At 44.5% G+C, this 72,089-nt stretch overlaps 2 long non-coding RNA genes across 4 annotated transcripts; one reads left to right on the top strand and one right to left on the bottom strand.

The window, feature by feature from the left end:
- Positions 1 to 28,994: 28,994 nt before the first annotated feature.
- LOC134943716 (uncharacterized) lies at positions 28,995 to 29,821 on the bottom strand. 2 transcript variants are annotated; one of them, XR_010181701.1, is made up of 4 exons: positions 29,794 to 29,821; positions 29,445 to 29,542; positions 29,269 to 29,365; positions 28,995 to 29,040 (listed from the first exon to the last, which is right to left on the bottom strand). It is a non-coding gene; the product is annotated as an uncharacterized LOC134943716 (long non-coding RNA). The 2 variants fall into 2 exon arrangements; XR_010181700.1 differs by lacking the exon at positions 29,794 to 29,821 and adding an exon at positions 29,634 to 29,694.
- An 8,942-nt stretch (positions 29,822 to 38,763) lies between these two features.
- LOC134943715 (uncharacterized) lies at positions 38,764 to 39,568 on the top strand. Of its 2 annotated transcripts, none has more exons than XR_010181699.1 (4): positions 38,764 to 38,790; positions 39,042 to 39,139; positions 39,219 to 39,315; positions 39,545 to 39,568. It is a non-coding gene; the product is annotated as an uncharacterized LOC134943715 (long non-coding RNA). The 2 variants fall into 2 exon arrangements; XR_010181698.1 differs by lacking the exon at positions 38,764 to 38,790 and adding an exon at positions 38,890 to 38,950.
- The last annotated feature ends 32,521 nt before the right edge of the window (positions 39,569 to 72,089 follow it).

Raw genomic sequence — 72,089 nt, 5'->3', positions numbered from 1 at the left:
TAACCCCCTATTGCCACTGGAGTTTTAAAGAATTATACTGCATGTTCCATTTTATGATATAGGGGTAACTATACAAGTCACATGGAAAAGGAATTCCTTGGTCCTGGTAACAAGGATGATAGACTAAAGATTATGGGGCCAATGCGGAGTTGAATACAAATTGGTTTTGGGTACTTATCTTGTGTCATTTTGGGGGGGAAGGAACGGGTACTACTTACCCAGGCTGACTGGAGGGGCCCTGGTCAGCAATTGCCCCCACCTATAACAATTCTTTCTACTCTCTTCTAGAGATGAGCGGGTTCGGTTCTCAGAGATCCGAACTGTACCGAACTTCACCATTCGAGTCCGGTTCCGAGCCAGGCTCGGGTTTTTCCGCCTGACTCGGAAACCCGAACGAGGCAAAACATCATCATCCCGGTGTTGGATTCTGGCGGGATTTGGATTCCATATAAGGAGCCGCGCTTCCCCGCCATTTTCACTCCGGCATCGGAGAGTGTACAGAGAGGACGTGTCTCCGTTCTCTCAGTGTCCTCAGTGTCCGTGGCTTGTGCTGAATCTGTCCAATCACAGTGCTTGTGTCCTCTGCTGCCATATGTCAAGTGCTGTCCAGTGGTGCTGTGTTGTGCTTCATCAGTTCAGTGGTGGTGTGTTGTGCTGCATCAGTCACAGTGGTGGTGTCATTTGCTGCCATATGTCCAGTGCTGCTGTATAATAAGTCCCTTACAGTGTTGCTGTGTTGTCCTGCATCAGACCAGTGGAAGTGTCCTGGGCATCAGTCAGTCCAGTGACCATTCACAGTGGTGGTGTCATCTGCTGCCATATGCCCAGTGCAGCTGTATAATTATATGTGTTGTCCTGCATCAGACCAGTGCTAGTGTGCTGTGCATCAGTCAGTCCAGTGACCATTCACAGTGGTGGTGTCCTCTACTGCCATATGTCCAGTGCTGCTGTATAATAAGTCCCTTACAGTGTTGCTGTGTTGTCCTGCATCAGACCAGTGGTAGTGTCCTGGCCATCAGTCATTCCAGTGACAAGGCAGCAGTCACGGTGGTATACGCTGCTGCTATATATCCACTGCTACAGTATTATAATAATAATAATAACAACAACAAGTCCCTCACAGTGTTGCTGTTTTGTGCTGCATCAGACCAGTGGTAGTGTTCTGGCCATCAGTCATTCCAGTGACCAGGCAGTCACAGTGGTATACGCTGCTGCTATATGTCCACTGCTGCCATATAATAATAATAACAACAACAACAACAACAACAAGTCCCTCACAGTGTTGCTGTGTTTTGCTGCATCAGACCAGTGGTCGTGTCCTGGCCATTAGTCATTCCAGTGACCAGGCAGTCACAGTGGTATACGCTGCTGCTATATGTCCACTGCTGCCGTATAATAATAATAACATCAAGTCCCTCACAGTGTTGCTGTGTTGTGCTGCATCAGACCAGTGGTAGTGTCCTGGCCATCAGTCATTCCAGTGACCAGGCAGTCACAGTGGTATACGCTGCTGCTATATGTCCACTGCTGCCGTATAATAATAATAATAACAACAACAACAACAAGTCCCTCACAGTATTGCTGTGTTGTGCTGCATCAGACCAGTGGTAGTGTCCTGGCCATCAGTCATTCCAGTGACCAGGCAGTCACAGTGGTATACGCTGCTGCTATATGTCCACTGCTGCCATATAATAATAATAACATCAAGTCCCTCACAGTGTTGCTGTGTTGTGCTGCATAAGACCAGTGGTAGTGTCCTGGCTATCAGTCATTCCAGTGAACAGGCAGTCACAGTGTTATATGCTGCTGCTATATGTCCACTGCTGCCGTATAATAATAACATCAAGTCCCTCAGAGTGTTGCTGTGTTGTGCTGCATCAGACCAGTGGTAGTGTCCTGGCCATCAGTCATTCCAGTGACCAGGCAGTCACAGTGGTATACGCTGCTGCTATATGTCCACTGCTGCCATATAATAATAATAATAATAACAACAACAACAACAACAAGTCCCTTACAGTGTTGCTGTGTTGGGTTGCATCAGACCAGTGATTGTGTTCTGGCCATCAGTCATTCCAGTGACCAGGCAGTCACAGTGGTATACGCTGCTGCTATATGACCACTGCTACAGTATTATAATAATAATAATAATATCAAGTCCCTCACAGTGTTGCTGTGTTGTGCTGCATCAGACCAGCGGTAGTGTCCTGGCCATCAGTCATTCCAGTGACCAGGCAGTCACAGTGGTATACGCTGCTGCTATATGTCCACTGCTGCCGTATAATAATAACAACAACAACAAAAAGTCCCTTACAGTGTTTCTGTGTTGTGCTGCATCAGACCAGTGGTAGTGTCCTGGCCATCAGTCATTCCAGTGACCAGGCAGTCACAGTGGCATACGCTGCTGCTATATGTCCACTGCTGCCATATAATAATAATAACATCAAGTCCCTCACAGTGTTGCTGTGTTGTGCTGCATAAGACCAGTGGTAGTGTCCCGGCCATCAGTCATTCCAGTGAACAGGCAGTCACAGTGTTATATGCTGCTGCTATATGTCCACTGCTGCCGTATAATAATAACATCAAGTCCCTCAGAGTGTTGCTGTGTTGTGCTGCATCAGACAAGTGGTAGTGTCCTGGCCATCAGTCATTCCAGTGACCAGGCAGTCACAGTGGTATATGCTGCTGTTATATGTCCACTGCTGCCATATAATAATAATAATAATAATAATAATAATAATAACAACAACAACAACAACAACAACAACAACAACAACAACAAGTCCCTTACAGTGTTGCTGTGTTGGGTTGCATCAGACCAGTGATTGTGTTCTGGCCATCAGTCATTCCAGTGACCAGGCAGTCACAGTGGTATACGCTGCTGCTATATGTCCACTGCTGCCATATAATAATAATAATAATAACAACAACAACAACAACAAGTCCCTCACAGTGTTGCTGTGTTTTGCTGCATCAGACCAGTGGTCGTGTCCTGGCCATCAGTCATTCCAGTGACCAGGCAGTCACAGTGGTATACTCTGCTGCTATATGTCCACTGCTGCCGTATAATAATAATAACATCAAGTCCCTCACAGTGTTGCTGTGTTGTGCTGCATCAGACCAGTGGTAGTGTCCTGGCCATCAGTCATTCCAGTGACCAGGCAGTCACAGTGGTATACGCTGCTGCTATATGTCCACTGCTGCCGTATAATAATAATAATAACAACAGCCACAAGTCCCTCACAGTATTGCTGTGTTGTGCTGCATCAGACCAGTGGTAGTGTCCTGGCCATCAGTCATTCCAGTGACCAGGCAGTCACAGTGGTATACTCTGCTGCTATATGTCCACTGCTGCCGTATAATAATAATAACATCAAGTCCCTCACAGTGTTGCTGTGTTGTGCTGCATCAGACCAGTGGTAGTGTCCTGGCCATCAGTCATTCCAGTGACCAGGCAGTCACAGTGGTATACGCTGCTGCTATATGTCCACTGCTGCCGTATAATAATAATAACATCAAGTCCCTCACAGTGTTGCTGTGTTGTGCTGCATCAGACCAGTGGTAGTGTCCTGGCCATCAGTCATTCCAGTGACCAGGCAGTCACAGTGGTATACGCTGCTGCTATATGTCCACTGCTGCCGTATAATAATAATAATAACAACAACAACAAGTCCCTCACAGTATTGCTGTGTTGTGCTGCATCAGACCAGTGGTAGTGTCCTGGCCATCAGTCATTCCAGTGACCAGGCAGTCACAGTGGTATACGCTGCTGCTATATGTCCACTGCTGCCATATAATAATAATAACATCAAGTCCCTCACAGTGTTGCTGTGTTGTGCTGCATAAGACCAGTGGTAGTGTCCTGGCTATCAGTCATTCCAGTGAACAGGCAGTCACAGTGTTATATGCTGCTGCTATATGTCCACTGCTGCCGTATAATAATAACATCAAGTCCCTCAGAGTGTTGCTGTGTTGTGCTGCATCAGACCAGTGGTAGTGTCCTGGCCATCAGTCATTCCAGTGACCAGGCAGTCACAGTGGTATACGCTGCTGCTATATGTCCACTGCTGCCATATAATAATAATAATAACAACAACAACAACAACAAGTCCCTTACAGTGTTGCTGTGTTGGGTTGCATCAGACCAGTGATTGTGTTCTGGCCATCAGTCATTCCAGTGACCAGGCAGTCACAGTGGTATACGCTGCTGCTATATGGCCACTGCTACAGTATTATAATAATAATAATAACATCAAGTCCCTCACAGTGTTGCTGTGTTGTGCTGCATCAGACCAGCGGTAGTGTCCTGGCCATCAGTCATTCCAGTGACCAGGCAGTCACAGTGGTATACGCTGCTGCTATATGTCCACTGCTGCCGTATAATAATAACAACAACAACAAAAAGTCCCTTACAGTGTTTCTGTGTTGTGCTGCATCAGACCAGTGGTAGTGTCCTGGCCATCAGTCATTCCAGTGACCAGGCAGTCACAGTGGTATACGCTGCTGCTATATGTCCACTGCTGCCATATAATAATAATAACAACAACAACAAGTCCTTCACAGTGTTGCTGTGTTGTGCTGCATCAGACCAGTGGTAGTGTCCTGGCCATCAGTCATTCCAGTGACCAGGCAGTCACAGTGGTATACGCTGGATCAGGAAGTCACAGTGGTATACGCTGCTGCTATATGTCCACTGCTACAGTATTATTATAATAATAATAATAACAACCACAAGTCCCTCACAGTGTTGCTGTGTTGTGCTGCATCAGACCAGTGGTAGTGTCCTGGCCATCAGTCATTCCAGTGACCAGGCAGTCACAGTGGTATACCCTGCTGCTATACATCCACTGCTGCCGTATTATAATAATAATAACAACAAGTCCCTTACAGTGTTGCTGTGTTGTGCTGCATAATACCAGGGTAGTGTCCTGGCCATCAGTCATTCCAGTGACCAGGCAGTTACAGTGGTATATGCTGCTGCTATATGTCCACTGCTGCCGTATAATAATAATAACAACAACAACAACAACAACAACAAGTCCCTTACAGTGTTACTGTGTTGTGCTGCATCAAACCAGTGGTAGTGTCCTGGCCATCATACATTCCAGTGACCAGGCTGTCACAGTGGTATATACTGCTGATATATGTCCACTGCTGCCGTATAATAATAATAATAACAACAACAACAACAACAACAAGTCCCTTACAGTGTTGCTGTGTGTTGTCCTGCATCAGACCAGTGGTAGTGTCCTGGCCATCAGTCATTCCAGTGACCAGGCAGTCACAGTGGTATATGCTGCTGCTATATGTCTACTGCTGCTGTATTATTATAAAAATAATAACAACAAATCCCTTACAGTGTTGCTGTGTTGTGCTGCATCAGACCAGCGGTAGTGTCCTTGCCATCAGCCATTAGTCATTCCTGTGCCGCATATTGTGTTATATAACTCAAGAAACATAATGGATAACAACAATTTGGAGGATAAAATAGGGAAATATCAAGAACCACTTCCTCCTAGTGCTGAAGCTGCTGCCACTAGCCATGACATAGATGATGAAATGCCATCAACGTTGTCTGCCAAGGCCAATGCCCAATGTGATAGTAGAGTGCATGTAAAATCCAAAAAGCCACATTTCAGTAAAAAGACACAAAAATAGAAATGTAAATGGTCTATGAAGAAAAGTAAACTTGCCAATATGCCATTTATGACACGGAGTGGCAAGGAACGGCTGAGGCCATGGCCCATGTAAAACTGAACCACTAGTTCATGACTAGTGGTTCAGCTTCACATGACGATGGAAACCCTCATCATCCCACTTGAAAAATGAAAAGAGTTAAGCTGGAATAGGCACAGAAAAGAATTGAGCGTTCTGAGATGGTATTACAAATCCCCAAGGAGAGTCCAAGTGTGTCGGCAGTTGCGGTGCCTGACATTCCCAACACTGGACGGGAAGAGGTGGCTCCTTTCACCATTTGCACGCCCCCTGCAAGTGCTGGAAGGAGCACCGACTGTCCAGTTCCCGAGATTGAAATTGAAGATGTCACTGTTGAAGTACACCAGGATGAGGATATGGGTGTTGCTGGTGCTGAGGAGGAAGTTGACGATGAGGATTCTGATGGTGATGTGGTTTGTTTAAGTCAGGAACCAGGGGAGACACCTGTTGTCGAAGAAGTCCATTTTGATGCCTAGGCAAACTACCAAAAAAGCCACCTCTTCAGTGTGTAATTATTTCTCCACAAATCCAGACAACAGGTGTCAAGCCATCTGTTGCCTCTGTCAATCTGTAATAAGTAGGGGTAAGGATGTTAACCAACTAGGAACATCCTCCCTTATATGTCACCTGCTGCGCATTCATCAGAAGTCAGTGTCAAGTTGTGAAACTTTGGGTAGGAGCGTAAGCAGTCCACTGACACCTAAATCCCTTTTTCTTCCTGTACCCAAGCGCCTGCAAGTCACACCACCAACTCCCTTCAATGTGAACTTTCTCCTCAGTCAGGAACGTCAGTAGTACTACAGGCCATGTCACTGTCAAGACTGAGGAGTTCTCTCCTAACCAGGATTCCTCCGGAGAATCCTTGAGTGGTACACCTGCTGTTGCTGCCGCTGCTGTTGCTGCTGCTGGGAGTCGATCGTCATCCCAGAGGGGAAGTCGGAAGACCACTTGTACTACTTCCAGTAAGCAATTGACTGTCCAACAGTCCTTTGTGAGGAAGATGAAATATGACAGCAGTCATCCTTTTGCAAAGCGGAAAACTGAGGCCTTGACAGCTATGTTGGTGTTAGATGTGCGTCCGGTATCCGCCGTTAGTTCAGTGGGACTTAAAGAATTGTTTGAAGTACTGTATCCCCGGTATCAAATCCCATCTAGGTTCCACTTCTCTAGGCAGGCGAGACCGAGAATGTACACAGACTTCAGAAAAAGAGTCACCAGTGTCCTACAAAATGTGGTTGTATCAAGTGTCCATTTAACCACGGACATGTGGACAAATGGTACAGGGCAGACTAAGAACTATATGACTGTAACAGCCCACTGGGTAGATGTATGGCCTCCCACAGCAACAACAGCAGCGGCACAAGTAGCAGCATCTCGCAAATGCCAACTCGTTCCTAGGCAGGCTACGCTATGTATCACCACTTTCCGTAAGACGCACACAGCTGACAACCTCTTACGGAAACTGAGGAACAACATTGCAGAATGGCTTACCCCAATTGGACTCTCCTGGGGATTTGTGATATCGGACAATGCCACCAATATTGTGCGTGCATTACATCTGGGCAAATTCCAGCACGTCCCATGTTTTGCACATACAATTTATTTGGTGGTGCAGAATTTTTTGAAAGATGACAGGGGTGTGCAGGAGATGCTGTCGGTGGCCCGCAAAAAATTGCGGGCCACTTTCAGCATTCAGCCACCGCGTGCCGAAGACTGGAGCGCCAGCAAACACGCCTGAACCTGCCCTGCCATCAACTGAAGCAAGGTGGAATTCAACACTCTATATGCTTCAGAGGATGGAGGAGCAGCAAAAGGCCATTCAAGCCCATACATCCACCTACGATATAGGCAAAGGAGGGGTAATGCACCTGACTCAAGTGCAGTGGAGAATGATTTCCGTCTTGTGTAAGGTTCTCCAACCCTTCAAACTTGCCACACGTGAAGTCAGTTCAGACACTGCCAGCTTGAGTCAAGTCATTCCCCTCATCAGGCTTTTGCAGAAGCAGCTGGAGAAATTGAAGGGGAGCTAAGACGGAGCGATTCCGCAAAGTATGTGGGACTTGTGGATGGAACCCTTCATTCGCTTTGCCAGGATTCAAGGGTGGTCAATCTGTTGAAATCAGAGCACTACATTTTGGCCACCGTGCTCGATCCTAGGTTTAAAGCCTACATTGTGTCTCTCTTTTCGGCAGACACAAGTGTGCAGAGGTGCAAAGACCGGCTGGTGAGAAAATTGTCAACTCAAGCAGAACGTGACCCGTCAACAGCTCGTCCTTCAATTTCTACCGCCACTGGGGCGGCAAGGAAAAGGATAAGATTTCCTAGCCCACCCGCTGGCGGTGATGCAGGGCAGTCAGGAGCGAAAGCTGACATCTGGTCTGGACTAAAGGACCTGCCAACGATTACTGACATGTCTACTGCCACTGCATATGATTCTGTCACCGTTCAAAGAATGGTGGAGGATTATATGAGTGACAGCTAGAGATGAGCGGGTTCGGTTTCTTTGAATCCGAACCCGCACGAACTTCACTTTTTTTTTCACGGGTCCGAGCGACTCGGATCTTCCCGCCTTGCTCGGTTAACCCGAGCGCGCCCGAACGTCATCATGACGCTGTCGGATTCTCGCGAGACTCGGATTCTATATAAGGAGCCGCGCGTCGCCGCCATTTTCACACGTGCATTGAGATTGATAGGGAGAGGACGTGGCTGGCGTCCTCTCCATTAGAATAGATTAGAAGAGAGAGAGAGAGAGAGAGATTGTGCAGACAGAGTTTACCACAGTGACCAGTGCAGTTGTTGTTAAGTTAACTTTTATTTAATATATCCGTTCTCTGCTATATCCGTTCTCTGCCTGAAAAAAACGATACACAGCAGTCACACAGTGTGACTCAGTCTGTGTGCACTCAGCTCAGCCCAGTGTGCTGCACATCAATGTATAAAAGCTTATAATAATTGTGGGGGAGACTGGGGAGCACTGCAGGTTGTTATAGCAGGAGCCAGGAGTACATAATATTATATTAATTTAAAATTAAACAGTGCACACTTTTGCTGCAGGAGTGCCACTGCCAGTGTGACTAGTGGTGACCAGTGCCTGACCACCAGTATAGTAGTATATTGTTGTATACTATCTCTTTATCAACCAGTCTATATTAGCAGCAGACACAGTACAGTGCGGTAGTTCACGGCTGTGGCTACCTCTGTGTCGGCAGTCGGCACTCGGCAGGCAGTCCGTCCATCCATAATTGTATAATTATATACCACCTAACCGTGGTATTTTTTTTTCTTTCTTTATACCGTCGTCATAGTCATACTAGTTGTTACGAGTATACTACTATCTCTTTATCAACCAGTGTACAGTGCGGTAGTTCACGGCTGTGGCTACCTCTGTGTCGGCAGTCGGCAGGCAGTCCGTCCATCCATAATTGTATTATTATAATATATACCACCTAACCGTGGTTTTTTTTTCATTCTTTATACCGTCATAGTGTCATACTAGTTGTTACGAGTATACTACTATCTCTTTATCAACCAGTGTACAGTGCGGTAGTTCACGGCTGTGGCTACCTCTGTGTCGGCAGTCGGCAGGCAGTCCGTCCATCCATAATTGTATTATAATATATACCACCTAACCGTGGTTTTTTTTTCATTCTTTATACCGTCATAGTGTCATACTAGTTGTTACGAGTATACTACTATCTCTTTATCAACCAGTGTACAGTGCGGTAGTTCACGGCTGTGGCTACCTCTGTGTCGGCAGTCGGCAGGCAGTCCGTCCATCCATAATTGTATTATAATATATACCACCTAACCGTGGTTTTTTTTTCATTCTTTATACCGTCATTGTCAGTCATACTAGTTGTTACGAGTATACTACTATCTCTTTATCAACCAGTGTACAGTGCGGTAGTTCACGGCTGTGGCTACCTCTGTGTCGGCACTCGGCAGGCAGTCCGTCCATCCTAATTGTATTATAATATATACCACCTAACCGTGGTTTTTTTTCATTCTTTATACCGTCATAGTGTCATACTAGTTGTTACGAGTATACTACTATCTCTTTATCAACCAGTGTACAGTGCGGTAGTTCACGGCTGTGGCTACCTCTGTGTCGGCAGTCGGCAGGCAGTCCGTCCATCCATAATTGTATTATAATATATACCACCTAACCGTGGTTTTTTTTTCATTCTTTATACCGTCATAGTGTCATACTAGTTGTTACGAGTATACTACTATCTCTTTATCAACCAGTGTACAGTGCGGTAGTTCACGGCTGTGGCTACCTCTGTGTCGGCAGTCGGCAGGCAGTCCGTCCATCCATAATTGTATTATAATATATACCACCTAACCGTGGTTTTTTTTTCATTCTTTATACCGTCATAGTCAGTCATACTAGTTGTTACGAGTATACTACTATCTCTTTATCAACCAGTGTACAGTGCGGTAGTTCACGGCTGTGGCTACCTCTGTGTCGGAACTCGGCAGGCAGTCCGTCCATCCATAATTGTATTACAATATATACCACCTAACCGTGGTTTTTTTTTCATTCTTTATACCGTCATAGTCAGTCATACTAGTTGTTACGAGTATACTACTATCTCTTTATCAACCAGTGTACAGTGCGGTAGTTCACGGCTGTGGCTACCTCTGTGTCGGAACTCGGCAGGCAGTCCGTCCATCCATAATTGTATTATTATAATATATACCACCTAACCGTGGTTTTTTTTTCATTCTTTATACCGTCATAGTGTCATACTAGTTGTTACGAGTATACTACTATCTCTTTATCAACCAGTGTACAGTGCGGTAGTTCACGGCTGTGGCTACCTCTGTGTCGGCAGTCGGCAGGCAGTCCGTCCATCCATAATTGTATTATAATATATACCACCTAACCGTGGTTTTTTTTTCATTCTTTATACCGTCATAGTCAGTCATACTAGTTGTTACGAGTATACTACTATCTCTTTATCAACCAGTGTACAGTGCGGTAGTTCACGGCTGTGGCTACCTCTGTGTCGGCACTCGGCAGGCAGTCCGTCCATCCATAATTGTATTATAATATATACCACCTAACCGTGGTTTTTTTTTCATTCTTTATACCGTCATAGTGTCATACTAGTTGTTACGAGTATACTACTATCTCTTTATCAACCAGTGTACAGTGCGGTAGTTCACGGCTGTGGCTACCTCTGTGTCGGCAGTCGGCAGGCAGTCCGTCCATCCATAATTGTATTATAATATATACCACCTAACCGTGGTTTTTTTTTCATTCTTTATACCGTCATAGTGTCATACTAGTTGTTACGAGTATACTACTATCTCTTTATCAACCAGTGTACAGTGCGGTAGTTCACGGCTGTGGCTACCTCTGTGTCGGCAGTCGGCAGGCAGTCCGTCCATCCATAATTGTATTATAATATATACCACCTAACCGTGGTTTTTTTTTCATTCTTTATACCGTCATAGTCAGTCATACTAGTTGTTACGAGTATACTACTATCTCTTTATCAACCAGTGTACAGTGCGGTAGTTCACGGCTGTGGCTACCTCTGTGTCGGAACTCGGCAGGCAGTCCGTCCATCCATAATTGTATTACAATATATACCACCTAACCGTGGTTTTTTTTTCATTCTTTATACCGTCATAGTCAGTCATACTAGTTGTTACGAGTATACTACTATCTCTTTATCAACCAGTGTACAGTGCGGTAGTTCACGGCTGTGGCTACCTCTGTGTCGGAACTCGGCAGGCAGTCCGTCCATCCATAATTGTATTATTATAAATAATATATACCACCTAACCGTGGTTTTTTTTTCATTCTTTATACCGTCATAGTGTCATACTATTTGTTACGAGTATACTACTATCTCTTTATCAACCAGTGTACAGTGCGGTAGTTCACGGCTGTGGCTACCTCTGTGTCGGCACTCGGCAGGCAGTCCGTCCATCCATAATTGTATTACAATATATACCACCTAACCGTGGTTTTTTTATACCACCTAACCGTGGCAGTCCGTCCATAATTGTATACTAGTATCCAATCCATCCATCTCCATTGTTTACCTGAGGTGCCTTTTAGTTCTGCCTATAAAATATGGAGAACAAAAAAGTTGAGGTTCCAAAATTAGGGAAAGATCAAGATCCACTTCCACCTCGTGCTGAAGCTGCTGCCACTAGTCATGGCCGAGACGATGAAATGCCAGCAACGTCGTCTGCCAAGGCCGATGCCCAATGTCATAGTACAGAGCATGTCAAATCCAAAACACCAAATATCAGAAAAAAAAGGACTCCAAAACCTAAAATAAAATTGTCGGAGGAGAAGCGTAAACTTGCCAATATGCCATTTACCACACGGAGTGGCAAGGAACGGCTGAGGCCCTGGCCTATGTTCATGGCTAGTGGTTCAGCTTCACATGAGGATGGAAGCACTCAGCCTCTCGCTAGAAAACTGAAAAGACTCAAGCTGGCAAAAGCACCGCAAAGAACTGTGCGTTCTTTGAAATCCCAAATCCACAAGGAGAGTCCAATTGTGTCGTTTGCGATGCCTGACCTTCCCAACACTGGACGTGAAGAGCATGCGCCTTCCACTATTTGCATGCCCCCTGCAAGTGCTGGAAGGAGCACCCGCAGTCCAGTTCCTGATAGTCAGATTGAAGATGTCAGTGTTGAAGTACACCAGGATGAGGAGGATATGGGTGTTGCTGGCGCTGGGGAGGAAATTGACCAGAAGGATTCTGATGGTGAGGTGGTTTGTTTAAGTCAGGCACCCGGGGAGACACCTGTTGTCCGTGGGAGGAATATGGCCGTTGACATGCCAGGTGAAAATACCAAAAAAATCAGCTCTTCGGTGTGGAGGTATTTCACCAGAAATGCGGACAACAGGTGTCAAGCCGTGTGTTCCCTTTGTCAAGCTGTAATAAGTAGGGGTAAGGACGTTAACCACCTCGGAACATCCTCCCTTATACGTCACCTGCAGCGCATTCATAATAAGTCAGTGACAAGTTCAAAAACTTTGGGTGACAGCGGAAGCAGTCCACTGACCAGTAAATCCCTTCCTCTTGTAACCAAGCTCACGCAAACCACCCCACCAACTCCCTCAGTGTCAATTTCCTCCTTCCCCAGGAATGCCAATAGTCCTGCAGGCCATGTCACTGGCAAGTCTGACGAGTCCGCTCCTGCCTGGGATTCCTCCGATGCATCCTTGCGTGTAACGCCTACTGCTGCTGGCGCTGCTGTTGTTGCCGCTGGGAGTCGATGGTCATCCCAGAGGGGAAGTCGTAAGCCCACTTGTACTACTTCCAGTAAGCAATTGACTGTTCAACAGTCCTTTGCGAGGAAGATGAAATATCACAGCAGTCATCCTACTGCAAAGCGGATAACTGAGTCCTTGACAACTATGTTGGTGTTAGACGTGCGTCCGGTATCCGCCGTTAGTTCACAGGGAACTAGACAATTTATTGAGGCAGTGTGCCCCCGTTACCAAATACCATCTAGGTTCCACTTCTCTAGGCAGGCGATACCGAGAATGTACACGGACGTCAGAAAAAGACTCACCAGTGTCCTAAAAAATGCAGTTGTACCCAATGTCCACTTAACCACGGACATGTGGACAAGTGGAGCAGGGCAGGGTCAGGACTATATGACTGTGACAGCCCACTGGGTAGATGTATGGACTCCCGCCGCAAGAACAGCAGCGGCGGCACCAGTAGCAGCATCTCGCAAACGCCAACTCTTTCCTAGGCAGGCTACGCTTTGTATCACCGCTTTCCAGAATACGCACACAGCTGAAAACCTCTTACGGCAACTGAGGAAGATCATCGCGGAATGGCTTACCCCAATTGGACTCCCCTGTGGATTTGTGGCATCGGACAACGCCAGCAATATTGTGTGTGCATTAAATATGGGCAAATTCCAGCACGTCCCATGTTTTGCACATACCTTGAATTTGGTGGTGCAGAATTTTTTAAAAAACGACAGGGGTGTGCAAGAGATGCTGTCGGTGGCCAGAAGAATTGCGGGACACTTTCGGCGTACAGGCACCACGTACAGAAGACTGGAGCACCACCAAAAACTACTGAACCTGCCCTGCCATCATCTGAAGCAAGAAGTGGTAACGAGGTGGAATTCAACCCTCTATATGCTTCAGAGGTTGGAGGAGCAGCAAAAGGCCATTCAAGCCTATACAATTGAGCACGATATAGGAGATGGAATGCACCTGTCTCAAGTGCAGTGGAGAATGATTTCAACGTTGTGCAAGGTTCTGATGCCCTTTGAACTTGCCACACGTGAAGTCAGTTCAGACACTGCCAGCCTGAGTCAGGTCATTCCCCTCATCAGGCTTTTGCAGAAGAAGCTGGAGGCATTGAAGAAGGAGCTAACACGGAGCGATTCCGCTAGGCATGTGGGACTTGTGGATGCAGCCCTTAATTCGCTTAACAAGGATTCACGGGTGGTCAATCTGTTGAAATCAGAGCACTACATTTTGGCCACCGTGCTCGATCCTAGATTTAAAGCCTACCTTGGATCTCTCTTTCCGGCAGACACAGGTCTGCTGGGGTTGAAAGACCTGCTGGTGACAAAATTGTCAAGTCAAGCGGAACGCGACCTGTCAACATCTCCTCCTTCACATTCTCCCGCAACTGGGGGTGCGAGGAAAAGGCTCAGAATTCCGAGCCCACCCGCTGGCGGTGATGCAGGGCAGTCTGGAGCGACTGCTGATGCTGACATCTGGTCCGGACTGAAGGACCTGACAACGATTACGGACATGTCGTCTACTGTCACTGCATATGATTCTCTCAACATTGATAGAATGGTGGAGGATTATATGAGTGACCGCATCCAAGTAGGCACGTCACACAGTCCGTACTTATACTGGCAGGAAAAAGAGGCAATTTGGAGGCCCTTGCACAAACTGGCTTTATTCTACCTAAGTTGCCCTCCCACAAGTGTGTACTCCGAAAGAGTGTTTAGTGCCGCCGCTCACCTTGTCAGCAATCGGCGTACGAGGTTACATCCAGAAAATGTGGAGAAGATGATGTTCATTAAAATGAATTATAATCAATTCCTCCGCGGAGACATTGACCAGCAGCAATTGCCTCCACAAAGTACACAGGGAGCTGAGATGGTGGATTCCAGTGGGGACGAATTGATAATCTGTGAGGAGGGGGATGTACACGGTGATATATCGGAGGGTGAAGATGAGGTGGACATCTTGCCTCTGTAGAGCCAGTTTGTGCAAGGAGAGATTAATTGCTTCTTTTTTGGGGGGGGTCCAAACCAACCCGTCATATCAGTCACAGTCGTGTGGCAGACCCTGTCACTGAAATGATGGGTTGGTTAAAGTGTGCATGTCCTGTTTTGTTTATACAACATAAGGGTGGGTGGGAGGGCCCAAGGATAATTCCATCTTGCACCTCTTTTTTCTTTTCTTTTTCTTTGCATCATGTGCTGATTGGGGAGGGTTTTTTGGAAGGGACATCCTGCGTGACACTGCAGTGCCACTCCTAGATGGGCCCGGTGTTTGTGTCGGCCACTAGGGTCGCTAATCTTACTCACACAGCTACCTCATTGCGCCTCTTTTTTTCTTTGCGTCATGTGCTGTTTGGGGAGGGTTTTTTGGAAGGGACATCCTGCGTGACACTGCAGTGCCACTCCTAGATGTGCCCGGTGTTTGTGTCGGCCACTAGGGTCGCTAATCTTACTCACACAGTCAGCTACCTCATTGCGCCTCTTTTTTTCTTTGCGTCATGTGCTGTTTGGGGAGGGTTTTTTGGAAGGGCCATCCTGCGTGACACTGCAGTGCCACTCCTAGATGGGCCCGGTGTTTGTGTCGGCCACTAGGGTCGCTAATCTTACTCACACAGCTACCTCATTGCGCCTCTTTTTTTCTTTGCGTCATGTGCTGTTTGGGGAGGGTTTTTTGGAAGGGACATCCTGCGTGACACTGCAGTGCCACTCCTAGATGGGCCCGGTGTTTGTGTCGGCCACTAGGGTCGCTTATCTTACTCACACAGCGACCTCGGTGCAAATTTTAGGACTAAAAATAATATTGTGAGGTGTGAGGTATTCAGAATAGACTGAAAATGAGTGTAAATTATGGTTTTTGAGGTTAATAATACTTTGGGATCAAAATGACCCCCAAATTCTATGATTTAAGCTGTTTTTTAGTGTTTTTGGAAAAAAACACCCGAATCCAAAACACACCCGAATCCGACAAAAATAATTCGGTGAGGTTTTGCCAAAACGCGTTCGAACCCAAAACACGGCCGCGGAACCGAACCCAAAACCAAAACACAAAACCCGAAAAATTTCAGGCGCTCATCTCTAGTGACAGCATCCAAGTCAGATACTGACATACTGACAGGAAAAAGAAGCAATTTGGATGACCTTGAACAGACTGGCTTTATTTTACTTAAGTTGCACCCCCTCCAGAGTGTTTAGTGCAGCCGGTAACCTTGTCAGCGTTCGGCGTAGGAGGTAATTTCCACTAACTGTGGAGAAGATGATGTTCATCAAAATGAATTATAAATTCCTCTGGGAAGACCTTTACCAGCAATTGCCTCCAGAAAGTACACAGGGACCTGTGATGGTGGGTTCCAGTGGGGACGAAATAATACTCTGTGAGGAGGGGAATGTACACAGTGAAAGGGGTGAGGAATCTGAGGATGAGGTGGACATCTTACCTCTGTAAAGCCAGTTTGTGCAAGGAGAGATTGATTGCTTCTTTTTTGGTGGGGGCCCAAACAAACCAGTCATTTCAGCTACAGTCGTGTGGCAGACCCTGTCGCTGAAATGATTGGTTTGTTAAAGTGTGCATGTGTGATACGTTAGCGTACCTGGAGTTTCCTGTCTGTCCTGTTGCGGCTGTTCTGGTCGACCTGTTCCCGAGTGCGGCTCTTCCCGGATCCGCGTAGAACACCTGTATAGGATTTGGGCAGAAGGACGAGGATACCCCAGTATGGACAACACCCCCAGCGGCTGCTCTCCCCCGCCCGCGGCTTTCCTCCGCGGCTGGCTGGCGGCCCCCCCTCGGTCAGCGGTAGCGCTGACTCCAGCGGCTGCTCTCCCTCTTCCACACGGCCGCTGTCAGCACGGCTATGCGCAGCGTCCGGTCCTCCTGCAAGTGGCTCTCTCTCTCCCCGGTCGGCGGAGGTCAGCAGCGTGTCACACCGACCATCCCCTCTCTCTTCTCGGCGCCAACCCCTCCTTCTTCTTCAGCCCGATCCGAGCCAGCCAATCCCCGGGGTCTGTCTTCCCGCTCCGTAGGACCCATTCTCCCTGACACTGGGTCCTAGTGTCCTCCATGCGGCTGTGGTTGCCTAGCAACCAGACAGTCCATTAACCCCTGCGGGGATCATCAGCCGCAGTGGTATTAAGCAGGGGATGGGGGGGAAGCAGATGCCGGGCATCACACATGTCCTGTTTATACAACATAAGGGTGGGTGGGAGGGCCCAAGGACAATTCCATCTTGCACCTCTTTTTCTTCTTTGCATCATGTGCTGTTTGGGGACTAGTTTCTTTAAGTGCCATCCTGTCTGTAACTGCAGTGCCTCTCCTAGATCGGCCAGGTGTTTGTGCCGCACACTTGTGTCGCTTAGCTTAGTCATCCAGCCACCTCGGTGCACCTCTTTTTCTTCTTTGCATCATGTGCTATTTGCGGCCTATTTTTTAAATCTGCCATCCTGTCTGACACTACAGTGCCACTCCTAGATGGGCCAGGTGTTTGTGCTGCACACTTGTGTCGCTTAGCTTAGTCATACAGCCACCTTGGTGCAACCTTTTGGCCTAAAAACAATATTGTGAGGTGTGAGGTGTTCAGAATAGACTGGAAATTAGTGGAAATGAATGTTATTGAGGTTAATTATACTGTAGGATCAAAATTACCCCCAAATTCTGTGATTTTAGCTGTTTTATGTTATTTTCAAAAATCATCCAGATCCAAAACCAAAACACGAAAGGGTGGTTTTGGCAAAACCAAGCCAAAACCAAAACACGAAAGTGGAATTAGAACCAAAACCAAGTCACAAAACACGAAAAGTGCCAGCCGCACATCTCTACTCTCTTCCCACTACCGCTGTAGCCGCATCTGTATAGCAGTGCAGCCGCATGTAGTGCAGTTAGAGAATGGAGATTTCTCTGCTCAATGGCAGCAGCCCCCTCTCTCTCACTGCCCAATGTGCGCTGCTATACAGATGCAGCCACAGCGGTAGTGGGCAGAGAAGAAAAATGTTACAGATGGGTTTCTGGAGCTGCCCCTTCCGCCTGTGTGCCATACCTATGCAGAGCACACTCTGTGGACACACCTCCCAGATCTGGCCACACCCCGTGCAAGTGCCTGAGCCCGTCCGAGGTCTTGATAGCTTTTTCTTCAACTGGAGATGAACAGGAGTATTAGGGTGTTCATGAGGCGTTTGCACGTAGTTCAAGTTCATTCTTTTGTACCAGTGTGTGATTGCGCACTTGTAATGATGATGCTATGAAATTAAGTGTATGTAAGGGCCCGGTCTGCAACTATATGTATTTAGGGGGTTATTCAGGTTTGTTAGCAGACCAAAAAAGTTAGAAATTGGCCAAAACCATGTAGCACTGCAGGTGGGTACGATGTAACTTATGCAGAGAGATTTAGATTTGGATGGTTTCTATTGTTTCTGTGCAGGGTAAATACTGGCTGCTTAATTTCTACACTGCAATTTAGATTTCAGTTTGAACACGCCTCACCCAAATCCTACTATCTTTGCACATGTTACATCTGCACCCCCTGCAGTTCAACATGGTTTTGCCCAATTGCTAACTTTTTTGGTTTGCTAACAAAATTGAATAAGTCCCTTTATTCTGTGCGGGAGCAATTAGAGCTGGCTTGCATTGGAGTCTGCATTATGTGTGAAAATATTGTCATCACAATTTGTCAATTAAACATTGTCTATAGAAAGCGATACCCAGCTGCCCCAACAATACTGGCCTGGAGAGGTAAAGGTTAACTTGCTCTGTCCTGTGTCCTCTAACAGCAGCTGTGAAAGAAGATTAAATAACTATCTAGCAGGTGTTACATGTGACATAATGTAATGGGTGCAGGGTCTTTTTGCAAATAATTACATATTACTCGTGACTTTAAATGGTTTTTGGGCATTTTAGAAAAAGGTGGCAGGCTGTCACCCCTCGGAGGCACCCTCTGCGATTCACCCCTGCTAACAAGGTTAATGTAGGTGAAATGTTTCTGTATGTCAGAAATGTCACCGTACTGTACTACTCACATTAATAGAACATTATATATAGTAGATGTGGCTATACTGTCTAAAACTGTCAAGGTCTGTCTTCCCAACATATAAGTTTTGATTAGAGGTGCATGAATTATTCAAACTGCTTCGAGGGCATGAAACTTGTTTGCAGTAAGATTGTGGTTTTTGGACTCGGCTGGATAGCGGTTCCACTGTCCTGGGCGAATTTGCAATTCTACTTAAAACAAAAGATGTTAAACTGAACTGCACAATTTTTCCTGTTTCAGCTTAAATGGCCACAGTTTATAGTATTTTCAAAGTTTGTATTTATATGAAAACGGAAATAGTGAACATTGGGGGTAATTCTGAGTTGATCGCAGCAGGATCTTTGTTAGCAGTTGGGCAAAACCATGTGCACTGCAGGGGAGGCAGATATAACATGTGCAGAGAGAGTTAGATTTGGGTGGGGTGTGTTCAATCTGCAATCTAAATTGCAGTGTAAAAATAAAGCAGCCAGTATTTACCCTGCACAGAAACAAAATAACCCACCCAAATCTAACTCTCTCTGCAAATGTTATATCTGCCTCCCCTGCAGTGCACATGGTTTTGCCCAACTGCTAAAAAATATCCTGCTGCGATCAACTTGGAATTACCCCCATTATTGTGTTCTATTTTCTAGTTGTGGCGAGGTCGGGGGTGTCAGGCAATGAGAATAAAGGACACCCTTTCTCACCAGGTGGCGTATTAATGATGTGCTGCAGATGCTATGATGTCTATGTTTGTGTGTATAATAATATATTTTATGCATTCTTTAATGTCTCCCACATAGCTATTGCAATGTTCCTTTGTTCTGTAGAAGATGCGTCTATTCACATCCCTCTGAGTGACATCTGATCGAAGCGCAGATGTTTTTGTTAGTATGATGTATCGTGGTCAGTGCCAAAGTTGGGTAAGAGCTCTGATTAGATGGGACCACAAGGACGACACAGAACATTAAGGACTTGCTGCAAAACTCGGACTTTGCTACTTTTGGCATCTGCCACAAGTGGAAGAAATAGAGCGTTGTCCCTACCATGTGGTTATAGACAGTTGCGGATTTCCACCTAGGCACTAAGGCACGCGCCTAGGGGTGGCACTTGCTGGTGGGCGGCACACCTGGCCAGATGATTAATTTTTTTCCCATCATTACAACTTATATATACTGTATATACTGTATATTAGAGATGTGCGACAGGCACTTTTCGTGTTTTGTGTTTTGGTTCTGGTTCAGGTTCCATGCTCGTGTTTTGGATCTGGATTGGTTTTGCCAAAACCACTCTTTTGTGTTTTGGTTTTGGTTTTGAATCTGGATGATTTTTGAGAAAAACATAAAATAGCTAATATCACAGAATTTGGGGGTAATTTTGATCCTATGGTATTATTAACCTCAATAACATCCATTTCCACTCATTTACAGTCTATTCTGAACACCTCACACCTCACAATATTGTTTTTAGGCCAAAAGGTTGCCCCGAGGTGGCTGTATGACTAAGCTAAGCGACACAAGTGTGCAGCACAAACACCTGGCCCATCTAGAAGTGGACGGCAGTGTCAGACAAGATGACAGATTTAAAAAATAGGCCCCAAACAGCACATCATGCAAAGAAGTAAAAGAGGTGCAATGAGGTAGCTGTATGACTAAGATAAGCAACACAAGTGTGCGGCACAAACACCTGGCCCATCTAGGAGTGGCACTGCAGTTGCAGACAGCATGGCACTTTTCAAAAACTAGTCCCCAAAAAGCACATCATGCAAAGAAGTAAAAGAGGTGCACACAAATGTGTGGCACAAACAACATGGGGCGTGCTGGAATTTGCCCAGATGTAATAAACACACAATATTGGTGGCACAAGAGTGCGTACCCCTAAACCACAAACAGACGGCAAAGCCTGTAAACTTAATTGGGATAATAATAACCCTTTTATTTGGAGCTATTATAATAATATGCAGCACAGGCGAGCGTACCTCTACACCACACAGGGCAAACCCTGTAAAAATTATTTGGATAATAAAATAAGTAATGTATATAACCCGTTTATTTGGAGTAAATAATATACAGCACAGGACACCACCACCGGACTGATGCAGCACAAGACAGCACCACTGGACTGGACTTATACGGCAGTACCCCTGGACTTATACGGCAGTACCCCTGGAGTTGTACGGCAGTGTCAGACAGGATGGCACTTTAAAAACTAGTCCCCAAATAGCAGATGATGCAAAGAAGAAAAAGAGGTGCAAGATGGAATTGTCCTTGGGTCCTCCCACCCACCCTTATGTTGTATAAACAGGACATGCACACTTTAACAAACCAATAATTTCAGCGACAGGGACTGCCACATGACTGTGGCTGAAATGAGTGGTTTGTTTGGGCCCCACCAAAAAAGAAGGAATCAATCTCTCCTTGCACAAACTAGCTCTACAGAGGCAAGATGTCGACTTTATCCTCATCCTCCGATTCCTCGCCCTTTCAGTGTGTACATCATCCTCTTTACAGAGTATTAATTCATCCCCACTGGAATCCACCATCACAGGTCCCTGTATACTTTCTGAAGGCAATTGCCGGTAACGGTCTTCCCAGAGGAATTTATAAATCATTTTGATGAACATCATCTTCTCCACATTTTGTGGAAGCAACCGTCTACGCCGATCGCTGCCAAGATTACTGGCTGCACTAAACATTCTTTCGGAGTGCACACTGGAGGGGGGGCAACTTAGGTAAAATAAAGCCAGTTTGTGCAAATTGCCTCTTTTTCCTGCCAGTATACTGTACGTACGGACTGTCTGACATGCCTACTTGGATGCTGTCACTCATATAATCGTCCACCATTCTTTCAATGGTGACAGAATCATATGTAGTGACAGTAGACATTTCGGTAATCATTGGCAGGTCCTTCAGTCCAGACCAGATGTCAGCACTCGCTCCTTACTGCCCTGCATTAATGCCAGCGGGTGGGCTAGGAAATCTTATCCTTTTCCATACATTCCTAGTTGTGGGAGAAAATGAAGAAGGAGCTGTGGACGGGTCACGTTCCGCTTGAGTTGACAATTTTCTCACCAGCAGGTCTTTGAACCTCTGCAGACTTGTGTCTGCCGGAAAGAGAGATACAACGTAGGCTTTAAACCTAGGATCGAGCACAGTAGCAGGTCTTTGAACCTCTGCAGACTTGTGTCTGCCGGAAAGAGAGATACAACGTAGGCTTTAAACCTAGGATCGAGCACGGTGGCCAAAATGTAGTGCTCTGATTTCAACAGATTGACCACCCTTGAATCCTGGCAAAGCGAATGAAAGGCTCCATCCACAAGTCCCACATACTTAGCGGAATCGCTCCGTCTTAGCTCCTCCTTCAATTTCTCCAGCTGCTTCTGCAAAAGCCTGATGAGGGGAATGACTTGACTCAAGCTGGCAGTGTCTGAACTGACTTCACGTGTGGCAAGTCCGAAGGGTTGGAGAATCTTGCTCAAGATGGAAATCATTCTCCACTGCACTTGAGCCAGGTGCATTACCCCTCCTTTTCCTATATCGTAGGTGGATGTATAGGCTTGAATGGCCTTTTGCTGCTCCTCCATCCTCTGAAGCATATAGAGTGTTGAATTCCACCTTGTTACCGCCTCTTGCTTCAGGTGATGGCAGGGCAGGTTCAGGAGTGTTTGCTGGTGCTCCAGTTTTCGGCACGCGGTGGCTGAATGTCGAAAGTGGCCCACAATTTTTCGGGCCTCCGACAGCATCTCCTGCACACCCCTGTCATTTTTCAAAAAATTCTGCACCACCAAATTAATTGTATGTGCAAAACATGGGAAGTGCTGCAATTTGCCCAGATGTAATGCACGCACAATATTGGTGGCGTTGTCAGATATCACAAATCCCCAGGATAGCCTAAGTGGGTTAAGCCATTGTGCGATGATGTCCCTCAGTTTCCAAAAGAGGTTGTCAGCATTGTGCCTCTTACAGAAAGCGTGATACATAGCGTAGCTTGCCTAGGAACGAGTTGGCGTTTGCGAGATGCTGCTACTGGTGCCGCTGCTGTTGTTTTTGCTGTGGGAGTCAATACATCTACCCAATGGGCTGTCACAGTCATATATTTTTTAGTCTGCCCTGTTCCACTTGTCCACATGTCTGTGGTTAAGTGGACAGTGGGTACAACTGCATTTTTAGGACACTGAGGACACTTTTTCTGACGTCTCTGTACATTCTCGGTATCACCTGCCTAGTGAAGTGGAACCTAGATGGGATTTGGTACCGGGGACACACTACCTCCATCAATTCTCTAAGTCCCACTGAACTAATGGCGGATACTGGATGCACATAGCTGCTGAGGCCTCAGTTATCCGCTTTGCAAAAGGATGACTGCTGTCATACTTCATCTTCCTCACAAAGGACTGTTGGACAGTCAATTGCTTACTTGAAGTAGTACAAGTGGTCTTCTGACTTCCCCTCTGGGATGACGATAGACTCCCAGCAGCAACAACAGCAGCGGCAGCAACAGTAGCAGTAGGCGTACCACTCAAGGATCTTCCGGAGGAATCCCGGTTAGGAGAGGACTCCTCAGTCTTGCCAGTGACATGGCCTGTAGGACTACTGACATTCCTGACTGAGGAGGAAGTTGACGTTGAGGGAGTTGGTGGTGTGGCTTGCAGGCGCTTGGGTACAAGAGGAAGAAGGGATTTAGTTGTCAGTGGACTGCTTACACTCTTACCCAAAGTTTCACAATTTGACACTGACTTCTGATGAATGCGCAGCAGGTCACGTATAAAGGAGGATGTTTCTAGGTGGTTAACATCCTTACCCCTACTTACTATGGATTGACAGAGGCAACACACGGCTTGACACCTGTTGACCGGATTTGTGGAGAAGCAATTCCACATCGAAGAGGTGGCATTTTTGGTATTTTGTCCAGGCATCACAATGGGCTTATTCATCCCACGAACAACAGGTGTCTCCCCCGGTGCCTGATTTAAACAAACCACATCACCATCAGAATCCTCATCGTCAACTTCCTCCTTAGCGCCAGCAACACCCATTTCCACATCCTGATGTACTTCAACAGTGACATATTCAATTTCAATATCAGAAACTGGACTGTGGGTGCTCCTTCCAGCACTTGCAGAGGGTGTGCAAATGGTGGAAGGAGCCACCTCTTCCCCTCCAGTGTTGAGGAGGTCCAGCATCACAACCACCGACACACTTTGACTCTCCTTGGGGATTTGTGATACCATTTTAGAATGCACAGTACTTTGCTGTGTTTTTGCCAGCTTAACTCTTCTAATTTTTCTAGCTGGAGGATGAGGGCTTCCATCGTCATGTTAAGCTGAACTACTAGTCATGAACTTAGGCCAGGGCCTTAGCCGTTCCTTGCCTCTCCATGTTGTAAATGGCATATTGGCAAGTTTATGTTTCTCCTCAGACCATTTGAATTTATTTTTTGGGGGTCTTTTTACTGAACTTTGGCTTTTTGGATTTTACATGCCCTCTACTATCACATTGGGCATAGGCCTTTGCAGACGACGTTGATGGCATTTCATCGTCTATGTCATGGCTAGGGGCAGCAGCTTCAGCACAAGGAGGAAGTGGTTCTTGATCTTTCCCTATTTTATCCTCCAAATTTTTGTTCTCCATTATTTTTCTAGTGTTATATAACACAATATGCGGCACAGGACAGCGTATCCCTACACCACACAGGGCAAACCCTGTAAAAAATTATATGGATTAAATATTAATAACCTTTTTAAATGGAGTAAATAATATACAGCACAGGTCAGTACCACTGGACTTATACGGCAGTACCACTGGACTGGATTTATACGGTAGTATCACTGGACTTATACGTCAGTACCACTGAAATTATACAGCAGTATCACTGGAATTATACGGCAGTACCACTGGAGTTATACAGCAGTACCACTGGACTGGATTTATACGGTAGTATCACTGGATTTATACGCCAGTACCACTGGAATTATACAGCAGTATCACTGGAATTATACGGCAGTACCACTACACATATTCGGCAGTATCACTGGATTTATATGGCAGTATCACTGGACTTATACACCAGTACAACTGGAATAATACGGCAGTATTACTGGAATTATACAGCAGTACCAATGGACTTATACGGCAGTACCACTGGACTGGATTTATACGGCAGTATCACTGGATTTATATGCCAGTGCCACTGAAATTATAGGGCAGTATGATTGGAATTATATGGCAGTACCACTGGACTTATTAGGAAGTACCAGTGGACTGGATTTATACGGCAGTATCACTGGATTTATACACCAGTACCACTGGAATTGTATGGCAGTACCACTAGAATTATACTGCAGTAACACTGGACATATATGGCAGTATCACTGGACATATACGGCAGTATCACTGGACTTATACGGCAGTACCACTGGACATATACAGCAGTATCACTGGACTTATATGGCAGCATCACTGGACTTATACAGCAGTACCACTGGACTGGATTTATACACCAGTACTACTGGATTTATACAGCACTGGATTTAAAAGCCAGTACCACTGGACATATACTGCAATATCATTGGACTTATATGGCAGTACCACTGGATATATACAGCAGTATCACTGGACTTATATGGCAGCATCACTGGACTTATACGGCAGTATCACTGGACTGGATTTATATGACAGTACCACTGGATTTATACGGCAGTACCACTGGATTTATACACCAGTACCATTGGAATAATACGGCAGTATCACTGGAATTATACGGCAGTATCACTGGAATTATACAGCAGTACCACTGGACTTATACAGCAGTACCACTGGACTGGATTTATACGGCAGTATCCCTGGATTTATATGCCAATACCACTGAAATTATTTGGCACTCTCACTGGAATTATATGGCAGTACCACTGAATTTATACAGAAGTACCACTGGACTGGATTCATACGGCAGTATCACTGGATTTATACGCCAGTACCACTGGAATTATACGGCAGTACCACTGGAATTATACGGCAGTAACACTGGACATATACGGCAGTATCTCTGGACATATACGGCAGTATCACTGGACTGGATTTATACGCCAGTACCACTGGTTTTATAAGACAGTACCACTGGGCATAAATGGCAGTATAACTGGACTTATACGGCAGTACCACTGGCCATATACAGCAGTATCACTGGACTTATATGGCAGCATCACTGGACTTATACGGCAGTATCACTGGACTGGATTTATACGCCAGTACCACTGGATTTATACAGCAGTGGATTTAAAAGCCAGTACCACCCGACATAGATGTAGTATCAATAGACTTATACGGCAGTACCACTGGACATATACAACAGTATCACTGGATTTATATGGCAGCAGCACTGGACTTATATGGCAGTATCACTGGACTGGATTTATACGCCAGTACCACTGGATTTAAACGGCAGTACCACAGGACATATGCAGCATTATCACTGGACTTATACGGCAGTACCACTGAACATATACAGCAGTATCACTAGACTTATATAGCAGCATCACTGGACTTACACGGCAGTATCACTGGACTGGATTTATACGCCAGTGCCACTGGATTTATATGACAGTACCACTGGACATATACGGCAGTATCTCTGGAATTATATGGTCGTACCACTGTACATATAAACGGCAGTATCACTGGACTGGGTTTATACGCCAGTACCACTGGATTTATATGGCATTACCACTGGACATATACGGCAGTATCACTGGAATTATATGGCAGTAACACTGGACATATACGTCAGTATCACTGGACTGGATTTATATGCCAGTACCACGGGATTTATACTGCAGTACCACTGGACATATATGGCATTATCACTGGAATTATATGGCAGTACCACTGAACATATACAGCAGCATCACTGGACTGGATTTATATGGCAGTACCACAGGATTTATACGGCAGTACCGCTGGACATATACGGCAGTATCACTGGAATTATATGGTGGTACCACTGGACATATGCAGCATTATCACTGGACTTATACGGCAGTACCACTGAACATATACAGCAGTATCACTGGACTTATACGGCAGTATCACTGGACTGGATTTATACGCCAGTACCACTGGATTTATATGACAGTACCACTGGACATATACGGCAGTATCACTGGAATTATATGGTAGTAACACTGGACTTATACGGCAGTATCACTGGACTGGATTTATACGCCAGTACCACTGGATTTATACTGCAGTACCACTGGACATATATGGCAGTATCACTGGAATTATATGGCAGTACCACTGACATTATAAAGCAGTATCACTGGACTGGATTTATATGGCAGTACCACAGGATTTATACGGCAGTACCGCTGGACATATACGGCAGTATCACTGGAATTATATGGCGGTACCGCTGGACATATACGGTAGTAGCACTGGATTTATACGGCAGTACCATTGGACATATACGGCAGTATCACTGGACATATACGGCAGTATAACTGGACATATACGGCAGTACCTCTGGACATATACAGCAGCACAGGGACACCACCACTGGACTGATGCAGGATAACACAGCACAGTACCACTGCAATGGACTGGACTTATACAGCAGCACTGGACATATGGCAGCAGAGGACACCACCACTGTGACTGGACTGATGCAGCACAATACACCACTGAACTGATGCAGCACAACACAGCATTATTGGACTTATACAGCAGCACTGGACATATGGCAGCAGAGGACACCACCACTGTGACTGGACTGATGCAGCACAAGACACCACAACTGGACTGTTGCAGCACAACACAGCACCACTGGACTGGATTTATACAGCAGCACTGGACATATGGTAGCAGAGGACACCACCACTGTGACTGGACTGATGCAGCACAAGACACTACCACTGTACTGATGAAGGATACTGAGGATGGAGACACATCCTCTCGCCACACTCTCCAATGCCAGAGTGAAAATGTCGGCGACGCGTGGCTCCTTATATAGAATCTAAACCCCATGAGAATCCGAAAGCAGGATGATGATGTTTTGCCTTGTACTGGTTTCCGAGTCAGGTTGGAAAACCATAGCTGGGCTCGGATCCAGGCTCGTGTAGTGAAGTTCGGGGGGGGGGGGGGGGGGTCGGTTCTCAGGAATCTGAACCCGCTCATCTCTAATATACTAATATATATATATATATATTTAGATAAAAAGAGTAGGGGTACAGCGACTAAATGTGATTAAATGTGAATACAGTATCAATATAAAAGTATATAAATTTAATAGAATACTATAAAGGAGCTGAGCAAGATTACAAATATAAATATAGAAAATAGTGACCCCTTGATGAAGTCCAGATAGGACGAAATGCGTTGGCCTCCCCTTAATAGACCTCCACCATACACTGAGATAAGTTATTTACCCTTCAGACTCAGCACTCATTGTTTTTATGTTTTAATATTTTCTGTATTTATATTTGTAATCTTGCTCAGCTCCTTTGTGGTATTTTATTAAATTGATAAACTTTTATATTTATACTGGCTTTTAGGTTCCATTTTTTATGGTAATATAGAGTATTCACATTTAATCACATTTAGTCACCGTACCCCTACTCTATTTATCTATTGTTGATTCACTTAGGGGCTGGCTGACACCCATATATAGGGGGAGGGAGTGTTTCTATAGTTCTGTTACCATAGTGAATATTTTGTGGTAATTTTGCCTCACAAGTGGCGCCGTATTCCCCTTCTTTTATGTATGTATATATATATATATATATTCCCCTTCTTTTTTATATATATATATATATATATATATACAAACAAGAGGGTTCTGCACTCTCATCAAAGTTCCTAATGGTGGGTGCTCCCGACAGACGAAATGTCCGCAAATGTAGACGAGAATTCCACGTGGTGGAGGGTGCACTCTCACTGTGTATAAAGTCCACACATTTCTTCAATAGAAAATTTTTATTGTAGCCTCAAAGGTTTCGACGTTTCGATCCAAAAACCAGGATCTTTTTCAAGAAGGGCCATACATGAATCATCAAATCCAATCATAATATAATGAAGCCGAATAATTAAAAGTATATCTAGAAAAAATAGAACATAAACATGACTGAGCCTCCCAGGTCCCAATATATAACAATATTAGCGACAATGCTTGTATCAACATAAACTACTTCATAATACCAGATTTAGAAAAAAGGAACTCATATACCAAGAACAGGTGGCAGAGTAGTGAGACTACAAGGAGGAATAAATAACACCCTGTGTTCACCACTGGTCTTAAAATGCATGCAAGGCCTACACCTCCTCACCTCTATCAGCACATTCCAATGGGGCTGCATGTCTGAACTGCTGTATACCAAGTGTGGAGAATGTCCATATAATCACAGCTCTGCAACCAAACCACTGCTGTAATCAAAGGATATCTCTATTATAAACGTGTATCAGAATCAAATGTATATATCAAACCTTGTTACCACATAAATACCTATGGGTCTGGAAAGGTGTGCACAAGACTACACCTGGATAAGGCATTCTCCCACTCAGGGTCAACAGCTGCAGGATCTCAAAAAGGACATTCAGCCACTGTGATTACACATATACTCTGTTTAAACAATGTGCATCTGAGGCATAGAAATATATATAAAAAAAGCCATAATCAACGATCAATAAATACCTATAGGTCCAAGAGGATACACATAGGGCAGCCCCTGGGTTAAGCATTCTCCCACATCAAATCCATAGCTACAAACAATAAATAAACCCAAATCAAAAGATTATAGGATTATACAAACATCAAACTTAATCAGTGGGACAAACCCAACATAGTTACTCACAGAATCATGTGGAACACTGCACAAACCAGGGCTGCATGCACCAACTGGATCTAAGCAGGGGATTTAAATACCCCTTGACCCGGAAGTATCAAGGGTGTGAGGGGTCAACTCAAAAAGTCACCTGAATAATTATCTAAACCTTTATTCCACTTGATTAACCGTTTACCACCAGCATAAAAGGCCAAATAGGCAATCAGTATGCCTGTGTATGCATTAATATTCACAGTACAACAGAGGGAATACCCAAAATAGAGCTGCATGCGCCGGGGGACCGGAAACAGGAAGTGTCATGCGTTCCAACCGCCAAGCCTGGTGGAACGCACGCTGCAAACACCCCAGCGAACACACAGCGCACGACACCCGCACGGGGACAAAGTCCACACACCACGAGCACAGTCCCCCCCGCCACCAAACAGACACATCCGCATCAACCCCACGGGCCGGAGGGACCGAACCGATCCACACACGCCGGGGGCCAGAAACAGGAAGTCCCGTGCGTTCCAGCAGCCAAAGCCGTTGGAACGCACAATGCTAACATAAAAAGGGGATGGAAAAACGATCTAATATAATTAGAGACAAAATGATGTTTTATATCAAAAGATGAGATCATCCCTCAAGAAGTATATATATATGTATATGGTTCCTCAAAGAATCAACTGTTGAACAACATATGAAAAAGGGTCAAAAATTGTTATAGGAGACCCAGGAGGAGGCAGCAGCAATAACAATACAAAAACATAAACAAAAAAACAAAAAAACATACATAAAACAGTTACAATTAAAAAGACAAGCTGGCTATATAGTGAACAAACCTATACAGCAAGCATATCGGTATCTATACATTATATACTGACACCAATCGAGGGGTGCATTGGACATGTGTTGAAGATATACCATTGATAAACTGGTCAGAGACTTATAGACAAACACTTAATGGATTATATTCATTGAGCCCCCTGGGGGCTACTGTGTCCAATTCATTGATCCAATAACATTCCCTCCGTTTAAGCTGCCCCACTCGATCGCCTCCAGTCGACAGAGGGGGAACCCAATCAATCAACATACACTTTAGACTTGCTACTTGGTGCTTAGCCTCTAGAAAGTGTCGTGCGACAGGTTTATCAGAGGTTCCACTGTTTAAAGCAGTATGTATAGAAGACCGGTGGTTGGCCATCCGGTCTCTAAAATTCCGCATAGTCAACCCAACATAAAGGAACCCACATGGACATTTCAGTATGTGGATGACATGATCCATTCTGCAATGTAGATGAAATCTGATCTTGATGGTGGTCCCAGTGTGGGGATGATTGAAAGTCGGTCCAACCATCAATGACCTGCACGTCGTGCAGTTGCCGCACGAGAAACATCCGGGTTTCTGTGTATACAATTGTGTACGGGAAGGCCTAGCGTCAGGATACATGGTGGGTCTCATCAACATTTGTTTCAGGTTTGGACCTCGCCTATACGCCAACATTGGTGGTTTCATACGGGTGAATGGTAACGTAGGATCAGAACTGACAATAGCCCAATGTTTCTTCAAAACTTTATTGACATGTCCAGAGTGGTTATCAAAGTGGGTGGTAAACACCATCCTATCTTTAGATTTATTACGCTCACTATCACATGTCCCTGAGAAGATCGCTTTTGCTTTTTCAAGACATCTAGATAATACTCTAGTATCGTAACCTCGTTCCCTAAAACGTGTAGTAACATCAGTGAGTTGTGTCTCTACCTTCTCACTGGCTGAGTTAATCCTAAGAACCCGAAGGTATTGGGACACAGGTAAGTTGTCTTTTAGAGCCGGTGGATGATGACTAGAGGCATGCAGGGTGAGGTTACGATCTGTTTCCGATATAATGTTGTTGCCAACAGATTGTTAGTTTTATTGATAGTCACATCAAGGAAACTAATACTGGTGTCCGAGCAAGTTGATGTAAATTTAATGGGACTAGCTAGAGAGTTTAGTTCACTGACCAAAGATAAAAACAGCTCCTCTGTGTTGGTCCAAAGCAAGAAAATGTCGTCGATAAAACGACGATAGAAGAAAATTGAATGGCCATATTTAGGAAAGATGTTGACAGACTCATACTGTGTCATGTGTAGGTTAGCGTATGAGGGGGCCAGGTTTGACCCCATCGCTGTACCCGCTAGTTGTAAATAATATGAATCTTTATACATAAAATGGTTGGTCTTCAAGACCAATTCGGCCAATTCGATAATAAATTCAATGGGCATGTTTGTTTTAGGACCTTTAATCAATGTAGTTCTTAAAGAGCTTAACCCGTCATCATGTGGTATCACTGTATATAAGGAGTTGACATCCATTGTGGCCATTAGACAAGGGACGCCATATTAGTCTACCCCTTTAAGCTGTGAGAGAAAGTCTCCAGTATCCTTGATGTAGCTATCACTCCTAGTTACTAGGGGTTGGAGAAAATGGTCTACAAACTGGGCCAGTGGCTGTAACAAAGACCCCTCGGCAGCTATGATAGGCCTGCCAGGCGGTGCATTCAAACTTTTATGTACTTTGGGCAAAGTGTACAAGGTAGGGCATTTGGGATGTTTGACAGTGAGAAAGGAATGCAGCTCACTATCCAACCACCCATTGTCAAGACCCCTTTTGAGACATGCGTCAATGGTCCGCTTAGTGCTAGGCACAGGATTAGATCCTAATCGTTGATATGTAATTTCATCCGCCAATTGACGCATAATTTCTTTATCATAGTCTTGCCAGTTTTGAATCACCACCGCCCCACCTTTATCGGCTGGGCGAATAACTAACTCCTTATTTTCACGCAGTCGTTTTAGGGCAACTCTTTCTGCGCTAGAGAGGTTGTCAAAGCTTTTAGGGGGTGAGTAATTGCTGATATCTCTGTTAACGATCCTTAGAAACGTTTTAACGCTGGCATTCTGAGAGGGAGGATCAAATGTGGAAGGTTTCTTAAACGATGTATGGGGTCGATCTGTATTTTTATCAGAAAAATATTCCTTAAGTCTAAGGGACCGACCAAATCTAAACTGATCAACTGTGTTTTGAAATTTATTGTGTTGATAAGTTGGCACATATGACAAACCTTTAGACAAAAGAGACATATCGGCCTCATCAAGAGGTGTATTGGACAGATTAAACACTGTACTTATGTTTTTCTGGGTCTCCCACGTCTTCTGGTACCTGCCCCTCCTTGGGTGCGGCCTCCGCCGCCGTTGGGTTTTCCAGAATGAGGGGGCAGATCTGTGCCTACCTCTAAAAAATGCCTCGAATCTCCAGACCCTGCATTGTGGTCTGTATCGGAGGTGGACACCGAGGAGGCAGATTCAACCGGAAAGGGTGGTGCCCTTCTCCTTCTCATGGGTCTATTGGTATTGTCGTTAAAATTGTGAGTATTACCCAGCAACCACCTATACACAGTGTGGTTTTTATAATCATTGGTGACTACTGTTAATTTTTTCCGTTTAAACGAAATTAACTCTCGCTGGTATGTATCAATTTGTACCTGTAATTTTTCAACCCAATTTTGTGTTTTATCGTCACGCAATAGAGGAATCGCACAAGTCCCACCTCCTCTATTACCAGTGCTATCAGATCGAGGGAACATTTGTTTAGGATGCCACACCATTGACTGCAAAATTTAGGATTACTTCTCCCTATGGTAGGTGTATTAATAATGCGAAAACCTCTCGGAATCTGCCGTCGCCGGTGGTACTCCAAGATGAATTGCCCATGGAGCTTCAGATCAATCTCTCGTAGCCTTTGTTTCAATAACCAATGAAATATATCTAATGGAGTGTCTGCTGGTAATGCCTCAAAATCAATTTTATCAAACAACAACTTCTCCACCTCCTCATCAGTAAAGGATAAGGTGCCTTGTTCGGCTTGTGACAGCAAGCCGTCATCAAGTAGATATGCACCTTCCTGTGTCACTTTTCAATTTTTAAAAAAAAAATATATATATACACAAGGACAATACAAAACACAAATTGCTGCATACACAGTGTCACATAACAATGTACTACTTTAAACAAGATATAAGGATGGGTGTCAGAAAAGAGAAGGACCACAATAGCAGAGGTCCTGCACCTATACAAACAAGAAGGGCCATACAATAGAAAAGGTCCCAATATATAACAATATTAGCGACAATGCTTGTATCAACATAAACTACTACATAATACCAGATTTAGAAAAAAGGAACTCATATACCAAGAACAGGTGGCAGAGTAGTGAGACTACAAGGAGGAATAAAATAACACCCTGTGTTCACCACTGGTCTTTAAATGCATGCAAGGCCTACCCCTCCTCACCTCTATCAGCACATTCCAATGGGGCTGCATGTCTGAACTGCTGTATACCAAGTGTGGAGAATGTACATATAATCACAGCTCTGCAACCAAACCACTGCTGTAATCAAAGGATATCTCTATTATAAACGTGTATCAGAATCAAATGTATATATTTTCTAAATCTGGTAACATGTAGTAGTTTATGTTGATACAAGCATTGTCGCTAATATTGTTATATATTGGGACCTGGGAGGCTCAGTCATGTTTATGCTCTATTTTTTCTAGATATACGTTTAATTATTCGGCTTCATTATATTATGATTGGATTTGATGATTCATGTATGGCCCTTCTTGAAAAAGATCCTGGTTTTTGGATCGAAACGTCGAAACCTTTGAGGCTACAATAAAAATGTTCTATTGAAGAAATGTGTGGACTTTATACACAGTGAGAGTGCACCCTCCACCACATGGAATTCTCGTCTACATTTGCGGACATTTCGTCTGTCGGGAGCACCCACCATTAGGAACTTTGATGAGAGTGCAGAACCCTCTTGTTTGTATAGGTGCAGGACCTCTGCTATTGTGGTCCTTCTCTTTTCTGACACCCATCCTTATATCTTGTTTAAAGTAGTACATTGTTATGTGACACTGTGTATGCAGCAATTTGTGTTTTGTATTGTCCTTGTGTATATATATATATATTTTTTTTTTTAAAATTTAAAAATGACACAGGAAGGTGCATATCTACTTGATGACGGCTTGCTGTCACAAACCGAACAAGGCACCTTATCCTTTACTGATGAGGAGGTGGAGAAGTTGTTGTTTGATAAAATTGATTTTGAGGCAAAACCAGCAGACACTCCATTAGATATATTTCATCGGTTATTGAAACAAAGGCAACGAGAGATTGATCTGAAGCTCCATGGGCAATTCCTCTTGGAGTACCACCGGCGACAGCAGATTCCGAGAGGTTTTCGCTTTATTAATACACCTACCATAGGGAGAAGTAATCCTAAATTTTGCAGTCGATGGTGTGGCATCCTAAACAAATGTTCCCTCGATCTGATAGCACTGGTAATAGAGGAGGTGGGACTTGATCTCAAGGTTGTTAGGGCTGATATTGAGGCAGCTAATGTTAGTGCGATTCTTCTATTGCGTGACGATAAAACACAAAATTGGGTTGAAAAACTACAGGTACAAATTGATACATACCAGCGAGAGTTAATTTCGTTTAAACGGAAAAAATTAACAGTAGTCACCAATGATTATAAAAAACACACTGTGTATAGGTGGTTGCTGGGTAATACTCACAATTTTAACGACAATACCAATAGACCCATGAGAAGGAGAAGGGCACCACCCTTTCCGGTTGAATCTGCCTCCTCGGTGTCCACCTCCGATACAGACCACAATGCAGGGTCTGGAGATTCGAGGCATTTTTTAGAGGTAGGCACAGATCTGCCCCCTCATTCTGGAAAACCCAACGGCGGCGGAGGCCGCACCCAAGGAGGGGCAGGTACCAGAAGACGTGGGAGACCCAGAAAAACATAAGTACAGTGTTTAATCTGTCCAATACACCTCTTGATGAGGCCGATATGTCTCTTTTGTCTAAAGGTTTGTCATATGTGCCAACTTATCAACACAATAAATTTCAAAACACAGTTGATCAGTTTAGATTTGGTCGGTCCCTTAGACTTAAGGAATATTTTTCTGATAAAACTACAGATCGACCCCATACATCGTTTAAGAAACCTTCCACGTTTGATCCTCCCTCTCAGAATGCCAGTGTTAAAACGTTTCTAAGGATCGTTAACAGAGATATCAGCAATTACTCACCCCCTAAAAGCTTTGACAACCTCTCTAGCGCAGAGAAAGTTGCCCTAAAACGATTGCGTGAAAATAAGGAGTTAGTTATTCGCCCAGCCGATAAAGGTGGGGCGGTGGTGATTCAAAACTGGCAAGACTATGATAAAGAAATTATGCGTCAATTGGTGGATGAAATTACATATCAACGATTAGGATCTAATCCTGTGCCTAGCACTAAGCGGACCATTGACGCATGTCTCAAAAGGGGTCTTGACAATGGGTGGTTGGATAGTGAGCTGCATTCCTTTCTCACTGTCGAACATCCCAAATGCCCTACCTTGTACACTTTGCCCAAAGTACATAAAAGTTTGAATGCACCGCCTGGCAGGCCTATCATAGCCGCCGAGGGGTCTTTGTTACAGCCACTGGCCCAGTTTGTAGACCATATTCTCCAACCCCTAGTAACTAGGAGTGATAGCTACATCAAGGATACTGGAGACTTTCTCTCACAGCTTAAAGGGGTAGACTTATATAGCGTCCCTTGTCTAATGGCCACAATGGATGTCAACTCCTTATATACAGTGATACCACATGATGACGGGTTAAGCTCTTTAAGAACTACATTGATTAAAGGTCCTAAAACAAACATGCCCATTGAATTTATTATCGAATTGGCTGAATTGGTCTTGAAGACCAACCATTTTATGTATAAAGATTCATATTATTTACAACTAGCGGGTACAGCGATGGGGTCAAACCTGGCCCCCTCATACGCTAACCTATACATGACACAGTATGAGTCTGTCAACATCTTTCCTAAATATGGCCATTCAATTTTCTTCTATCGTCGTTTTATCGACAACATTTTCTTGCTTTGGACCAACACAGAGAAGCTGTTTTTATCTATGGTCAGTGAACTAAACTCTCTAGCTAGTCCCATTATGAACTAAACTCTCTAGCTAGCCCCATTAAATTTACATCAACTTGTTCGGACACCAGTACTAGTTTCCTTGATGTGACTATCAATAAAACTAACAATCTGTTGGCAATGACATTATATCGGAAACCAACAGATCGTAACCTCACCCTGCATGCCTTTAGTCATCATCCACGGCCCTAAAAGACAACTTACCTGTGTCCCAATACCTTCGGGGTTTTAGGATTAACTCAGCCTGTGAGAAGGTAGAGACACAACTCACTGATGTTACTACACGTTTTAGGGAACGAGGTTACCATACTAGAGTATTATCTAGATGTCTTGAAAAAGCAAAAGCGATCTTCTCAGGGACATGTGATAGTGAGCGTAATAAATCTAAAGATAGGATGGTGTTTACCACCTACTTTGATAACCACTCTGGACATGTCAATAAAGTTTTGAAGAAACATTGGGCTATTGTCAGTTCTGATCCTACGTTACCATTCACCCAGATGAAACCACCAATGTTGGCGTAAAGGCGAGGTCCGAACCTGAAACAAATGTTGATGAGACCCACCATGTATCCTGACGCTAGGCCTTCCTGTACACAATTGTATACACAGAAACCCGGATGTTTCTCGTGCGGCAACTGCACGACGTGCAGGTCATTGATGGTTGGACCGACTTTCAATCATCCCCACACTGGGACCACCATCAAGATCAGATTTCATCTACATTGCAGAATGGATCATGTCATCTACATACTAAAATGTCCATGTGGGTTCCTTTATGTTGGGTTGACTATGCGGAATTTTAGAGACCGGATGGCCAACTACCGGTCTTCTATACATACCGCTTTAAACAGTGGAACCTCTGATAAACCTGTCGCACGACACTTTCTAGAGGCTAAGCACCAAGTAGCAAGTCTAAAGTGTATGTTGATTGATTGGGTTCCCCCTCTGTCGACTGGAGGCGATCGAGTGGGGCAGCTTAAATGGAGGGAATGTTATTGGATCAATGAATTGGACACAGTAGCCCCCAGGGGGCTCAATGAATATAATCCATTAAGTGTTTGTCTATACAGTAAGTCTCTGACCAGTTTATCAATGGTATATCTTCAACACATGTCCAATGAACCCCTCGATTGGTGTCAGTATATAATGTATAGATACCGATATGCTTGCTGTATAGGTTTGTTCACTATATAGCCAGCTTGTCTTTTTAATTGTAACTGTTTTATGTATGTTTTTTTGTTTATGTTTTTGTATTGTTATTGCTGCTGCCTCCTCCTGGGTCCCCTATAACAATTTTTTACCCTTTTTCATATGTTGTTCAACAGTTGATTCTTTGAGGAACCATATACATATATATATATTTCTTGAGGGATGATCTCATCTTTTGATATAAAACATCATTTTGTCTCTAAATATATTAGATCGTTTTTCCATCCCCTTTTTATGTTAGCAGCGTGCGTTCCACCGGCTTCGGCCGCTGGAACGCACGGACTTCCTGTTTCTGGCCCCCGGCGTGTGCGGATCGGTTCGTTCCCTCCGGCCCGTGGGGTTGATGCGGATGTGTCTGTTTGGTGGCGGTGGGGACTGTGCTCGTGGTGCGGGGACTTTGTCCCCGTGCGGGTGTCGTGCGCTGTGTGTTCGCTGGGGTGTTTGCAGCGTGCGTTCCACCAGGCTTGGCGGTTGGAACGCATGACACTTCCTGTTTCCGGTCCCCCGGCGCATGCAGCGCTATTTTGGGTATTCCCTCTGTTGTACTGTGAATATTAATGCATACACAGGCATACTGATTGCCTATTTGGCCCTTTATGCTGGTGGTAAACGGTTAATCAAGTGGAATAAAGGTTTGGATAATTATTCAGGTGACTTTTTGAGTTGACCCCTCACACCCTTGATACTTCCGGGTCAAGGGGTATTTAAATCCCCTGCTTAGATCCAGTTGGTGCATGCAGCCCTGGTTTGTGCAGTGTTCCACATGATTCTGTGAGTAACTATGTTGGGTTTGTCCCACTGATTAAGTTTGATGTTTGTATAATCCTATAATCTTTTGATTTGGGTTTATTTATTGTTTGTAGCTATGGATTTGATGTGGGAGAATGCTTAACCCAGGGGCTGCCCTATGTGTATCCTCTTGGACCTATAGGTATTTATTGATCGTTGATTATGGCTTTTTTGATATATATTTCTATGTCTCAGATGCACATTGTTTAAACAGAGTATATGTGTAATCACAGTGGCTGAATGTCCTTTTTGAGATCCTGCAGCTGTTGACCCTGAGTGGGAGAATGCCTTATCCAGGTGTAGTCTTGTGCACACCTTTCCAGACCCATAGGTATTTATGTGGTAACAAGGTTTGATATATACATTTGATTCTGATACACGTTTATAATAGAGATATCCTTTGATTACAGCAGTGGTTTGGTTGCAGAGCTGTGATTATATGGACATTCTCCACACTTGGTATACAGCAGTTCAGACATGCAGCCCCATTGGAATGTGCTGATAGAGGTGAGGAGGGGTAGGCCTTGCATGCATTTTAAGACCAGTGGTGAACACAGGGTGTTATTTTATTCCTCCTTGTAGTCTCACTACTCTGCCACCTGTTCTTGGTATATGAGTTCCTTTTTTCTAAATCTGGTATTATGAAGTAGTTTATGTTGATACAAGCATTGTCGCTAATATTGTTATATATTGGGACCTGGGAGGCTCAGTCATGTTTATGTTCTAATATTTCTAGATATACTTTTAATTATTCGGCTTTATTATATTATGATTGGATTTGATGATTCATGTATGGCCCTTCTTGAAAAAGATCCTGGTTTTTGGATCAAAACGTCGATACCGTTGAGGCTACAATAAAAATTTTCTATTGAAGAAATGTGTGGACTTTATACACAGTGAGAGTGCACCCTCCACCACGTGAAATTCTCGTCTATATATATATATATATATATATATATATATGGATGTGGTATAGACCTAATTCTGCGCTATTTCCAAGCTCCACCTTATGACGTACTCTCTGCTAGCTGGAGTACTAGGTGAGAATAATAGAACAAAATGTGTCTTAAGGGAGCTAGGTAGATGATTAATATATATTAGGAACTGTCTTCCAAATTTTGACCACAGTTTAAGAAAACATTCGATTTATTCACACATTAGCAATAAACAGAATATTGCAGTAAATAAAATTGCATTTGTATACAATGAAAAATACAATTATAAAGTAAACTTCAGTTTTGTAAAATACATAAATTTTGATTATTTCGTCCAATGGTTTTTCTTAAGAGACGCCTGATGTTCTCATACTAGAGCCAAACCCAACGTGTTTCATCCCGGAGGACTTCATCAGGGGTTCATATCTAGACAATATATATATACAGAGGGAAAACCACAGCACTCACCGCACCAGAAGCGGGGCACAGCTATGCACTTACCACCCACAGGGAGGGGTGCAAGTAACACTGCACTCTCCACCACAGAAGCGGGGTACACAGCTGTACTTACCACTCACAGGGCGGGGTGCATCTAGCCCATGACCAATCGCTCTAATAAATACAAACAGAGAACCCAGCACTCACCAAAGTAAACTCACTTATCCTCAACAATTCAATAAATAAATGATGGGGGTTTAGTTGGTGGATTGGCCAATGCACGGAAGCCCGCATACCGATTTTCAAGGTACCCCACCTTCATGCAGGTCCTACACTATCACAGAGTCTTAAAACCTGACTACCACACTGCTGCATCATCTGCCTGCTAGATGTAATGTGTACCTGCCACAAACTTTATGGCTTTTAAAGGCACACTAGTCACCTATTGCACTGGCTCAAAGATGATTGCTAAAAAACAGCTGAGACAGGTTCAGGATAATAAAGTCCACACAGGGGTGCATGAGAAAGCTAGTGGCCACGGTTAATAAGAGCTAACCATAGATTAACTCCTTCATATACATACAGAGGGAAAACCACAGCACTCACCGCACCAGAAGCGGGGCACAGCTATGCACTTACCACCCACAGGGAGGGGTGCAAGTAACACTGACAATATATATATATATGTATATGTGCAAGATAGAACTGTCACTCAGCGCTGGATCATACTTCGGTGGGTGCCTTCAGTAAGGACATGTCACTTGGCGCAGGCGTAGAGAACTTAGAGGACGTGAACTCCCCTCATCTAATAGCGTTAGCAAGTTCGCGATTCAGACTACCCTTTGGAAGGAACATCTGTCCCTTTAGGTTCCAAAACCATGATACCAAAAAACCCTCCCATAAGCGCCAAGCCACCCGTCGCGGGGGTCAAAACGAGAGACAAAAAAGAAGGCATTTATCAAACAAACAAGAAAAATGAATTTACAATCTGTCCTCTAGAGTATTAACAGAGGTGGAGGAATGTGTCTTGAACAAGGGTCAGTCATTTGTCCCCACCAATTTACATAAGGATTTAAATTGGAAGATTGAATTGCATTAATTCTCTAGGAAATTGAGATTGCAAGAATTTTTTCAAAACTCCACCCCTCCCACACAAAACACCCCCAACCAACAATTGTTAATGAAAAGGAGCACGTCTACATTTGATCCGGTGTCTTCTAACAACTCTGTCAAAACGTATACACGTATGATAGGTGATTCAGTGCAAAAATTTGTTCATGCCCAATCCACGCAACATCATAATTTAATTCACCAGGAACATTTAGCTTTACGGAATTTGTCATCATACCGCGACATTGTGGTGCGCCCCACCGATAAGGGGGGCGAAATTGTACTTCAAGATCTTGCATATTACATGGCTGAAATTGACCGTCAACTTGCAGATACATCCGTATATCAAAAATTACCTGGCGGACTCAACAATTCAGTATCAACTTGAGGTACAGGAGATTTTACAGGAGGCTAAATCATATGGAGTATTAAAAGATAAATTATTTAAAGCTTTACAGCAACCATTTCCGGTTAGATAGATCCTGTACACTGTCCCAAAAATTCATAAGAGCCTTGAGCAACCTCCAGGATGACCTATAATTTCGTCCCATGACTCATTGTACCAACCCATATCCACGTATTTGGACTGTATCCTTCAACTGCATGTCATAAAACAACCAACGTATATTAAGGACACTACCAGTTTTTTGCAATGTCTATCATCTATTAGGGAGATCCCGCGCAATAGTATTTTATGTACATTGGACATTAGCAGTTTATACACTTCTATTCCTCACCAACAAGGCCTGGCTGCAGTAAGATCATTTTACGAGTCTCAGTCCATAGTCGACATGGATAGTGAGTTGTTCATGAAACTTTTAGAGCTAACCCTCACAAGGAATTACTTTATATATGATGGCAAGTTCTACCGGCAACTGTCAGGTTGTGCCATGGGCAGTAACGTAGCGCCAAGCTACGCAAACATCTTTATGTTTCGGAGGGAGGTCGACATGTTTTTTAGCAATGATGAGTTCTCACAATACATCAAGTGCTATATGCGCTTTATTGATGACTTATTCATGCTATGGATGGGGGGTGAAGAACTGCTCTTACGCATGATTGAGGTGATCAACAATAGGGACTCTACCATCAAAGTCACCTTTCAATATACAGTAGCTACACCACCATCCATTATTTGGACGTTCAGGTCACTCTCAAGTCAAATAAAGTGTATACGGAAATGTATTCCAAGCCCACAGATAGAACTACTCTCCTGTTGGCATCAAGTCATCATCCCAAACAACTTAAATGTGCACTACCGAAATCACAAATGATGCGAGTAGCAAGCATGTCTGATAATCCCACGACTGCGGCTGTAGGCATTGACGCAATTATTGACAGGTTTGTAGCACGAGGCTACAACTTAAGTCTTTTAACCACTTGCCTGGCATGGTCGCATCATATGTGACCATGCCTGCAAGTGTTCTATCTGACCTGGTCGCACAGGATGCGACCAGTCAGATAGAGTGTTAGCAGCGGCAGGGAAGATTTACTTCTCTCCGCTGCTGCTGTCAGAGGGACCGGAAGGTCCCTCTGCCTCCCTGCACTCTCCCCCTGTGTCTGCCTTGCTGCCGGTCACTGCTGATTGGTCAGCACGGCAGGATCCCCCTCCTCCAGTGGCTGCAGACAATGGAAGCCACTGGGGAGAGTAAATGAACCCTCCCAAGCCACCCCAGACCCCCCCTGAATACCTGCAGGCTGTCCCAGCTTTCAAAATAAGAACCGCAATAGTCGCAATGTTTCGATGGTCGCGATGTTCCCATTCGATGTTTCAATGTTTAAAAAATATTTTTTTAAATAAATAAAAATATTTTTTTTCCTTTTTTTAACTAAAATCATTTGGGATAGGGTTAAAGTCATATTCTTCACCAAATTCAACCCGACAATTTTGGCGTGGTTTTCGGCGAAATAAATCTTCAGTTAAGTGGTTAAGGAAACAGAAGCAGGAGGTACTGTCTATTAGCCGGGACCAACTACTACAAACAAAAGAATGGAAAAAAGACGCAGTAAATCCTTGGAGGATGGCATTTTCAACATCGAGCCAGATGGTACAACGTGCCAGTAGTGCCTTATGGCCAATTGTTACAACCGACAAAGAACTACATTGCTTTAAACATAAGCGACCCATGGCTTGTTATACCAGGGGGAGGAACATTTGGGACATGGTTGTCCACACGGACATTACGGGTTTTAAAAAATTACAAGTGGAACCCCAGTTTTTGACCAGACCTGTGGGCTGCTATAGATGTACTCGATGTACCACCTGCTCCCACATGATCACCGGCACCACATTTAAACACCCACAATCATCCCGTATCTTCAAGATTAACTATGCGCTCTCATGCTTCTCTACTCATGTCGTTTATATCATCATGTGCCCATGTAATTTGTACTATGTGGGCAAAACCACTCGAACGGTTTGTGAACGCATGGCTTTGCACCGTTCATCTATCAACAAAGCCTTAAAGACCCAAGTGGTGGACCAGCCAGTGGCACACCACTTTCTGCAGGCAGGCCATACATTGGAGGGATTGAGACATATTCTTATAGATCATCTACATTAGCATGTCCCTATACTGTATTTAACACGGTACACATTTTCATACACCTTATATGCAGTTGAGTGTTTGCACCAATGTATCAGTGTGTTTTTTCCATATTTGTGGTCTGCACCTTAGATGTTCACCCGATCAGCAGTGTTATTTACCTTTGTTATAGTTAGCTGTATTCCATACATGCATAAGTATTTGGCATGCTTTAGCATGCCCATGTTGACTGGGTGTCATGTCTTATATCTACAGCACACCACGTGGAGGGCCGGGGAGATTACTCAGCGACAGCACGCTGGTACTAGGGTAACCAGGCAACGTCTCACACAGAACGCATCGCCAGGGTAACCCCGGCGGAAGTCAACTGACGTCGCCAGAAGTGATGCCCCTCAGGCCACGGGTGACGGAAGCGCGCGCCGGACCCGGCTCTCCCTCGGTGAGATGGCCCCAGCCTATTTAGGTAAGCTGTGTTTATCTGTCTTGTTTGTTATTATTTTAATGCCTGCCTTGAAAACGGTGCTTGCGGCACCAAAACGTCGGCCCTTTAGGCATATCTGTACCTGGATGTAACCTACTAAAAATATCTTAGCAATTCACCTGGGAGTGCCACAGTCTTTTCTGTTTGCTATATATATATATATATAGAGAGAGAGAGAGAGAGAGAGAGAGAAAGAGAGAGAGAGAGAGATGTGCGGTGGGCACTTTTCGTGTTTTGTGTTTTGGTTTTGGTTCTGGTTCCATGCTCGTGATTTGGATCTGGATTGGTTTTGCCAAAACCACCCTTTTATGTTTTGGTTTTGGATCTGGATGATTTAAAAAAACAACCCATAAAAACAGCTAAAATTACAGAATTTGGGGGTAATTTTGATCCTACGGTATTATTAACCGCAATAACATTCATTTCCACTCATTTCCAGTCTATTCTGAACACCTCACAATATTGTTTTCAGGCCAAAAGGTTGCACCAAGGTGGCTGTATGACTAAGACAATCAACACAAGTGTGCGGCACAAACACCTGGCCCATCTAGGAGTGGCACTGCAGTGTCAGACAGGATGGCAGATTTAAAAAATAGGCCCCAAACCGCACATCATGCAAAGAAGTAAAAGAGGTGCAATGAGGTAGCTGTATGACTAAGCTAAGCGACACAAGTGCGCGGCACAAACACCTTGCCCATCTATGGTTGGCACTGCAGTCCCAATGCACTAATGGCAGATACCGTACACACATCTAACACCAACAAAGCTGTCAAGGCCTCAGTTATCTGCTTTGCAACAGGATGACTGCTGTCATATTTCATCTTCCTCACAAAGGACTGTTGGACAGTCATTTGCTTAGTTGAAGTAGTACAAGTGGTCTTCCGACTTCCCCTCTGGGATGACGATCAACTCCCAGCAGCAACAACAGCAGCGGCAGCAGCAGCAGTCGGAGGAAGTGGTTCTTGGTCTTTCCCTATTTTATCCTCCAAATTTTTGTTCTCCATTATTTTTCTGGAGTTATATAACAAAATGCAGCAAAGGAGAGCGTACCTCTACACCACACAGGGCAAACCCTGAAAAATTATTTGGATTAAAGATTAATAACCCCTTTATTTGGAATAAATAGTATACAGCACAGGATAGCACCACTGAACTTATATGGCAGCACCACTGGACTGGACTTATACGGCAGTACCACTGGACATATACGGCAGTATCACTGGACTTATACGGCTGTACCACTGGACTGGATTTATATGGCAGTACCACTGGACATATACAGCAGTATCACTGGATTTATACGGCAGTACCACTGGATGTATCCGGCAGTATTGCTGGATTTATAGAGCAGTATCACTGGACATATACAGCAGTATCACTGGACTTATACGGCAGTATCACTGGACTGGATTTATACACCAGTACTACTGGATTTATACAACAGTACCACTGAACATATATGGCAGTATCACTGGAATTACATGGCAGTGCCACTGGACATATACGGCAGTGTCACTGGATTTATACAGCAGTACCACTGGACGTATACGGTAGTATCACAGGACTTATACGGTAGTATCACTGGACATATACGGCGGTAACACTGGACATATACAGCAGTACCACTGGACTTATACAGCAGACCAGGGACACCACCACTGGACTGATGCAGGACAACACAGCACCACTGCAATGAAATGGACTTATACAGCACCACTGGATATATGGCAGCAGAGATCACCACCACTGTGACTGGACTGATGCAGCACAAGACACCACCACTGGACTGATGCAGCAAAACACAGCACCACTGGACTGGACTTATACAGCAGCACTGGACATATGGCTGCAGAGGACACCACCACTGTGACTGGACTGATGCAGCACAAGACACCACCACTGGACTGATGCAGCACATTACAGCACCACTGGACTGGACTTATACAGCTACACTGGACATATGCCAGCAGAGGAAACCACCACTGTGACTGGACTGATGCAGCACAAGACACCACCACTGGACTGAGCAGCACAAGACAGCAATGGAATCGCCACCCCACTTTCCCTCACACACAGACACACTCTCCAATGCCTGAGTGAAAATGACGGCGACGCGTGGCTCCTTATATGGAATCCAAACCCCGCGAGAATCCGACAGCAGGATGATGACATTTTGCCTCGTTCTGGTTTCCGAGTCAGGCGGGAAAACCTGAGCCGGGCTCAGATCCGGGCTCGGGTAGTGAAGTTCGGGGGGTTTCGGATCTCGAGAACCGAACCCGCTCATCTGTAATATATAATTATATATATATATATATATATATATATTTTTTTTTTTTAAATTGTTAATTTAACAAATGATGGGGGTAGAACAATGGAACAATGGGTGAGGATGGGGCTGCTTTTGTACTCTTGAGGCATCCGGACTAGCACCAGAAATGAAGGAGTCAATGACGTGAGGGGGGGCGTTTGTCAGTAATGTGCCTAGCTGCGGCCTTTCCCCTAATTTCGGCCCTGGTTAGAGGAATGGAGAGCGTGGCTCTGAAGTTGGGTTTGCGCATCAAAAGGACTACAACAGAGACCTGGGTGATAGATGACATTGTGTCATTTGAAGTGTGTTGAACTTGAAACCTCTGGAATTGTTGCATTTACGCTACTGCTTTGGTGGTGTGTTTTCATATAACCTCTCACTCCCGCCTCAAAGACTTCTGACGTGCTGCTCCTTAGCTATGGAAATGTCTCTCTTGTTTCTTTACACTCTCCCCTACTATCCATTATTTCGAGCACACCTTGAAAACCTACTTATTCACCCTTTCATACCGAATCTCTGCCTAATTTGGTCTTACCTCCCACTTTGCTAACCTTGTATCTACCTCGCAGCCTACCTTTCCCTTTTAGAATGTAAGCTCTTGCGAGTAGGGCCCTACCCCCTAACATTTCTAATCTATCCCCTTACCCACCATCTCAGCCAGCTCACATTTGCCTTGTCAGTATTACAGATGTGTCCTCATACTGTACATCTGTCATCTTTACACCATATGGTGGGAGATGCTTAGCCCGACTGAGACACTCTGACATGGATAGCATAGCATACTTTCTTCCTAATTATTGCATTTTAGATGCATCATAGCTGATTCTATTATTCATGCGCAGGGTATTGGGAAAATGGCACTGCAGCCGTCTTTTCGTATGGGCTCAATGGGCAGTTGCCGAAGGGTCCCCAGAAGTATAAGGGCCCTAGGCTGATAGCTGAGGGTCCCCTCTTTCTGGGGGCACCAGTTTTTTGAAAATCGTCCCTGGGGAACCGGAGAAATACGACTTCAAAGCAGTGGTCCACATCCAAGCCTGTTAATTGCTCTTCCCAGCCAAATACCTCTGGTTCTGTCTGACTTAGAGTTTTTTTGAGGGTATACTCCAAAAGCTGGGACTTTAGCCTTTTGATTGACACTGGCAGCTTGTCTCTACTTTGCCCAGAACCAGAGATATCAGCCTTCAAGCAGCTGGTCCCTGCTCCAGCTCTACACGCCTAATATGCAGCTTTATATTTTCATTGGTGGATTGCTCTGGCTCCTGAACTTTGATCCCCAAGTCCTCAGTACCACCTGAAAGTTGGGACTATTTAGTATTTTACCCTATTCAAAGCTAAGAAATCTATTTCTAGGAACTTGAGATATCTGCAGTCAAGCAAGCTGCCCTCCCACCAGAAAATGATGAATATTAAGCCACTCCACTATCCACCCCTCCCCTACGTATTAAACACCCCCTACCACCCTGGAAGTCATGTACCAGGGCCCCTTTATTCAGCCCAATGCCCTATTCTGCCAGAGCCGGCCCTAGGCATAGGCAAACTAGACAATTGCCTAGGGCATTTGGGATGTCTAGGGGCATCAGCAGCTTCTGCTGATTATAATGATATGCGGCATGCCTATATTCTGTGTGTAGCATTTCATATGCAGATACAGCCACAGTCTCTCACAGTATATAGGCATGCTGCATATCATTTTAATCAGCAGTAGCTGCTTGTGCTTCCTAGCCACATACGAATGCACATAAGTTGCATTTTCAACAAGAAAAGTCACCCGAGGTTAGCATTGAGACAAGATTTATGAGGACACATCTGTATCCAAGCAGAGGCAGAGGTCACAGTGTTAGCGGCTGTGTGAGTGCTGTGTGTGAGTGGGTTGGTTGTGCAGTAGTGTTCGGCATATGTGTGAGGGGCATTATGTGGGTCATGTGTAAAAATGCATTAATAATGTGCAGCAAATGTGTAAGGGGCACTATGTGTGTCACTATGTGTATAAGGGCATTAATAATGTGCGGCATATGTATAACAGGGTACTACTGTATGTGTGTCATTATGTGTAAAGGGGTACTAATAATGTGCCGCAAATGTGCATGGGGCACTATGTGTGTCATTATGTGTATAAGGGCATTAATAATGTGCAGCATATGTGTAAGGGGCATTATGCATGTCATTATGTGTATAAGGGCATTAATTATGTGCGCATATGTGTAAGGGGCATTATGTGTGTCATTATGTGTATAAGGGCATTAATAATGTGCGGCATACTGTATGTGTAAGGGGCATTATGTGTATAAGTATTAATAAAGAAGGTCATAATTTGAAAGGCGCATTATATTTATAAGGGCATTAATAATGTGTCTCATATGTGGAAGGGGCATAACTGTGTGGTTCTATGTGTATAAATGCATTACTAATGTGTGTCATTAATTATGTGCATAAGTTGCTCTACTGTGTGGCGTAATGTATAAAAAAAAGCACTACTGTGTGGTGTAATGTGAATAAAGAGCAATTAAGTGTGGTATAATGTGAATAAGGGGCACTACTGTGAGGAGTAATGTATATAAGGTATAGTGGTACTACTGTGTGATATAATGTGAATTAGGGACACTATCGCATGATAAAATGTGAATAAAGTTGTAGTACTGTGAGGCGTAATTTGAATTAGGGGTACTAATGTGTGGCCATGCCTCTTGCCATCAAAAACACACCCCTTTTTGGGCTGTGCGCCGACTGTTCTTATTTAAAATATAGGGGATAGGAAACTCAAAATAAGGACTGCTATGGGTGAGGGGTGATGGTGCTGGGAAAGGGGTGCACTGTCAGAGGCAGAACTAGCGGTGATGCTAGGGGGCACCAGCCAAAATCTTGCCTATGGAATCATATTGGTTAGGGCCGGCTCTGCATTCTGCAGTTTAGTGTTCTCCCTCCCGTCCCATCTATGCAATAAAGGAGTAACTAGCAGAAATTACTGCTCCAGGTCCAACATGCTGAGCGGAAGATAGAGCACCCCCTACCATCTGTGGGTCATCAAAGCTGCCGCTGATAGCACCCCTACCGCTGCAGGATGGGTAGGGGCCCCAGTGCATTGCTGTTCCCATGGGCCTACACTGCTGTTAAGACGGCCCAGGCTGGAACCACAATCTCTGGCTAGCCCAACGGTCAGCATGCGGACTAACAGAGACTATTCCTACTCGTGACACCCATAGAGTGGGAATAAAACATGTGGTGAGCGCAGCAAGCCAACAAGCCTGCAAGGGGTTTTGTTGCGCTCGCCCTCCCTTCCTGGCAGGTATTATGGAGGATGGGATTCCGTGGTCGGTATGGTGACCTCCGGGATCCCAAACGTCGGTCTCCCGATACCAACCCATTTGCAGCCACCCACTAAGCAGGGATTTTTTTAAATTTCGATGCCTATGGGGGTGAAAGGGGGTAAAATGTTCCTCCCAGCAAACCTTTGCCTCATTGAAACCAGGCACACCAGCTAATTATTATTATTATTATTATTATATTTATTATCATCATCATCTTACTGTTAACCTACATGAATATTTTTGAGGTGTGGGAGGAAACTGGAGCACTCACAGGAAAAGTACTGTATATACTAGAGATGAGCAGGTTCGGTTCTCAGAGAACCAAACCCCCGGACTACATGTCACGAGCCTGGATCCAAGTCAGGATCAGGTTTTCCCGCCTGACTCGGAAAACAGAACGAGGCAAAACGTCATCATCCCGCTGTCGGATTCTCGCATGGTTTGGATTCCATATAAGGAGCAGCGTGTCCCCGCCATTTTCACTCCAACATTGGAGAGTGAACATGTCTCCGTTCTCAGTGGTAGTGTCTTGTGCTGCATCAGTCCAGTCACAGTGGTGGTGTCCTCTGCTGCCATATGTCCAGTGGTGCTGTATAAGTCCAGTCCAGTGGTGCTATGTTGTGCTGCATCAGTCCAGTGGTGGTGTCTTGTGCTGCATCAGTCCAGTCACAGTGGTGGTGTCCTCTGCTGCCATATGTCCAGTGCTGCTGTGTAAATCCAGTCCAGTGGTGGTGTGTTGTGCTGCATCAGTCCAGTCACAGTGTTGGTGTCCTCTGCTGCCATATGTCCAGTGCTGCTGTATACGTCTAGTCGATTGCAATGGTGCTGTGTTGTCCTGCATCAGTCCAGTGGTGGTGTCCCTGTGCTGCCGTATATGTCCATTGATACTGCCGTATATGTCCAGCGGTACTGCCATATAAATCCAGTGATCCTGCCCTATAATTCCAGTGTTTCTGCCGTATAATTCCAGTAGTACTGGCATATAAATCCAGTCCAGTGATACTGCCGTATATGTCCAGTAATACTGCCGTATATGTTCAGCGGTATTGCCGTATAAATCCAGTGATCCTGCCGTATAATTCCAGTGATACTGACGTATAATTCCAGTGGTACTGGCATATAAATCCAGTCCAGTGATACTGCCGTATATGTCCAGTGATACTGCCGTATATATCCATTGATACTGCTGTATATGTCCAGTGATATTGTTGTATATGTCCATTCATACTGCTGTATAATTCCTGTGATCCTGCCGTATAATTCCAGTGGTACTGATGTATAAGTCCAGTGATCCTGCCATATAATTACAGTGGTACTGGTGTATGAATCCAGTCCAGTGATACTGCCGTATATGTCCAGTGATACTGTTGTATATGTCCATTGATACTGCTGTATAATTCCAGTGATCCTGCCATATAATTCCAGTGGTACTGGCATATAAATCCAGTGATTCTGCCATATAATTACAGTGGTACTGGTGTATAAGTCCAGTCCAATGATACTGCCGTATATGTCCAGTGATACTGCCATATATGGCCATTGATCCTGCCGTATAATTCCAGTGATCCTGCTGTATAATTCCAGTGGTACTGGCGTATAAATCCAGTCCAATGATACTGCCGTATATGTCCAGTGATCCTGTCGTATATGTCCATTGATACTGCAGTATATGTCCAGCGGTACTGCCGTATATGTCCAGCAATACTGCCGTATAAATCCAGTGATCCTGCCGTATAATTCCAGTGGTACTGGCGTACAAGTTCAGTCCAGTGATCCTGTCGTATATGTCCAGTGTGTCCAGTGGTACTGCCATATAATTCCAGTGATACTGCTCTCTCTCTCTCTCTCTCTCTCTATATATATATATATATCTATATATATATCTATATATATATATATATAGTCAAGGAAATCCCTCCAGCAAACCGATACATTACCGGGTGGAAGAAAAGCAGGCGGCACTCCAAGGTCTTTCAAACTAAACTTTGTATTAAAGATTTACAGCATAATGCAGTGGCAACGTTTCAAGACCATGCTGGTCTTTTCGTCAGGCTGTGCATTTAGAAAACGAAAACAAATACAATTGGCAGAACAGTGATTAAAGTGCTTACCTGCCTTATATATCAGTGTGCATAACATGCGGTGTCTCGCGGAGTCCCGGGCCGTCGGCTTCTGGGTGCGTCAGTCCGTCGCTCCGTTCGTGACCTCATGGTTGCTGGGCAACCCTGTGAAGCCTCGGGTCCCGTCGCGCCGGGAGAGCTCGCAGTGCTAGAAGGATAATTAAATTGTGAATTATTGGTGCAGTGACATAAAGTAATATGACAGTGGTGTATAATACTATGACAGTGATATATAATAATGTGAAGCATTGATATTGACCAAATAAACTGTGCTTTTAAAATCACAAGATTGTAGCTCTATCTGATTGGCTGGTACTTGCATGCAAATTAATTGAACTCTTAGTGCAAACTGTTATGTATACTTCTAATTAATAATTATAATTATTTTAGTAATAGATGCATGCTAATATATTATATGATGAGCTGTTATCAAGTTAAAAAGGTGTTCCAGGTGAATTTTTCATTTAGTCCGTTTGGTGCAAGAGCTCCCAATAGGAATATCCATTTGGATTCACACTTGTTTAGTAGTTTCTGACGGTCTCCTCCTCTTGTCAATGGTGGAATATGGTCTATGATCTTACATCGAAGATCTGATAGATGGTGTCCCTGTTGACGATAATGCCTTGCTACAGGTTGGTCTATATTCTTTCCTTCCAATGCAGCCTTAACCGCTGATCTATGAAGAGCCATACGGTCACGTAGATTTCTTATAGTTTGTCCTACATAGATGAGTCCACAAGGACACGTGATGGTATACACTATGAAGGCTGTAGTGCATGTTATCACGTGTTTTATTTTATATTCTTGTCCTGTTAGTTGGTTGACAAAAGAGTTTCCTGGTTCCATGTATTTGCAGGTAGTGCATGATATGCATTTATAACATCCTGGTTTTTTGGTCATGCCAAAAAGTGTGGTATTTGATTTTGAAGTGACATAAGTTTTTACTAAGCGGTCCCGGATGCTTCTGCCTCTTCTATAACTGGGCATGATGCGAGTATTCTTAAAAATTGGTAGCTCATTGTCTCCTGTGACAATAGGCCACAGGGCTTTAGTTGCTTGTGGGATCACTGCGCTGGCTGTGTTGAAGGTTGTCACAAATGGTATCTTATTTTTAACTTCTTTTCTTTGTTTATTCTTGGGTTGCAACAGATGTTCTCGTGACATTCGCTGTACTTTGTTTTTTGTTTCTATTAATTCCTTGTGGTGGTACCCTCTAGAGGCAAATTTATCCACCATGGTTAACAAGGCTTGTTCTAAATCTTTTGGATCACTTGAAATCCGGGCTGCTCTGATCATTTGTGAGCGTGGTAATCCTTTAATCAAGGCCGGTGGATGACAACTGCTGTGTAATAACATGGTGTTTCGGTCTGTACTTTTGATGTATAGGGAAGTTTTCAGTGTTCCCTCCTTGATGCTTATAGTAACATCTAGGTAATTGATGCTAGATGTACTAACTTGATGTGTGAATTTTATTGGATGATCCATTTGATTGATGTTAGAAATTAATGAAGTTAAGGTTGATAACGGACCTGTCCATATTATCAGCAGGTCATCAATATATCTAGTATATAATGATATATATTTTGAAATTTCTGGATCCGAGAAAAAGAAAATTTGTTCTTGCTGAAACATATATACATTTGCAAATGACGGGGCCACATTGGACCCCATAGCGCAACCTTTGGTCTGAATGTAATATTGACCATTATGTAAGAAATAATTTTTAACCAGGGTGTTTTGCAGCAACTCTAAAAATAACGGAATGGGGATCTCTGTGAACTTATATTTGTGTAGGAACAATTCCATGGCTATAAGTCCTTCTTGATGAGGGATCACCGTATATAGACTTTTTACGTCTAATGTACACAATATGGTGTTTTCTGGCAATTGCGTTAGGGATTGTAACTTTAGTAAAAGTTGTGTGGTGTCTTTCAAGAAGGTAGATTGTTTGGAGATCAGAGGTTGAATAAGGCCATCTAGGAATTTGGATACTGGCTGCAACAAAGACCCTCTGGCTGAGATAATGGGGCGTGGGGGTGGATTGTTCACATCCTTGTGAAGTTTTGGTACTGTATATATTATAGGAGTGATGGGGTATTCTGTACTTAATGCTTTGAATGTTCTATTGTTGATTTGTTGTGTATCGTGGGCTTGTTTTAAAATGTCGTCCAGTTGTGTTTTATACTTCTCAGTCGGGTTGTTGGACAATTTACTGTAAGTGCTTGTGTCCAATAATAACTTGTCTATGTTGTTAATATAAATGTCTGTGTCTTGCAGCACAATGCCTCCTCCTTTGTCCGCTGAGCGGATTGTGATGTTGTTTAAGGCCGACAGTTCTTTAAGAGCCTGGTGTTCTTGTTTGGTAAGATTCGAGCAAATTTTAGGTTTTGCCCCTTGATATTTGCTTACTGAGTCATCCAAGAGTCTATTATAGGTTTTTAAGGAGGGATTGTTGGAAACCGGATCAAAGGAAGATCTCTTATATATCAATTGTTGTTTGTGGTCCACTTGGGTGGGAGTGATCTGATGTTGGAAGAATTCTTTAGTTTTTAACGTCCTATGGTGTCCATAGAGATCTATTTTCCAATTCAATTGATTATGGTATGTCGTGGGGATAAATGATAATCCTTTGTTTAGGACCGCTGATTGTGCTGCAGTTAAAGAATGAGACGATAAGTTAAACACTATTTCTTCTTTTTTGTATTTATTGGCGGCTTGGTAGATTCTTTGGTTTTGACCACCTCTCCTGGTTCTTCTGTAGACCGATGGTCTGCCCTTGTTCTTGAAGCCCGATCTAAAGGGATGTCCGGAGTTTTGGTGGGGTCATCAGAGTCGTTGATGTGGAAGTCGCTGTCGCTGTTTGATTGAGAGCGATGTCGAAGATTAGTGTTTCTGGAATCTCTTTTATCTCTCCACGATACTTTTGAACGAGATCTGGAGCGGCCTGTGTTGAAATCAGTACCACTTAACCATCTGTACACTCTGAATTCTTCATAGTCTGTTTGTACAGTAGTGAGCTTTTTGTTTTTAAATTTCAGGAGCTCTTGTCTATAATTGTTGCATTGGGTCTCCATTTTGGCCCACATGGTTTGATGTTTTTTGTCATCTAGTATTGGCTTGTATGTGGTAGTTGAGATGTCTAGTTTTTCTTTTGTTTCTTTGAGGATTCTGCCCGACTCCTCGATCACGAGCAGCATGAGATCGAAGCTGCATTTATTTAATATGGATATCCATTTGTGGCAAAAGCTTGCATTGTTGCGGCCGATGGTGGGGGTGTTTCTGATGCGAAAACCCCGTGGTATCATTTTTGCTCTAAAATAATTGGAGAGCGATGTCCCATGTAGAAGATAGTCAGTTTCTTTGTTTCTTAATTTCAAAATGGTGTTGTATATTTCATCCACTGTAGGGGCATTTTGCACAGGGTGTAGATCAGCACCAAATAATACGGTGTCTGCATGTTCCTGTGTGAGTGTCAGAGTTTCATCCAAATGTGATTTGAGGTCTATAAATGATTTAACCTCGCTGTAAGCCATTGGTGGATCTTTTTTTTGTAAACGTGGATCCTGTTGCTGGATGATTAAGTTCACCTGGAAATAGTTACCGATGGTATCGATGGTAAGCCGGAAAAAACTGAAAGCAATTGTATATGTCCAAATATTGTGATGTAATATACCCGTGTGAAAAACGGGAAAATTGATATTGTTCCGGTGCCTTGATCCTTAGGGGTACAGGCCTGTACCTCAATTGTATAGGATTGTGTTTATCCGGCACTCTGGATGATAAACTTGATTGTGCCCGGGTGCCCTCCTATTTGTGCATACAGTCAAGGAAATCCCTCCAGCAAACCGATACATTACCGGGTGGAAGAAAAGCAGGCGGCACTCCAAGGTCTTTCAAACTAAACTAACACCGCATGTTATGCACACTGATATATAAGGCAGGTAAGCACTTTAATCACTGTTCTGCCAATTGTATTTGTTTTCGTTTTCTAAATGCACAGCCTGACGAAAAGACCAGCATGGTCTTGAAACGTTGCCACTGCATTATGCTGTAAATCTTTAATACAAAGTTTAGTTTGAAAGACCTTGGAGTGCCGCCTGCTTTTCTTCCACCCGGTAATGTATCGGTTTGCTGGAGGGATTTCCTTAACTGTATGCACAAATAGGAGGGCACCCGGGCACAATCAAGTTTATCATCCAGAGTGCCGGATAAACACAATCCTATACAATTGAGGTACAGGCCTGTACCCCTAAGGATCAAGGCACCGGAACAATATCAATTTTCCCGTTTTTCACACGGGTATATTACATCACAATATTTGGACATATACAATTGCTTTCAGTTTTTTCCGGCTTACCATCGATACCATCGGTAACTATTTCCAGGTGAACTTAATCATCCAGCAACAGGATCCACGTTTACAAAAAAAAGATCCACCAATGGCTTACAGCGAGGTTAAATCATTTATAGACCTCAAATCACATTTGGATGAAACTCTGACACTCACACAGGAACATGCAGACACCGTATTATTTGGTGCTGATCTACACCCTGTGCAAAATGCCCCTACAGTGGATGAAATATACAACACCATTTTGAAATTAAGAAACAAAGAAACTGACTATCTTCTACATGGGACATCGCTCTCCAATTATTTTAGAGCAAAAATGATACCACGGGGTTTTCGCATCAGAAACACCCCCACCATCGGCCGCAACAATGCAAGCTTTTGCCACAAATGGATATCCATATTAAATAAATGCAGCTTCGATCTCATGCTGCTCGTGATCGAGGAGTCGGGCAGAATCCTCAAAGAAACAAAAGAAAAACTAGACATCTCAACTACCACATACAAGCCAATACTAGATGACAAAAAACATCAAACCATGTGGGCCAAAATGGAGACCCAATGCAACAATTATAGACAAGAGCTCCTGAAATTTAAAAACAAAAAGCTCACTACTGTACAAACAGACTATGAAGAATTCAGAGTGTACAGATGGTTAAGTGGTACTGATTTCAACACAGGCCGCTCCAGATCTCGTTCAAAAGTATCGTGGAGAGATAAAAGAGATTCCAGAAACACTAATCTTCGACATCGCTCTCAATCAAACAGCGACAGCGACTTCCACATCAACGACTCTGATGACCCCACCAAAACTCCGGACATCCCTTTAGATCGGGCTTCAAGAACAAGGGCAGACCATCGGTCTACAGAAGAACCAGGAGAGGTGGTCAAAACCAAAGAATCTACCAAGCCGCCAATAAATACAAAAAAGAAGAAATAGTGTTTAACTTATCGTCTCATTCTTTAACTGCAGCACAATCAGCGGTCCTAAACAAAGGATTATCATTTATCCCCACGACATACCATAATCAATTGAATTGGAAAATAGATCTCTATGGACACCATAGGACGTTAAAAACTAAAGAATTCTTCCAACATCAGATCACTCCCACCCAAGTGGACCACAAACAACAATTGATATATAAGAGATCTTCCTTTGATCCGGTTTCCAACAATCCCTCCTTAAAAACCTATAATAGACTCTTGGATGACTCAGTAAGCAAATATCAAGGGGCAAAACCTAAAATTTGCTCGAATCTTACCAAACAAGAACACCAGGCTCTTAAAGAACTGTCGGCCTTAAACAACATCACAATCCGCTCAGCGGACAAAGGAGGAGGCATTGTGCTGCAAGACACAGACATTTATATTAACAACATAGACAAGTTATTATTGGACACAAGCACTTACAGTAAATTGTCCAACAACCCGACTGAGAAGTATAAAACACAACTGGACGACATTTTAAAACAAGCCCACGATACACAACAAATCAACAATAGAACATTCAAAGCATTAAGTACAGAATACCCCATCACTCCTATAATATATACAGTACCAAAACTTCACAAGGATGTGAACAATCCACCCCCACGCCCCATTATCTCAGCCAGAGGGTCTTTGTTGCAGCCAGTATCCAAATTCCTAGATGGCCTTATTCAACCTCTGATCTCCAAACAATCTACCTTCTTGAAAGACACCACACAACTTTTACTAAAGTTACAATCCCTAACGCAATTGCCAGAAAACACCATATTGTGTACATTAGACGTAAAAAGTCTATATACGGTGATCCCTCATCAAGAAGGACTTATAGCCATGGAATTGTTCCTACACAAATATAAGTTCACAGAGATCCCCATTCCGTTATTTTTAGAGTTGCTGCAAAACACCCTGGTTAAAAATTATTTCTTACATAATGGTCAATATTACATTCAGACCAAAGGTTGCGCTATGGGGTCCAATGTGGCCCCGTCATTTGCAAATGTATATATGTTTCAGCAAGAACAAATTTTCTTTTTCTCGGATCCAGAAATTTCAAAATATATATCATTATATACTAGATATATTGATGACCTGCTGATAATATGGACAGGTCCGTTATCAACCTTAACTTCATTAATTTCTAACATCAATCAAATGGATCATCCAATAAAATTCACACATCAAGTTAGTACATCTAGCATCAATTACCTAGATGTTACTATAAGCATCAAGGAGGGAACACTGAAAACTTCCCTATACATCAAAAGTACAGACCGAAACACCATGTTATTACACAGCAGTTGTCATCCACCGGCCTTGATTAAAGGATTACCACGCTCACAAATGATCAGAGCAGCCCGGATTTCAAGTGATCCAAAAGATTTAGAACAAGCCTTGTTAACCATGGTGGATAAATTTGCCTCTAGAGGGTACCACCACAAGGAATTAATAGAAACAAAAAACAAAGTACAGCGAATGTCACGAGAACATCTGTTGCAACCCAAGAATAAACAAAGAAAAGAAGTTAAAAATAAGATACCATTTGTGACAACCTTCAACACAGCCAGCGCAGTGATCCCACAAGCAACTAAAGCCCTGTGGCCTATTGTCACAGGAGACAATGAGCTACCAATTTTTAAGAATACTCGCATCATGCCCAGTTATAGAAGAGGCAGAAGCATCCGGGACCGCTTAGTAAAAACTTATGTCACTTCAAAATCAAATACCACACTTTTTGGCATGACCAAAAAACCAGGATGTTATAAATGCATATCATGCACTACCTGCAAATACATGGAACCAGGAAACTCTTTTGTCAACCAACTAACAGGACAAGAATATAAAATAAAACACGTGATAACATGCACTACAGCCTTCATAGTGTATACCATCACGTGTCCTTGTGGACTCATCTATGTAGGACAAACTATAAGAAATCTACGTGACCGTATGGCTCTTCATAGATCAGCGGTTAAGGCTGCATTGGAAGGAAAGAATATAGACCAACCTGTAGCAAGGCATTATCGTCAACAGGGACACCATCTATCAGATCTTCGATGTAAGATCATAGACCATATTCCACCATTGACAAGAGGAGGAGACCGTCAGAAACTACTAAACAAGTGTGAATCCAAATGGATATTCCTATTGGGAGCTCTTGCACCAAACGGACTAAATGAAAAATTCACCTGGAACACCTTTTTAACTTGATAACAGCTCATCATATAATATATTAGCATGCATCTATTACTAAAATAATTATAATTATTAATTAGAAGTATACATAACAGTTTGCACTAAGAGTTCAATTAATTTGCATGCAAGTACCAGCCAATCAGATAGAGCTACAATCTTGTGATTTTAAAAGCACAGTTTATTTGGTTAATATCAATGCTTCACATTATTATATATCACTGTCATAGTATTATACACCACTGTCATATTACTTTATGTCACTGCACCAATAATTCACAATTTAATTATCCTTCTAGCACTGCGAGCTCTCCCGGCGCGACGGGACCCGAGGCTTCACAGGGTTGCCCAGCAACCATGAGGTCACGAACGGAGCGACGGACTGACGCACCCAGAAGCCGACGGCCCGGGACTCCGCGAGACACCGCATGTTATGCACACTGATATATAAGGCAGGTAAGCACTTTAATCACTGTTCTGCCAATTGTATTTGTTTTCGTTTTCTAAATGCACAGCCTGACGAAAAGACCAGCATGGTCTTGAAACGTTGCCACTGCATTATGCTGTAAATCTTTAATACAAAGTTTAGTTTGAAAGACCTTGGAGTGCCGCCTGCTTTTCTTCCACCCGGTAATGTATCGGTTTGCTGGAGGGATTTCCTTGACTGTATGCACAAATAGGAGGGCACCCGGGCACAATCAAGTTTATCATCCAGAGTGCCGGATAAACACAATCCTATATATATATATAGATATATATATACCCTGTTGCAAAGCAGATTACTGAGGCCATAACAACTATGCTGGTGTTAGACGTGCGTCCGGTATCCGCCATAAGTGCTGCGGGACTGCAGTGCCAACCCTAGATGGGCCAGTTGCTTTGTGTCACTTAGCTTAGTCATACAGCTACCTCATTGCCCTCTTTTACTTCTTGGCATGATGTGCTGTTTGAGTACTCTTTTTTTTAAGTGCCATCCTGTCTGACACTACAATGTTACTCCTAGATGGGCCAATTGTTTGTGTCGCTTAGCTTAATCATACAGCTACCTCATTGCACCTCTTTTTCATTTTTACATGATGTGCTGTTTGGGGCCTAGTTTTTTTAAGTGCCATCTTGTCTGCCACTGCAGTGCCACTCCTAGATGAGCCAGGTGTTTGTGCCGCACACTTGTGTCACTTAGCTTAGTCCTACAGCAAGCTTGGTGCACCTCTTTTTCATCTTTGCATCATGTGCTGTTTGGGGCATGGTTTTTTAAAGTTTCATCCTGTCTGGCAATGCCGTATAAGTCCAGGGGTACTGCTGTATTAGTCATGGGGTACTGCCGTATAAGTCCACCAATTGCAGAATTTTTGAAAAATGACGGGCGTGCAGGAGATGCTGTCAGTGGACTGAAAAATTGCGGGACACTTTCGACATTCAGCCACTGCATGCCACTACTAGATGGGCCAGGTGGTTGTGTCGCTTAGCTTAAGGTGGGTACACACTAATAGATATATCTGCAGATCAATTGATCTGCAGATATATCTATGGACGGATCGGGCAGTGTGTTGTGCATACACACTGCCCGATCCGTCGGTGGGACTGACGTCATGAACTGGGCGGGCGTGTACACACGCCCGCCCAGTTCAGCTGTCAATCACCGCCGGCCGCCGCAGCATGTGTACGGGCGGTCGGCCGACCGCCCCGTACACACACAGCGATGCGCCCATATATCGGTAGATATATTGGCCGTCGGCTGTGCTGCGCGGCCGACGCAATACGTCTGTGAACGACGGAGTTCACAGACGTATCGGCCGTACACACTGGCCGACGGTCCCACGATATATCAGCCGTTCAAGAGAACGGCCAATATATCGACCAGTGTGTACGGGCCTTTAGTCATACAGCAACCTTGGTGCACTTCTGTTTTTTCTTTGCATCATGTGCTGTTTGGGGACTAGTTTTTTAAAGTACCATCCTGTCTGACACTGCAGTGCCACTCCTAGATGGGCCAATTGTTTGTATCGCTTGGCTTAGTCATACAGCTACCTCATTGCACCTCTTTTACATCTTTGCATGATGTGCTGTTTGGGGCCTTTTTTTTATATCTGCCCTCCTGTCTGCCACTGCAGTGCCACTCCTGGATGGTCCAGGTGTTTGTGCCACACACTTGTGTCGCTTAGCTTACTCATACAACAACCTCATTGCAATTATTTTTCTTCTTTGCATGATGTGCTGTTTGGGGCCTATTTTTTAAATATGCCATCCTGTCTGCCACTGTAGTGCCACTCCTAGATGGGCCAGGTGTTTGTGCCGCACACTTGTGTTGCTTAGTTTAGTCATACAGCTACCTCGGTGCAACCTTTTGGCCTAAAAACAATTTTGTGTGGTGTGAGGTGTTCAGAATAGACTGGAAATGAGTGGAAATGAATGTTATTGAGGTTAATAATATCCCCAAATTCTGTGATTTTAGCCGTTTTTATGTTTTTTTAAAAAATAATCCAGATCCAAAACCAAAACCAAAACACAAAAGGGTGGTTTTGGCAAAACCAATCCAAAACCAGAACACGAGCGGGGAATTAGAACCAAAACCAAAACACAAAACACGAAAAGTGCCCGCCCCACATCTCTAGTATATACCATGGGGAGAACATGTTATTTAGCTATAATCTCTGTAATATTCCCTGAGTGTTTCTGATCAGGAGGTAAGCAGTTTAGCACCTCAATCAGTAAACCAGACTACCCACATAGAGTCTGCAGTAGCAATGTCCTGGGAATGAGACAATATGTCTTTGTAGTTTACAAAATACAGTGTATAGAACAACGTAGTCATAAAAAGAGAAAGCTTAGGGATGACAGAACTCTACATCAGAGCTATTGATGAATTTCGCCCACACCTTATTTTTGATGTACAGACGGAGGCAGCGAAAATGCTGTCAGTGCTTTTTGATCAATGCTGTAGTTGTAACACTTGATATACAGTCTGGTTCCTGAAAGTGTAATGCTACAGACAAAACACTGCAATGCCTCGCCCCGATTTATGAGTGCTTGTTGTGATGGTCTCTCAGGGTACACCATAGTAAAAGACAGAAGATTGAGCATGATGTTATACAGAAATGTGTAATAACCTCACTCTTGCTGGTTTTTTGTTAAAAAAGGGAAATGTTCCAAGATATGATTTACAAGCTATTCTGTTAGAGAAAGATCTACAGTATTTTATAACCCTTTCGGAATTTAGAAAATAGTGAGGTTTTAAATGAACATTACAATTTTTTTTTTTTTATTGAACCTGCAAGGTCTATAGGAGATTCTTACTATAATGTCCATAATTGATGCCAAATGTTGTGTTAATGATTTTTGGACCTGACGCAGAGTCGCACAGAAATTGGGCACTTTTGCTTCTGAATTGTGTTGAACACATAATGCCACCTATACATACACTTGATTTGCTACTGGTCATCATGATCGGTGTTCGCTTGCACAAGCCTATACTAGATGCAAAAAAGACACCTGTAAATAAGTGTTTTTATGCTATATCCAGCTCGGCATGTCCTGCGTGCCCTCACTAAATGTTGCCTTTGTGAGAATGTCCCATCAATTCAACAACACCTGTACAGTTGTAAATATAGATGGGATTGAAATACGTTTGACTCTGCATCACTCATACTTGAAGGGCTGGTGCAAGGTTCCCCGGTACCCTTTTGAAGACTTTAGTCTACTGCCCGCCCTCCCAACCTACACACCAGTATGCAGCTTAGGTGAAAGTGTGGTGGTCAGTGACATGCGGTGAGGTGAGGTAGGTGAGGCACAAAAATACAAAGAAAATATTAGAAATATCTTCTTTGTATTATTCTAATAATTTTTATAATCAAAACTCTGGAGTAAAAAGTCTATGGCAGGTGAGACAGTGCCTCACCTACCTATCTTTTCCGCTCATCTCTGATTAAAACTCACCAAATTTCCAGCAATATACTGTATACTGCTACGCCTGTGTATAATACCCACATGAAGCCTCGAACTCATATATTTTTTGTAAATCTGTCTCTGGTAGTAGCCACTGCCTCCTCAGCTATTTACCTCACCGCACATCCCTGGTTGAGGTGGCATTTTAGAAGTTACAATAGCCGCAGCCTACATTAAGGGGGTTATTCCGAGTTGATCGTAGGTGTGCTAAATTTAGCACAGCTACGATCAGGCACTTAGACATGCGGGGGGACGCCCCGCACAGGGCTAGTCCACCCCGCATGTCAGTGCCGCCCTTCCCCCGCAGAAGTGCAAAAGCATCGCACAGCGGCGATGCTTTCGCATTTGAGGAGTTACTCCCGGCAAGCGCAGCTCCTGCGGCTGGCCGAGAGAACCTCTTCGCTGCCCGGGTCGCAGTGGCTGTGTGTGACGTCACGCAGCCGCCGCGGCCAGACCCCCCAACGGTCCGGCCCCGCCTGCGTTGGCCGGACTGCGCCCCCTGAATGGCTCCCTCCCGCCCAGCGACCGCCTTTGTCTGTCAATCAGGCAGAGGCGATCGCTAGGGAGCAACGGCCTTCGGCCGTCCATCATGCGCCGGCACTCTGCGGCACCAGCGCATGTGCAGGTCTGACCCGATCGCTGTTGGATCGGGTTGGAATGACCCCCTAAGTTCCACAAAGATGCCTTTCTCAGAGACATCCTTATTTCATGGTAGGCTATTTTATGGTAGGCAGACTCTAGGTTATTCCCCAGATCATGGTGCCCTGGACGGCTGCCTAATAATAGAGCGGCCCTACATACTTGCAAATGTACACATTTCCAGAACATAAGCGGCACGAAAATGGGTTGTAGAGGAGTGTGCCAGCCATGGGGGTGGGGGTCACACCATCACTGCACCCTGCACCCAGTACCACTGCTTCAGTGCTGCTCAGAGCATTGGAAGGTTGCTACAGGTCTACACCCTGCATTGCGTAAAACCTCAAAGAGCATCCAGGCAACTTCTCCACACTCTCCTGCCAGTGGCCAAGCCCACTTCATATTATGTAATGTGTCTGGGGGTGGGGCCAGCACCAGTGACGGGCAGTGAAGTAAGTGGCAGGAAAGGCTCTGCCTCACCTCACCGCATGTCACTGGCCAGCACAAGGCGACAGTGAACCCTGCTCTGGCAATGGCGAAAAACACACAAGATACGCTCCATAAACATGCATGAATGTTTCAGCATCAGCCCCTATATCTGCTATAAGCTTAGTATATGGAAGCTGGTATTATTCACATACAAACATTTTGCTCTATATAACATCTGATGATGGAATCGCCTAAACAGGCATGCATTGATACGTTATGTGCCCTGATGGTCTTGCGATGGCGTTCACAGAGTTAAAGACAGGGACTATTTGGAGGAGGAAATAGGGAGTGGCTGCAAAAGCACTGCAACATTTTTTCCGGTGACTTTGCAGGTCTGCCACAGCAGATGATGTATTTCAGAGAGGTGGGTACTGAATAAATGGGTGTAGGGTGTGCGGTGAGGGCCCCCCTGGACCCAAAGGGGCGCTGTGCACCACACACACTGCTACGGACACAAGCAACATTGCTGCTGTTTACAACAATCTACGTGTCCTTTTCACTATTTACTTCCTAGGAAGTACTTTATTTTGGCAAAGTGAACTATATGTTTTGGTAACACATATCCTACGTATGCAAAGTCTGTCCAAAAGTGTCATCATTGGATCAGGGCAGAGAGTTGAAGTACTTCATAAACTCAGAGATTCTAACCTAATGTTTTATTCACAAATGGTTGGATCTGAAAAAAGTATACAGTATGTAGGCCTATAAATATATATATATTGATGTGTGCATGCATATGGGGCAGATTCAGAGGTGGACGCAGCTTAGGTGGCGTCTTTTGCCACAACAGCTACTGCATCTTTATGCTAATCCACAGCCAGTAGTCTCCCTTCTGAGACGCCCGCCAGCTGCGGCACTAATCTGCCACTGTGCATATTGATGCAACATCAGAGAGTCCACCTACCTTATGGCAGGTGTAATTTTGCCATCTGAACATGGCCGCTGGGGTCAGTGCGACTTTGGATGCAGTCACTGACTACAACACTCCGGCAACACACCCATGTTTGGCAAGCCGCCACCCTCAATTACCTCCATGCAATTTTGAGTCGCATCTCATTTGGTGGCATTGCAGTTTATCACTCTGCGGGTTTGGCCAGCTGAGTAACCTTCAGTTTACGCAGACTGACCACCGCGGCTCTGTAGACAATGTCAGGAAATCTGTATCAGCAGACACAGACCCTAGCTTTGGCACTCCCTGGAAACAGAGTGACAACCGCTTGTTTTTCAGAAACGCTGGCCGGTACCAGCCCCTCTCCCTCCCCAAAATGGCCACAACCTGTCAGTCAGGCTGCCGCTGTCCGGGCCTTCATAGAGTGATCGCAGGATTCATTCTGCACATACACACAGAACGGGTCCAGCACATGTGCAGATGGCCCACCAATGGATTAGTACATAAACCATGATATTTATGTACTAATCTGAATTAGTCCCAGAGTGGCATTCGCACTGCAGGAAAAGTAACTGAGGCCAGGTGAGGTTGGTTAAGTGGGGCCCGAATACATTCCCCTTCCAAATACAACTGACAGAACGCAGTTCCACCCCCTCCTGGACCACTTTAACCCCTGTTCGGATACCTCCCAGCATGCTCCGTAGCCGCTGTGTCCTTCTACACATGCGCAGTCCAGGGACGGGAGCGCATCGCGAATCACAGCTCTTATCAGAAAAGCTGTCATTCGCATTACTAAATGCATATGTAAGTACATATGCGATTAGTATCAGTGTGATGTCTGACGATGATGTACACAGCAAGGTTAGTACATCCCACTCAATATACATTATAGGGCTGATCATATAATCTGCTGATCAGACTGATAATTGTACTTGGTTTAACGCTTATTGGTGGTCATTCCGAGTTGATCGCTAGCTGCATTTGTCGCAGCACAGCGATCAGGCTAAAAAAATGGCAGTTCTGCGCAAGCATATGTGGCGCAATGTGCATGCGCGACGTACGGGCACAACGAATGATGCAGTTTTGCACAGGGTCTAGCGATGCATTTCAGTCGCACTGGTTGCCGCAGAGTGATTGACATGAAGTGGCCGTTTCTGGGTGGCAACTGACCGTTTTCAGGGAGTGTTCGGAAAAATGCAGGCGTGCCAGGGAAAACGCAGACGTGGCTGGGCGAACGCTGGGTGGGTGGGTGTGTGCCGTCTAATCCGGAACTGAATAGTCTGAAGTGATTGCAAGCGCTGAGTAGGCTTTGAGCTACTCTGAAACTACACAAATTTTTTTGGCAGGCGTTCTGCGATAAAACTGTTCGCACTTCTGCTAAGCTAAAATTCACTTCCAGTGGGCGGCGGCATAGCGTTTGCATGGCTGCTAAAAACTGCTAGCGAGCGATAAACTCGGAATGACCCCATTGTTTGCTATTTTGCACTTGTAATCAGGGGCGGATTGGGAACAAGAAGCGGCCCTGGAAAAATTTGTACTAGTGGCCCTACATGGGCAGTACCAGAGGTGTAAGGTCAGCAGCAGCACCCCCCACCCCTCCCCCCCCCCAAGACTTTCCAGATAGTGGGCATGTCCAGCATCAAGGAGGAAGTTAAAAAGAAATAAAATTACATATCATGAGCACATTATATGATACACCTTTAGAATTTAGGAAACTATATCATTCTTTAGAAAGATATATTTTCTTGCTTATTACACCAACTGCGTATCCCAATCACTATTCACTCAATCTTATATGTCAGCCAAGCAGGCAGACAGAGCATACACAAGATCATCTGCAATCACAGGCTAAGTGGCAAAGTAATTTTCATATATGCAAATTATTTTGCATCTTATTCATTATGTCTATAAAAAGGACCACATGTCCTCAAACAAAACAGGCCCCACGGGTGTGTCGGCCCACCGGGAATCTTCCCTGTAAACCCTATGGCCTCTGCTTGTAATGATGTATACTGTCTTTTATATTTTATAATCCGATGTCCTGGCTTACTGTCAGTGCCGTTTCTAGCGGCGGGCGAGCCGTGCAACCGCACGGGGCGCCCGCCGCGGCACTTTGTTACTCCTTATCGCCTCTGCCCGAGCGCTCCTGCTCGGGGGGCGGAGTTTCGTGGAATGACGCGTTTGCGTCATTCCGCGAAACTCCGCCCCCCAAGCAGGAGCGCTCGGGGAGAGGCGATAAGGAGATAAGCATGGAAGAAGGAGGCGGCCGGCGCGAGGGACGTGAGTCGGCGGGACCAAAGAGCGGGAAGACGTAAGTATTCTCTCTCTCTCTCCCCCTCTCCCCCCCCACTTGAAACCTGCCTGCCGCTGCCGCACTGTGTAAAATGGGGACACCTGCCTATGGGGATACCTGCCTGCCACACTGTGTAAAATGGGGACACCTGCCTATGGGGATACCTACCTGCCGCACTATGTAAAATGGGGACACCTGCCTATGGGGATACCTGCCTGCTGCACTGTGTAAAATGGGGGCACCTGCCTGCGTACTGTGTAAAATGGGGATATCTGCCTGCCGTACTGTGTAAAATGGGGATACCTGCCTGCCGCACTGTGTAAAATGGGGACACCTGCCTATGGGGATACCTGCCTGCCGTACTGTGTAAAATGGGGATACCTGCCTGCCGCACTGTGTAAAATGGGGACACCTGCCTATGGGGATACCTGCCTGCCGCACTGTGTAAAATGGGGGCACCTGCCGGCGTACTGTGTAAAATGGGGGTATCTGCCTGCCGTACTGTGTAAAATGGGGATACCTGCCTGCCGTACTGTGTAAAATGGGGATACCTGCCTGCCGCACTGTGTAAAATGGGGACACCTGCCTATGGGGATACCTGCCTGCCGTACTGTGTAAAATGGGGATACCTGCCTGCCGCACTGTGTAAAATGGGGACACCTGCCTATGGGGATACCTGCCTGCCGCACTGTGTAAAATGGGGATATCTGCCTGCCGTACTGTGTAAAATGGGGATACCTGCCTGCCGCACTGTGTAAAATGGGGATACCTGCCTGCCGCACTGTGTAAAATGGGGGCACCTGCCTGCGTACTGTGTAAAAATGGGGATATCTGCCTGCCGTACCGTGTAAAATGGGGATACCTGCCTGCCGCACTGTGTAAAATGGGGGCACCTGCCTGCGTAGTGTGTAAAATGGGGATACCTGCCTGCCGCACTGTGTAAAATGGGGGCACCTGCCTGCGTACTGTGTAAAATGGGGATATCTGCCTGCCGTACTGTGTAAAATGGGGATACCTGCCTGCCACACTGTGTAAAATGGGGGCGCCTGCGTACTGTGTAAAATGGGGATATCTGCCTGCCGCACTTTGTAAAATGGGGACACCTGCCTGCCGCGCTGTGTAAAATGGGGACACCTGCCTGCCGCGCTGTGTAATATGGGGACACTTGCCTGCTGTAATGTGTAAAAAGGGGACTTTTTTATTTTTATTTTCCCCCCCCTGTGGTGGGTGTGATGATATCAGACGAGGCCACGCCCACTTTAACGAGACCACGCCCATTTTAATCAAGCCACACAGCGTGCGCATGCTTTTTCTTTTTATGGCTATATGGGGGGGGGGGGCACGCATTTTTTTTTTTAGAGCAATTGGGGGGGGGGGGGCGCATTTTGAAATCTCGCACTGGGAGCCAAATTGTCTAGACACGGCCCTGCTTACTGTACAGTGGCTTGAATGATAATTATATTTTAAAAATAATCGAGGTTTTTTTTTTTTTTTAGTACCACAGCAATAAAACAAACAATTCTACAGCTGAGGTCATGGCTTGGTACAAACTGTGCCCATGCCTTACATCTGATTCAAGGTGCATTATCAGGACTGTGTTGTTGGTTTATCATAGCCCAGTACATTCATATTTCCTGTCTTTTCTAGCCCTTCCATCTAAATGTAATCCGCATTTCTTTCACCAACATACGTACTTTCACCTGTTGTTTACAATTGGTCAGAGAAGGTAACTGAATGAAAGAAATGTATTGTCTGCATAGTGCATTGTGTGCCATCTGTATTGCCAGCATGTGTCACAGCTCATGCACTGCAATTACAGCAGAATAATGAAGCCTTATCAAGGACACCACCAATAAATCTATTCTGCTTACTAAACGTTAAGATGGTTTGTCATGAAGTGAATCATACTTGAGAAAATAAAGTATAAACAAATGATTCTTATGCTTCATCTAATCAATTTTCTTCCTGAGTACCTTGAAACCAATTAGCAAGGCTGTCATAAAAAACAACACCAAAAAAATAGGACTCAGCATATAACACTATTGCAGCATGCAAATAAAGCTTAAATAGAGATAGAAACACCACCTTACTATGGGACTGATGTATCAAGCACAGAGAAGAGAAGACCAGCGGAGAGGTCGCCATTGGTAACCAAACAGCTCTGAGGTAGCATTTTTCAAATAGATTCTATAAAATTAAACATAGCAACTAATTGGTTGCTTTGGTCAACTTCTCCACGGCTCCACTTCTCCACTCTTTTCATTGCTTAATACATCAACCCCTATGTTGAATGCGGGAGTACCAACCTCTTGCAGTACATCCTGCCACACATCGCGCCAATACTAATCACATACAATATGTACTAACATATGCAATTAGTACCGAGAGCTGCCCTTTGCAATGGCTGCCAGTCCCTGGATTTCCAAGTTTACACGACCCGGGAGTCCATCTGTGATACACAGTGACGTGACGGCCATGTGGGTTACTGGGAGGAGGGCACCGATGTGATAAGAAGCCCATAGGCTTTTGTAGAGTAATGCCAGCTTTTACTGGCATTACCCTCCGCATCAGAAACCCGAGGCCGTGTCTTGGAACATATGGGAAATGCGGTAAAACCCAGAAAACATAGGGCAGGAAGTACATCCCGCCCTAAGGGGCCTTTTCATTATTACTACCTGATTGCCCCAAGCAGTGGCGTATATATAATGGGTGTAGTGTGTGCTGTACACACAGGCCCCTGAGTCTAGGAGGGCCCACATCATACACACTGCACCAATTTCTATAATACTCACCTCTCTTGAGTCCCTTATCGGTTGCAGCAAGAGTACAAATCAACACCGAGAAAATGTTGCGGCAGACATTTTCTCAGCTTTTTGCCCATGCACAGTAGAGAAATTACCAGGAAAATTGCAACCACAATATTTTTCCGGAGATCTCCACATGCGTATTAGAGTCTGAACCCTTAATGCTCAGATTCTACAGTGCTGCTGGCTAGAGAGGAGGGGGACTGGACAGAAGAGACTGCACACAGACTCCTCCTCTCTTCAAACTCCCCTGGCTCAAGTAAATTATATATTCAATTTGCCACCATCAGAAGAGTCTTCAAGCCTTACTACTAGCATAGGCAACTATGCTACATTACCTAGTAGCATAGTTGCCTACCCTCCCTCATTCTGCAGGAGACTCCCTGAAATAGCAGCAATCTCCCTGACTCCCTGAATAGACCAGCAATCTCCCTGATTGCACCTTACCCCCATTATGTAGCGATTACCTTCTTGGGGGAAAAAAAGAAATCCCTACAAGAGATACATACATTCAGATGGGATCCATTTCCCTGTATTGGTTACATGGCACAATGATCCCTATGGCTACATGCATATTAAATAAGGCTTCTCTTGGCCACTTACAGTATATGGAACCTCTTGTAAAACACATTACACAAACAAATCCTGCAAAATATCAGTGTCTTTTCTTCAAGAAGTAGATCTTACTAACTTTGGGGCTCATTTACATGTGGATGTAAGTCATTTTTTTGACACGCCTCTAAGATTTAGCAGTATACCGATAGGTGTTACTTGCACAATCTCCCTGAAATGCTTTTTCAAAAGTAGGCAAGTATACCTAGTAGCAGTGATAGCTTACACTGCTGGTCAGGCCTCAGGGGAAGTGGCAGGCCTCAGGGGGAGATGGCATTAGGTTCTGAAAATGCTCAGTTTTGGAGCGTGATGAATTGAAGGCAGGCACATGGTGAATGGTTCCATTACATAAAACGAGTACTGTTTCTGCATGTATAACTGACCCGTTCACCCTGCTGAACAGCCTCCTAAAAGTGGTGGCTGCAAGCAGGGGTGTATCTAGGGGTCAGAGCGCCCCTGGCAAAGTAAGTGGCTGCCCCCCCCCTACACACGTGGAATAAGGTGTGAGTATTGGAAATGGGGCATGGTCTTGTGGGGGAAGGGCATGGACACAATAGTACTTCCAATTCAAATTATGCCACACAGTAATGTCCATAATTCACATTACACCGCACAGTAGTGTCTCGTATTCACGTTACACCATCCTTCCCCCTAACCCACATTTCCTACAGCCTGACCCTAACCCCCCCCAAGCCTCTTCAGTGGTGCCTAACCCTAACCCACCCTTCCTAATCTCTCTCCCTGCAGCCTAACCCTAACCCTCCCACCCTCACAGCCTAACCCTAACCCTCCCATGTGGCTTGCCAGTGGAGACTTTGGCACCAACTTGATCCGGATTTTGGCACTCT

This window comes from Pseudophryne corroboree, chromosome 7 (genome assembly GCF_028390025.1).
Source record: "Pseudophryne corroboree isolate aPseCor3 chromosome 7, aPseCor3.hap2, whole genome shotgun sequence".
Taxonomy (NCBI): Eukaryota; Metazoa; Chordata; class Amphibia; order Anura; family Myobatrachidae; genus Pseudophryne; species Pseudophryne corroboree.
This window is presented reverse-complemented; position numbering and strand designations above follow the sequence as displayed.